Source organism: Lacerta agilis, chromosome 1, assembly GCF_009819535.1.
Source record: "Lacerta agilis isolate rLacAgi1 chromosome 1, rLacAgi1.pri, whole genome shotgun sequence".
Taxonomy (NCBI): Eukaryota; Metazoa; Chordata; class Lepidosauria; order Squamata; family Lacertidae; genus Lacerta; species Lacerta agilis.
Window position 1 is genome coordinate 62,692,412 of NC_046312.1, and position 71,487 is coordinate 62,763,898.

Below are 71,487 nucleotides of genomic sequence, written 5' to 3' on the forward strand. Positions count from 1 at the left end.
GTTTTTCTAGGTGAAAGCTATATGGCTGTTTAACTCTTGTGGGCATTCCACACAAATACAAACAGAACCAAGAGGAGGACAGTGTTAAGTGTATGTCATCATAACACCAAACTGTAAAAAGAGCTTATCCCCAAATTTGCACTAAACCCTGCAGGTGTTGCTTGGAGAAAATTAAATTGCACAACGTGATTGGAAAAGGGCAAATCAATCAAAACAGAGCAGTCACCAGGCCGTGTATGCATGTGCCCATCTGAGATAACCTGAGATGTCTGGCTGTTATATTTTGATTGATCTGTCCTTTTTCAATCACATTGTGTTATTGGTGGGCAATTAAATTTCACGAAGGTCTGAAAAGTCACTGGTGGACAGCACTTGTAGATGAGTCTGGAAATGGGTTGCCTTTCTGCAAACAACAGGAATCACTTTTTAACACAGCAGATGCATTGGTCCTCTGCAAAACATGCCCTGGAAGGCCACATTTGGAGCCAAATAAAACATTGCTCATCTGTAGTCCAATGGAAAAGAGTGCCATTTTTTTATTATTAAAATGTTATTACTCTTTTGTAAAGAAAAAAAACCTCTCATATAAACTGATAATTTACACTGGTGTTTTATGAGGGTTTTGTTCACCTTGTAAGTACAGATTAATAAATTATGATTTAAAGTATTGATGGCATTCTTGCCAATTACCCAGTTTTCCCAATTCCATTGAGAGAAATAACTCTTTAAGGCAGTTAAACTCCTAAACAACACTGAAAAGAGAAACTAGCATTTGAGTTGGGTGCAATGCAATTCCACGCTGCTTATATTGTGCAAACCCATTTAAGCAAATGATCTGAAGAAAATGCAAAATTTCTGGATGATTGAAAGTTTGGATTAAGGTTTTCATGTGACTTTCTTTTCAGAAGAACATTTTTCTTAATCAAAGTCATAATCCATGAGAATGGGTTTTCCCATTGACTAATGTATCTTTGTAAGCTGTATTCTTTCATAATTCTGATTTATTTCAATAGCACTTAATCAATGGGGTTACCTGGTACACTTGCCTTTAAAAGCCCCTAGACAACTTTTCTTGGAAAACTGTAAACTATGTGGCCTGTTTCAATAATTTTTTTTTTAATATTTTCAGTGCCATCAGCTCTGAACTCCTTCACAAAAAATGTTTCCAGTAATAATCTTATTTAAAATCATGAAAATAAGTTTTAGAAACAGGTCAATTGATTCCACCATTCCTACCATTTTAACAGAATTACATTGACATGGTGGTGGGTAAGAATGTGGCTACTCAAAACTTAAACAGGAGGAATTCTGCTGTAAGCCTGTCAATATTATTGGCATCAAAGCTATAAATACATAAGCCAATTGTTTTATTTTCCATTGCAGAATATTGCCAAGAACGGAACATTTGAAATAAAAGCTACAGCATGAGTGAACGAAAGCTTACACGTTGTTTCTCATCTATGTGCCTAGAATGTACTATTCCTCAAGTCTCTGTAGGATAACAGCAAATATAAAAGGGGGGGGGACACAACAGGAGATGCACATTGCTGCATCCTCTCCCTCCCCCCCTCTCTATATATAATGGCATTTCCCAAGAAAATCAATGGCAAATATCTCCCAAAATTTAATGGAAATGGGTTCAGTGTCACAAACAGATGCAAGAAACACTTAATGATGGTTAATAAATGTCAAGCTGTAAACATTTATATAAATCAAGCCTGCGTGCAGTTGATCAGGAGCTGCCATTTAGAACACACACTCAAAGCTTTCCTTTTACAAACTGCTTGCCAAAATGTAAAAGTAGTACCAATGCACAGACTTTCTCTCATCGTGCTTTAAACCCTGGAAATTGTTCTGTGTCCAGTTAGATGCTTGGGTTGCTGCAGAATCTCACATGCCCCTCAGCCAGGAGCCAGGAACTGGCATGCGAGCTCAGGCATGTTGAGATGTTGCAGCCTCTCTCCCTGCCATCCCACTCCAGGCGATAGACCCCTGTCAGGACTCTAGACAAGAGTCCTCCAGCACAACGCTGTGTTCAGCTAGTGTTCTCTAACCCAAGATGCCCTGTGGCTGAGAGAACCGCAGCTTTTCCAGGCAGGCAGCGCTCAGGGTCTCAAGTGGCCTCTCTTCTGCCTAATGAGCAGTGAGCCAAGGACTCTTCCCAGCCTCTCTCCCTTTGACAAGGAAAAGGATCACCAGCCAGTGAGCCATAAATGCCTCCCTTGCTCTTAACAAACTCAGAGAATGTACTGCCACTCTGGTACATGATGGTCGTAAATTGTCCCTTGTCCAGGGGTATAATTTGAAGAACAAAGCATCAAGAAAATAAAAAATAGATAATGCAGATAAGCCTTGTTACTGTACAGATCCAACCTGTAGGAGAAAACTAGGGTAGAAAGAAGCAAAATTATTGGGGGACAAAGGAAAGAAGAAGAAGAAAGCCTTTGTCTTTGGCTCTTTTCATTAGCTCCTTTGGATGAAAGCACCAGGAAGGAGTTTCTTTGTAACTACAGCATAGGCAAGGATGCTTCCCCACTCAACTTTTCTCTAACTTGAGCCCTGAAGTTATCTACTAAACGTTTCTGATGACACGTTCTTAAGATCATTTAACATATGTTACCCCTTAACACATTGTAATAACCTGTAATCAAGATGGTTTAAAACTTAGGATAGGTTTTCCCACACACACACACATTCACTTTCTATTCAGATCTTTCATGCTGATGACTATAATCTGTTTTAGTGATGCTCTGAGTACAGAACCAGGAGGTGGTAGTTAGATTAATTAACCTGGAATAAAGAGTGTGATCTTGTGATGTGCCCTAGGACATGATTTGGCTCTTATGTTGCTGCAAACGAGGGGGAGTAAAAAAGTATTTTAAAAATTGATCAAAATATTACTTAGGTTGAAAAGGGTATAGCTGCCTGATTTGGATAAGTGGGCGAGGGGTCATATTCATGCCTATCTGATACGTTAAGATTTGCACAGTCTCAGTCATGTATAAGGAAGGGAATTCCTTAGAAGATGGCTGATCCTCAGGACAGATTATATTGTGTTATGAAGAATCAAATAAAGCAGAATTCTCCTCTAACCTTCTGCAGTTAACTGAGCTGCTTGTATAGGACTGATTTTCCTGATGCCTGCAATTACATGCATGCCATATTATTTTACGCATAAAATGTGCACTGTCTCTCTTTCTCACTCTCTAAAAAAACATTAAAAATGATCAGCAGAAATGTAGCAGACTTTTATGCAAAACATCTCTATTAGTTACGATTCCTAGGTTGGGTTTTCCACACTATTATAGATATTTCTATTTCAGAAAAGCCACCATGCTCATTTTAAACTGTGTGTGTGTGTGTGTGTGTGTGTGTGTGTGTGTGTGTGTGTGTTAATTAAAGCCATATTATTATAGGTTATGCATTCCTGCATTTGTCACGAAAGAAAATTATGCATCTGGGTGCTTTTATGGCATCAGCAAATTGTCTCAAAAGAGCCACAGTGCCTCCAACTTATAGAAAAGTAGTATTTGATTATGTTATGGCACACTGAACAGAAGAGAAATGTTATTCTCTGTCTTTTGTGAGTACAGCTTGTGGTGCTTTCTCTTTGATTCCAAGTTCCCTGTGCTTTCATACATCATCAGATCTGTTTTTCCTTGCAACATTGCAAGTAACAGCTGGACCACAATGAACCTCCTCCATAGATGTGGGAATGTTTATATGTAGCTGCCAATGACTAAAGTCCTTCGGCTTTCACTAGCCAGTCACAGTTTGCATTGTTGTTGCCTGTTTGTTTTCCTTCTCTCTTTATTTCTTGACATGCACCTCTCTACCCTCGCCCAGACTCATGCAAAGTGCATTGAAATATTAGCCAGGTTAGAAGTTCATTGGGAAATTACACTAAGAATGTGCTTTGAGAAGGCACATAGAGAGATCGTTTCCTCAGAGGGCTTTGCTTTTGTTATAATGCACCAGTTTGAACATTTAAAAGGAAAAAGTCTGAGGCTGCAGACTTGCAACCAAATAGTCCAGATTAATCCCATTTGATTTAACCTGGATTTATTTGAAGACCGATTGCTTTAGGACTGCTGCTGCACTGAAGTAAGTAGAAAATGTTAACCCTTTCTATAAATACACATTTATGCAGCATAATTCAACATGCAGGCCTTCCTTAAAAGTTAGCTAGATTTCTCCCTATTAAACAACTCTTTCCTTGCATACACTTCTGTGCAACAGGAAAAAAGTTTCCTTTTTATAGCTATTATAGAGAGACTTCCATATACAGCTCTGGTGTTCCAGCAATCTGTTAACTTTTCAGTTAAGTAGCCAAACCAAGCTATAGAATATATAAAAGTGATTTTTTGAGGACCTCCAATATTTAAAAACAGAAAATAATGTCAAAATAAGACTTGTCTGTATAAATATATATATATATCTATATATTAAAACCTAACAAGGAAAAAAAATTGGCCACACCACACTATAAGGTTAAAAAGAAAATAGTATAATAAAGGAAATACAAAGGCTTTGGCATGGTTTTTACAATCAACAATGGTTAATTTTGATATGTCGTTGTGAACAACTTCAAAACACTTAAGTTTAAAACTCTTGCAAGCACTTTTAATTGATTAGGAATGAATTCTAGATGCACAAAAATGATTGGACTGTGAACAGTAGTACAACTTCAGCTAAGAACAATTAACTTTTGCTGATCAAAAAAGAAACGTTTGATGCATGAAAATGTGTATAAAACATCTATAGAATATTCTTGTCAAATATAAATGAAATTAACTTTATTATAGAAATCATTCTGGGAGATTTCTAGGGAAGACAAATACTTACATTTTGACATAAAACAAATTGGATTATATCGAAGACACAATCTATCCTTTCCCTATCAAACTTTTCTTCTTTGAAGTTCTCTCTTGATCCTTCGTTTGCACATAAGCATCATCTGTTAATAACCTTTGGAAATCCCAACAGATATTTTTCTTACAGAAATCTAATGCCGTATTGTTCCAGGTTGAATTATATGCAATGGAATGATACAAACTTGGAGCATCAGTCTGAAATCTATGAACAGATTGGTAGAAGTATTCGATATAGCTTGATAAAACTCTTAATTCGTGGCAAAGCTTGTTGATCATGGCTTCCTTTTTTAAAAATAAAATAAAAAACACAACTTCATGACCAACACAAAAGCAAACATCCATTCAGTCTACATTGTTCTTTTTTCATTATAACATACAAATGCCCATTTACAAATAATACATCAAAATGAATAAAAGTTTGGATACCAAAATGAAGATTTGTTCCAACTGATATAATGCCTTCATGTATACAAAGGTCCATGTTAAAGTCTTTCTCCATGTGTTATGTCGTAGGGCACAGTTGCAGTACAGACGTACTCTGAAAGCCGTTCTTCTTTTAGAAAACACAGCCAAACCTCCAACTGTTGTCCATAGAGCCATTTACAAAATCAACACATGGTTTACTGTAATCTTGGCCAATATTGAGACATATCAGGTTCACTGCCGGGAACTTGAACAGGAACTGACACTCCAGGGGAAATAAGACCTTAAAAGAAACAAACACACATATATTCAGCTTCTCTGCAGCCCCTATTAAAAGGGGACTTTCTTCTAAAGCTTCCAGAGCTCTGTTAAAGAAATCAATAATATCTTTCCCTGTTTGATCATTTCCTAATTTTAGGAAATCAGTTGACCTAGCCATCTGCAAGCATATTAGAAAATACTTTTTGGCCCCACAGTTAAATGTCCAGTCAGTCTGCTCTAACATTTTCAAATTGTAATGGGATGTAGTATTGTATTTTTATGTTCCAACTTTATCTAGAAGTGCTGAGAGGGGGGAAGATATAAACTGGAAGGAAGAAACAAAACAATGTTCTGTTAATCATTCCTTCCTTCCTTCAAGTGCAGCCCCCCAAAACAAGTCAGGAATGGCTTCCCTAATTTATACACAAAGTCAAGTCACTATGTTTAAGCAACTGCTACTAGGACTGAGTTTTTAACAGGTAACTAACAATGAATTTGGATAGAAAATTAGCAATAACTCTGAATAAATTGTTGAGATCAGACTGGCAGGAGAAACAGCTCCTTTAAATTACTTTTGACAATTTTTGAAAATCCAATAAATTCTTATTTTAAAAAAAAATACTTTTGACAAAGAAACAAAGGGCTGCTTACCTGTTGAAGTTGCGCCAGAGGCGCCCATTGGCTGGCTGTTCATATGTGTCTGCATGTGAGGAGGGGTATATGTATCATAACTCCTCCCATTTACTGACGGACTTGTGGGCAGCATGCAAGAGTAAGAGGAAGTCTGGCTGGGTACCGGGGGCTGAAAGAACAAAGCAATGCTTGTGAATTTCAGCAGCATCATATAGCCATTGTTTCCTTTTAGGGACAGTAGATAGAATCTACACATAAAGAAGTTAAACATTCATATTTAGTTACAGGTAGGTAGCCATGTTGGTCTGCCGTAGTTGAAACAAAATAAAAAATAAAAAAATTCCTTCCAGTAGCACCTTAGAGACTAAGTTTGTTATTGGTATGAGATTTTGTGTGCATTGGTATGAGCTTTTGTGTGCACACGAAAGCTCATACCAATAACAAACATAGTTGGTCTCTAAGGTGCTACTGGAAGGAATTTTTTTATTCATATTTAGTGCCTTGTTCCACAGAGTACTCAGTCTTCATGGTTCCCGCCCCTGAAAGAGGGCAGATGATTCCCCATCTACATTCCATGGCATGCAGAAAGCAGGTCCTTCCACTTTTAAGTCTTACTTATTATATTCAAATAGGGGCTACTTTATTTGAGCACTGTAAGTCTCACACCCAATTCACTTCCCCAGATTTGAGCACTTTCAGATCTGTCACTGGGTTGGGGAGCTGAGAGTGGCGCGTCCTTGCTCAGAAGCATTAACTGTGAATTGGGCTATGTTTTTGTTTATATTGGAATGCATGTTAACGGCACTGAGAAAAAAGGCATCTCTCAGAAGTGCCAATCCTAATGATTTTCTCAAATTCAGTAGGAATCTTCTATCTTCTTGTTTGTAGCAGGAAATCGGATCAGCTTACCAATCTATAAGGCTTACAGTGAACAACAAAACAAAAACATTTTCTCTCTGGGTTTTGTCCACAAGCTTCCTACAAGTTGGTCTACCATTTGGGAATCACTGGTGCAGAATATAAATTAGAGTGTGTATGAAAACCACAACACTGAAGACAAATATTGCTTATAAGAACTGACATCACTCTCAGTTTTTGGCAATGTAATGGTTTAGTTCTTACATCCCGGTCCAATTTCTGGATCAGACTTCAAGGTGACAAACCAGTTAAAATCCTATGAGGAATAGCAACTTAAATCTAAATATTTTATCTTAGTTGGGTTATGGATTGGCCTAGTTTTCTAGCTGTTTACCTATGTTTATTCAGAATGGCATGGGTATAGAAGCAGATATAATACAGCAGGCCCATTGGTAACCTTAATAATATACAATCCACTAATTTATACCTGTATTTATCCCCAAACTGACTGTCATTTGGACTGAGTTATTTTTTGGGAGGGAGGGGCTGCTAAAAGTAATTAGGTTCCTAATTCCCATTACTATTCCCTGTGATTTGGATATTTTACTTTCTAATCTCTCTTAACTGTCTTTCCTTTGAAAGTACTGCTGTTACATTTTTGTGGATATTAGGTTACAGTTGCACTCTGGCTATCTGTGTAAAAGTGCTGCTTCTTCCTCAGCAATCCACATACAACAGAAATAACAATTGCTTTTATTTTAGGAATATTGTTTTGCTTGCACAACAACTGTCAGGTTCTTAAAGGACTGTATTCTGAAACATTCTGTATTTAACTTTTATCCAGAATTTATCTTTCATATATTATCTTTGGATTACTTTAGAACTCTTATCAGGCATGCTCAGATTCCCACTTCCAATAATCCTGGGTTCAATTAACAAAGAGTTCCGAACCCAAAATGCAACTCTGGTCCAAAATGCAATTCAGATGCACATGCCAATTAAATAGCCAACATAAACCCCTTTCCAGCATTTACTCATGACTATGCATTAATATTCTAGCTTCAGTTCTAAATTCAAGAGGCATGCCATATATACATACTGTATTTACTGCAAATGTATTTGTATTTGATTGATTGTGGGGGTGGGGATCATAAAGAACATAGCAACCTATTCCATTATGGCCAATTCTACCATGATCTGATTTCTCCAAGCTCCAGTCTGAAATAGCTGTAACAGTCAATGCTTCATGAAAAGCCATGGGAAACCTATAGCTTCTGTATCTTCCTATGGGCTCCATTGCATGTTCACAATAATGATTGGGGACCCTAGCATTGTATCCCCCCCCCTCAGCCAGCTAGTTATCCACCTGCTTACAAGCATGAGGGTTGGCAGCTCTGTTCACTTTAACACAGCTATTTAGAACTGCAGGTGCTGTTCACATCCTCCTCTCCCCCTTGGGTATTTCTAGGGTGCCAATAGCCACAGTGTCTCATCAGCCAAGGTGTAATCCTGCTAGCATTTTAATAAGCCTTTTCTCCTCACCAATGCTATACTAATGAGTTTCTCTGGTTGGGTACATTTTTTTTCTTAAACAGATTCTGAAACTTTTGCTTTATGAATTCAAATCCACGAGCGCCAATTAACTCACTACACATATTTTTCACAATTTTATCAAGTCCTTTATTTCTCTTTTCCAGTCCAGATGATCACATTCCAGGTTTGGAAAGCTCTTCCCAGTTATTGTGTACCTAACTATCATGTTCCATTGCAACAGTCCTTTTATGTTGGCTCATTCTACAACTTTTAGATCAATGGGTTGTATGCTGCCCTCCTATTCATGGAAGGCTCTTTCATCCAGTAGAGGCTTCCGTGAATGGAAAGAAGGGGGAGATGGTTTTTGCAAATTCCCCTTTTCTTCCGCAGTCCCCAGCACTATCTTCCATGAGGGTACTCAACCATTTTAGGGAAAATCGGAGAAAAGGGGGATATCACAATGCCCCGCCTTCCATTCACAAAAAAATATCTGCTGGATCAGAGTGCCTTTTCTTGAACAAACCAGTCACTTTAGAAGCCCTGATTCAGTTGAAATCACATGTGCCCTACCGAAAAAACTAGTCATATACCCCAAGTATAAAGATATTAGCCTTCATTCAGAAAAAAGTTTGCTGCACTTTTGTTCTATGAAAATCAATCAATGTATAACATTTTTCTTATGATATAGCATGCATATTCAAAGAGATCCACAAAATATATACACAATGCATCAGCCTCATGTAAAGAATTCTCAAACAAAGTGAGACAACTGATCACAACTGACTGAAATGCCATGGGGCTTAAGCATGAGCAACTCTAAGTGGATTAGGACTAGCCACCATGATTCAATATAGATTTAATGCATGTTTCATTTTGCACAAGACTGTATCTTTTAGGTGGCATTTAGGTCTATTGATTGCCTTGTAAAGTATGCAAGATCAGGGTACCAGTTGTATACCCCAATAGGCAAACTCCCATTAATTACCTGGATGTTCCTAATGCACCCTTTGGCTATAATTTCCCTATTGCTCTGGGAACTTTGCCTCTTTGAAATCAGAGTATTATGCAACTTGTATATTTACCAGGAGTAAAATACCCAAGAATATTGACAAATTTGCCTTTATTTGACTCATTGCCTATTAAATTGAGTTCATAAGAGATCCTAGGTATGGCCCCATTCTTTTAATTAATGTTAATCAATTACAAATTAAATTAACCACTGTCACATTTTTCTACAGTAAAACATAAGAAGAGTGTTCTGGATCAGACCAATGGCCCATCTAGTTCAGTAACCTGATATCTCAGTGGCCAATGTACATTGATGATCATGGACACGATTTAGAATCATGCTGTAGTCAAAAGCAAGTCTTCTTTTAAAAATGTGGAGGACTCTAATAGTGAGTTAATAAATGAGGTTAGTGGGCATTAGAGGGTGTCTAAACTCTCCTTGAACACTACTGTTGTGATTTAGAAGCAGGTTCCAGCCCTGCTTCCACACAGCAAAAAGTTAGCTATGGATATGGTTAATGCTAAGACTCCCAATGCCACATATGGGGGCAAGATTATGATGCTCAGCAGTGTGGAGATCACTCTGAAGAAACTCAGAGCAATGGCACTTAGCCAGCAACTTCCTGCCATCTTGCCCAATGTTCAATTCAGTTTAGATATTGTAAATTGGGTTTGGAAATCCCCATGTCACACTAATACAGGACTTTAAAAAAATTAATTGCATATGGCAGTACCAAAGGAACAGTGCTAAAAAATTATTAGTCATTCCTTTTATTTACTTATTCTGGCCTTCATTCCCAAGCATTAAAGTTTCCCCTTGGTTTATTCTCACAAAGGTCCCTGGGATAGTGATTTGCCCAAGGCCACCCTGTGAGCTTCATGCTGAATAGGATTTTGAACCACATCTAAACACTATCCACCAGTGGTGCTGTCAAGGTATAGCTTTGGGGAGAAAGTGCAGGGCCCCAGTCATCAAAATGAGCAGGAGGAGGACCCACCAAAAATGCCATAGGGCTGGCTTACCACACGTTGAAATAACGCACGTTACCATCTGGAGGTGAGAGGTGGGGGAGGGAGAGAGAGCAAGCCATAATTTCTTCTGAAGCTACCTAACTCACACAACTGCTATCCACAACAACAATTCAGTGGCTTCTACAGGATACTCTTGCCCATACAAAAGGAAGGGAGTGGCAAACATAAGAAATCACTGAATTTAAGCATCCCTGTGAAAGCTAAGAATGACCAGATTAAACTATTGATGTTTTACTCAGGAATGACCTGATTGAAATAAAAAGGAGAAAACTATGCAACATAGAAGCAAACTCCTAGGGGCCGAGGTCCCTTCACCCCTCCCAATAAAATATTTGAGGGGGCCGGGCCCCCTGAAAGTTGATGGGCAGTGCCATTCAAACGGTGTCTGTTCTCCAAGTCTTGTGGTTGATTATGCAGGGCAGGGCTTACTTGTCCCCACCCCCATATTTTATTCAAGTTGGCCCCCCTGCCAGTGGCGGAACTTCATGCTCTGGCACCAGGGGGGCAGGGTTGGTGCGCGTCCTGGGGGAGGGGCGCGCTGCCCGCAGGGGCGTGTCATGAGTCCTGAGGGGGTGTGGCGCACCACCTGTGGGGCCGTGGCACCCAGCGCGTGGCACTCCACCGGGATTACGCTGCTGGGGGCGGTGCACTCCCCCCCCGCACTTCTCTTCCTCCGCCAGTGACCCCTGCTTTGGAGTAGCCAGTTTGGAGGCTGCTGCCTTGGTCCTTCAAGGGTTTCACACTCAAGAGCACTTTACTCTGATTAATTGAATCAAGGTGGTTAAAACTTGGCAAAAATGATATCCCGATGCCTGTTTGTGGATAAAGTGGAACTTCTGGCCGGCACTGTAGACCACTAGCATAGAGCCATGCCCTGAGAGCTACTCCACGTTAATTATTAGCCCAAGGAAGAAATCTTGATGAGTGGCTCAAGTACCTCCATTAGGCTAATCACCCTCAAGGAGGTTCCATATTGACTTCACAGATTTAAAGACTTCATAATGGTGTGATAACAGAAATCCCCTTGACCTTTGACAACCTCCTCTTTTGGCTTGGAATTGGCATTCTCCACCCCAGCCATCCAATGGGCAATGCTCTGCCCAGCTCAGGGAGAGAACGAGAAAGTGGGGGAGAAAGAAAGAAAGAAAGAGAGCATATTAGTGGATTATACTTACTTGCATAGGCAGGTTGTTAGCCATTGTGAAGCTAGGCATGGGTGGCAAAGCACTGTATGTGTTTGTTAGCGCGGTGTCTGTTCTGCCCAGCATTGAACCTGATGTGAAAGAGGAAACTATAATAGAATAGATAGATAGACAGGATGGACGTATTAGTTTATGCTTCAATCAGATGACTGTATTACTGTACAGAGCGTTCTGTTCTATTGCCCCAAATGGGTGACTGACTGATCAATACATTTCTAAAAGCACATTACCAGGTGTTGTGGGTTGCGGGATTGGTTGGTAGACACTTGTGCTAAAACTACTGCTGATAGGAATGTGGCTGGGGGTGTTGCTGGCTTGTCTTCTCTGATTCCTTAGCTTCTCTTCCCGTCTCCATTTTGCCCTCCTGTTGGAAAACCACACCTGCAAAACGCAAGAGCCTTTTAGTTAGCACTGTGAAAAGAGGGCCGTGTCCTATCATGCATCATTCAGAGCAGATGACCCAGCTACTTCTCTAGAGCTACTCATAGGAAGCCTCTATAAAGACAAAGCCTCGCTGCAACCTTTTTTCGTATCTATCTATTATCTATTTTAAGGGACGTGGGTGGTGCTGTGGGTTAAACCACAGAGCCTAGGGCTTCCTGATCAGAAGGTTGGCAGTTCGAATCTCTGCAACGGGGTGAGCTCCCGTTGCTCAGTCCCAGCTCCTGCCCACCTAGCAGTTCGAAAGCATGTCAAAGTGCAAGTAGATAAATAGGTACTGCTCCAGCGGGAAGGTAAACGGCGTTTCCGTGCACTGCTCTGGTTCACCAGAAAGCGGCTTTGTCATGCTGGCCACATGACCTGGAAGCTGTACACCGGCTCCCTTGGCCAGTAAAGCGAGATGAGCATCGCAACCCCAGAGTCGGACACGACTGGACCTAATGGTCAGGGGTCCCTTTACCTTTATTATCTATTTAACAAAATGACTGGGGATAAACATGGAACCACTGATCTATAGTCATCTGCATGTGTGACTGGCTTCTCACAGGGCAGAATGGATGCACATCTACTACACACCTGCATGCATGGTGTTTTTTTTAAGGAGGAAGGCCTTTGTTGGGGTGGGCAGAACCTCAGTTTGCTAAGTATTTTTTATTTTTATTGATTGGGGGGCAGCTGCCCCTCCCTTGTGCCCATGCCTGCACATATATAGCTATCTAGGCAAGATCCAGATGGAACAACAAGCACTGCTTGGGGCTTTCCTGTCCTCATGCATGGGAAGGGCTGTAGCCCAGTAGGAGAGCATCTAGCTTGGAATGCAGAAGGTCCCAGGTTCAATCTCTGGCATCTCCAGGGAGGGATTGGAGAGGCCCTTGCCTGACAGAGGGCTGCTTTGTGCACAACACTGAGCCAGATAGACCAATGGGCTGACTCGGGATAAGACAGCTTCATATGTTCCTATCAGGCTGCAGATGGGCAGCTTTGTTGGAGACTACGTATTTTCCCCTGCAAACATCAGTGTCCCCCTTTACAGGGTGATGGGAGGGGAGGGGAGGAAAGAAAAAATTACATAGTCACTTAAGTACCTGTATTCTTGCTTCAGGCAAGTCTATTTTGGCAGCTAGTCTCTCTCTGGCAAACACATCAGGATAGTGAGTTCTCTCGAATTCTGGTAGAAAGGAAATGTGGCGGAGTTAGTTTTAAAAACAGATCTCAGAAAGGACGGCCTCTTCCTGCTTTCAGCTGTCTATGTTTAAGTGCACTTTATGCTTTCAATCTTTTATGAGGAATATTTCCACCAAAGTGCTCCTATGATTTTTATTCCTTTTCTTTAAGAAGAGGGAGATGTCATTGTTCAATGTTCACACACACACACACACACATTCTCTCACCCAGCTAGATAAATGTGACTAATACCAGACTATGCAATTATAGGAGTAGATTGGTAAGAAGGAATTGACCAGAGTTCCTCTGTGTTTGGATGTATTTAGAGCAGCCAATGCATTAAAAATGAGGGCGTCCTTTTCCTGTGCTAACATTTGAACACGAGTAAGTTAATACGTGATCATCTAATCGGATTTCAAGCAAAGCATTTGAAACCTGGGCCTGGAATCGGAGGTGCATCAAAAGAAGCAGAAGGACAACTGTCCTCTGGGGCAACTGGTGATGCCAGGACAGGAACTGCAGCCTCAGTGTCCTGAAAGCACCCCTTCAAGCATATAATGTAACCTGAGAGAAGGGCGAGGCTGGCTGCAGTTGGAAGTCTCATCACCATGACTCAGCCAATATCCACTGCCCACACTGCGGCACTGTGGAGCAGGTGGATTGTCAGTTTAGAATGCTGTCCTTATCATGTCACCTCCAAGCATTTAAGAGATGCCTTTGGTAAGAAAACCATGTGAGTTCCTCATCAATGTCCATCGAAGAATTTCTTTGGAACTTGTCAGGGTGGCCCAGGAGAGAGCAGAGGGTGTGAAGCCCTTCCATAGTTTTGACTCACACACATGCAACATACCTTTCTCAAGCGCTTCGATTTGTTCTTGGGTGAAGGAGGTCCGATTTCTTTGCAGCTTCCTTTTCAGCTGAAGCCTCATCTGGGCCTCGTCTGAATCTTCTCCATTGGAACTGATGGAGTTGGTGTTTTCTCCCCCTCCTTCTTGTTGCGGACAACCATCTGCAACAGAATGAGGAGGCCATCCTGAGAAAGACCAAGCTGGACCACTATGTTCTAGCACAAAAAGTCAGCCGTGACCAAGGATATATCTTAACCTTGCCCAAGTTACAACCATCCATCAGCTTACTTGGGGGTGAGATGAGGCCTTGTGATAAATTGTATTGTATGAGATGCCTCTTATTGGTCAAGTTGTTTCTCAGTTAAACCAAACATATTTGAGGTCAACGGATGCCCAGACCCAAAATGTGCTGCCACCTGATAGTTCTGCAGTACATGTATCTCACTGAAGTTACATGAAACTTCCTTGTGAATAATTAGTTTGATCCAACTTCTGCTGTGGGACATGGAGCTGTTATACCCAAAGGATGTGCACAAAGTGGGCATCTAGACAAAAGGCAGAGGGGAATCTGCACTTCCAGGCTCTGAGTGTGCAGGGCAACACTTGTGGAGTTTCAGACTGAGATTGGTGTAATAGGAATTGGGGATCAGAAGCCCCGGTACTCTATTTTAAATGGTTTGTGGACTAGAGTGTGAGGCTTAAGCCCTTGGTCCATACTAAAGTACATTGACTACTGTGGGACTGGTGATATAAGGACAAGCAGTGCCTTATTTAAAAGGTTTATCAGTCTTGAAATCTTGGGTGGGATAGTGGCTGAAGAAAAAGGTCATCCCCCTCCCACTTGCAATACAGAGGAGTTCAAAGGAATATGGAACAAAACACAAATTAGTATGTAACAATGGGGAACATATATCATGTTCAAATAAAGAAGATTCAGTTTATATAAACAACAACATATTCCCACTGTATGAACTAAAGATTAATAATACATTTTAATTCTATTAATATAAGACATCACTTCTCCCTTCCATACAAATACAACAATCCAATAAAATTATTTCAAGTGGAGATGGTTGTAACTTTTTGAAAATGCCCTGCAAAAGATCCTCTCTGTATGGAATTTATTTACCTATTGCTGCACTTAAAATAGTGATGTTCAGTATTTCAGATTATCTATAATCAGTAATTCCTATCTAATCAATTAGATGTTGATAGGTTTGCAGAAAATGCTATTAAGAAACCAAACCAAGCTTGTAATCTTTTTAAAAAAATATTTATCTAGTTTTGATTTGAATTCTGCACAGTCAATTTCATTTTAAAGGTTGTGAATTTAGAAGTGCCTGCATTGTTCTGCAGTTTTATTCAACTATTGTATGAGTGTGCATTGCCTTGACACCTATTACAGAGCACAGCTGTAATTATATCATCACCAAGAACAGGCTATAATTGCTGAAAATGGAATTTTATATTTAGATAAAAGGACTGTCCATTCTTTGTAATGTGTTGCACCAGAGAAAAGTAAGATTTCTTTAAAAATTTTAACATGTAATTTTAAAAAGAAATAGTAGCGAGTTCGCTAAGTAGCTAAATATGCTATTCTGCAGCTGAGCGCCTGGCATATCATTTAAGTGGTACATTTTTAATTAGGGCATTTCCAACACTTTTAATGTAATTTCTATCATTAAACAAGAGAAAGTTTTATTGTTTTCACATTGCTGCTGGAGGTAAAGATATGCTCGTGGTCTAGCTGTCTTTCAAAGTGTCTGCAGACACTGAGGGAAAAGGGAAAGGAGGGGGGAGAGAGAAGGGTGCTTTACAAAAGGAATGGACATTTCTGTAGAGGCAAAGGAGAAGTTGTCAGTAAATTAACTCTCCCTTTCCTTTCAGAGAATAATTTGGAGCGTTTTGATGTTGCTAAATGAAAAATAGAAGAAGGGATTCTTTTGATTCTAACACTCTGGACTTGGAAGGAAGAGAGGGAGAAAAGTTATGCTACCAAAAAAAAATCAACCAGCAGTTTTCTCTCTCTCCTAAGCCTGCAAAATATATATATATATTTGTGGGAAATCAACTTTAAAGTAATATCGTTTATAATCGGCTCACAATGGGGCCCAGCCTTCAAAGCCTCAAGAGAATTGTGACAGGATCTGGTAGGGATCTTTTCAAACACTTTGAAATGTTTTAAAACCCCAACTTTCTCCCCCAATTAAACAGTTGGATTCATCTCCAGTGGTCACCATATGGGCGTTTGGAGATCTATTGAGATGACCACCAACACTTGAATAGCGAGGGGGCTGCTTTTCACCAGGACACAATGCCCGCAGAGTAAGGGAAACTATTAAACTCTTGGGGCAAGGAGGAGGGTTGGCAAACTTTCGTGGGCAGAATTTTGAGGACACAATCAGGCAGGCCCAACAAAAGGATTCTCTTGAGGCGTGCAGCGGCCCACATTGTATCACAAGGATCCCAGTCAACAGACTTTTCAGTGAAGTATGTTAACCTTTAGGCACTACTATCATTAATCACTGTCCCCTGGGCTGGGCTACTCAATGCTATTTAGGATTTTTAAAAAACTTTCTATAGGGGCTGAGGAAGAAAGAAAGAACACCCCTAAACTGGTGAATAGGCCAGTTCCATACACTGAGCCTGTTTACTCAACACCAGGAAGGGGGGAAAGAGGTGGGGTTAGAGGAGAGAACTACTTAGCTAAGATTAGAGAAGCTTCAACAAGCAGAGGAGAGTCCAGGACAAGGGCCCTGTTTTTATTTACTAACTAGAGTTGGTGGCTGGCTTTTTAAGTTAACGGCACTGCTAGGAGCCTCTTCCAAGAGTCCTCCGTGTTGAAGAAAGGCAGCCCACTCAGATCTTCAGCCCTAATTACTTCTGCGTTTTCTCAGCAAGGCTGATGGAATCTGAGTCCTAGGATACACCTTCCACGCAGGTTGAGGTATTTGAGGAGATACTTGAGCGCAACACAGGCAAACACGGGTTGCCTTAGTCAATGATGCACGTGTGAAATTGACAGGGGCCCCAATCCTTTCCTGGATTTAAAGGGCGGGGAATTGTGTACCGTTCAAAACTGAAGCCAATGTGCTTATTTGTAATTCAAAGCACTTCGGGGGAGAGTGCTTGGGTTCAGCAGGATTTGCATCGGGTACTTCAGCCCAAGATGAATTCCCTGCTCTGAAACGACTGCGCATTATGCGCGCGAGATCCAATCAGGAGGCGCATTTGCTGCGCGGACTTTAGCCGAGGGTCAAAAATGCCTACGTGGTCGGGAATAATTCCTTCGGTGCGATGCAACCTGAACTCATGGGATAAAATGGCCTGGAATCCAAACGCTGCAGCTTATAACCAGTTTTGGAATCAGGCTGTCCAATGCAAGAGAAGCGCTGAGCTCATTTTAACAGACAGCTCAGCGGCACTTAATTCGGAGCAGCCGTTGGCAGGATCGCGGTGCACCAGTTCCCCGGTCAAACCGCATTTCTGGCCACCTGGCTGGAAAAGATGATTGGGTTTCAACCGTTTTGTCCCATTCATATCTTATATGAACGAAAGTTAAAATGAAATAAAGAAACTCCAACGGTTTGTGCTTAGCGCGTGTATGTAACCAAACCAAACCAAACCTGCAAGCGGGAACAAAGTCCCAGTGACCCAGAAGGAACAACCTTCGGTATATTCGGGACATTTTGGGTGGGATGGGATGGGAATTGGCTACTTTGTAGTTGTGGTCAAAAGGAGTGCTCGAAAAGCACACAACACTTTCGGATCTTTCCAACTCCATTCCTTATTGCTGAGCCCTCCCTCGAAGGTGGTGCCAGCGGTGGGCAAAAGCCCAAATCTGCCCGTTTTCGGCGCGCGCCTTTGGAGGGTGCGTGCGGATGGGTCCGTAGGGGTGCGCAGGAAATTTTCGTCTGCTGAGGCTTGAGGCTTGATCCCCCAGCCCAGCTGCTTGCCAGATCTCTCCGGGGAGGCGGTTTGGGATCCTAAGGGCCCGCCTGGAGTCATTTTTCAGTTCCTCTTTCACCGCTTAGCCAAGGCAGTTTTGGAGAAATGGCAGGAGCCGTTAAAACTAAAGGAAACAGATTCAATCCACTATAAAAGCAGGGAGAATTCTCTCCTCCTGCAAAGCAGGATTTGTTTTCTTTTTTCTTTTTTTTCCAGGTTAAGGGGGATTTAAAAACAAAAAAGGAAGCAACCTCAACCCGCTCCTCATCCATTCTCCAGTCAACCTCCGCTTCTAATAACCGGCAAAGCCCCATGGACATCAATAGGAGGGTCCCATTGACTTCAACAGAATGACGATTGCACCCGAAAGCAAGAGCTCTTCGTTTTCTTTAAGGAGCACTTACGGCGACTTTTTCGCTTGTCTTCATTCTGCTATTCTAAGACCCTTTTCTATCTCTCCCCCCCTCCTTGCCCCTCAAAACGGTGTCTGTTTAAACTATTTTAAGTTTTGCTTTGGAAACACAGATATATGTGTGCGTGTGTGTTTGTTTTTTAGGGAAAGGAAAAAGAAATGCCAGACAATTAAGATATCTTTCTTTCTTTTAAAATGAAACTTGAAAAAAGAAGCCTATAAAGGAATGAACTCAATAGTCCGTTCCACCTTCTAGACCTAATCCGTAAGAAAAAGCGAGTGAATATGCTGTCGCTATTATCCTATAGCTAGACCATCTGACGCTGGGTATAGGATTTGTTTTCCAGGAAAGGGGAAAAAACGGGGGGGGGATAAAAGACGCTGGGAAATAAAATCATTCCTTAGTTTCTTAGTGTCTTAATCAGTGAGGCGGAAAACTAGCAGAGAGGGGGGAAAGAAAGAAAGATAGCAAACCGATTGCGGCACCTTTCAGCTGTGGAGCTGGGATCAAAACATTGTAGCATCTGTTGAAAGAGAAAGTGTCTAAATCCTATAGAAGGCTTTAGTCTTATAAGGAGGGGCGAGAGGAGGCGGAGGGGGGGGAGATAAGAAACAGTGTCTCAGTGATCCCTAAAACCGCTAAATCACTGGAGAATTTCTCCCGGATAGAGATGTCTCTTTTTGTTCTGTCAGCCCTCATGTATCCATTATTTTATTCACTGCTGCATGGCGTTTATCAGATTGAGACCATATTTGTCCCCCTCTGAGACCTAACCTTGCCTTATGCTTTTGGAGTAATGGACTCTTAAAATCCAGGAACACAGAGGCAGCCCGGCGAGGGGGGGCACCCGAGTCCCCCGCATGAATATTCCAGGACAGAGGCATTTTATTAATTTTAATTTAGTGGTGCAAAGGCTTTGAGTGCGCCTCTCTCTCTCCTCCCCCCCCCCCCGCTTTCCTCGTCCACATTTTTTGAGGTTGACTCAGGGCCAAGAATATAGTACCATGCCCCCATCCGCAAGCTTTATTCCCATTCATTTGTTTTAACTATATGGCAAATGGTGATTAGTGGGGGTCTTTGAAACCCTGGCACCCCGATCCTATACACGTTGACTGAAATAATAATAATAAGAAAACCTGTGGGCCTTACTTCCATGTAAATGTGCTTTAGGGAGTTTAGCTGAATACGCTCTGGGGGAAACGACCAGCCACAGTTAAGCACTTTTAAGATTGGAGTCCCATGGGCGTTTAATGGGAAGCTGGACTCATTGTCTAAAACGGGGCTTTTCTTCTGAGTAAACCTCTTACCAGCAGATCTCACTGGTGTAAATGGGATGGATTGATCCGCGCGCTCCCATTGAAACCGGTGGGATTTACAAGGGCTTAACAGTGGCTGAATCCTGCCCCTCGTCTCCCTCCACGGGCCCTAGCCAAATACTTCCTGAAATCCAGCACAAAAACCAGCACAAAAACCGAAAACAAAATTCTGTGGATCCAGCGCTCCTGTCTGTGGAATTTAGAGAGCAAACCTACGCCCTGTCCCGCACCGGTTAATCTTTAACCCCAAGGATCTCTCCAGTTTTTCTGCGGGGGAAGGTGTGGTTTAAATTTTAAAGGATAAGGGTGGGGGCTGCTGTTTCGGGAAACTGTAGAGGAATAAGACATCGCGTCTTTTCCGAAAGGGCTTCACGTCCGATTCCCAATGATTTATGCGACAGATCTTAGTTCCATTCAAAACAACAACAACAACATCTGGGAAAGGAAAGAATCCCGATTTTAAAATAACTAAATACGCGCATGGCGGGTTCAGCAACGGACTTCAAGCAACCTGTTATCTCACTGCAAACACACGCGCACCAACCGGGGTGTGTGGGTGTGTGTGGAGGAAGGAATATTGAGCCCAACAAATTGAGGGTGATATATCAAAATTGAACCTTCCAACACCCAGACAGAGAGTTTCTTGACTCCCGCCCCCCTGCCACACACACCCGTTTACCCTTGGTGGGTGGGGCTACATAAGTTCCTACACTCTGGTTTATGACAATGATCCGCTTTGGTATGATATCCGATATAACATTCAAATAAAGCCAAATTCCCCAGCTTCTTGTGATCAGGTTCTCTTCTTCCCTCTCTGAAGAGATCTGAAATATCTGGAACCCTATTAATTGCCAACGACCTCTCTCTCTCTCTCTCTCTCTCTCTCTCTCTCTCTCTCACACACACACACACACACACACACACACACACTTCCACGGTCTGTAGGCTATATGATCTGTTTAAATAATCCTCTTATTTGGGGTTGTGACTTGTACGTTGTGAGTCAGGGCGAGCTAATCTGCGCCAGTGTGCTCACCCTGATCCTGACAGCAAGTCCCATCCATTTTAGAAGGGCTAAGGTTGCTATTCTAGAACAGTCGGAGAAGCCAGTGTTAGATGGATTTAGCCGGGTTGACTAAAGGTTGGGATGGAAGTTCCATTGGAGCCATTCTTAGCATCGGGCTGTTTAGGGCCCTAGCCTGAGGGCCGGATCCTTGCATCGGCAATCTTAAAACCGTATCCGCAGAAATCCTGTTTCCCAGCCAGGATGCTGAGTTTTGCAGCTAACTAGACCCTGTCTTGGGACTTTGTAAATCATTTTTATCTTCTTCCGGGAAAATGCGCTCAGGATCGTGGCACTGTCGGCCTGAGATTAGACGTCGTGGGGTTTAATTGCAGAATTAACACACAACCAGGAAAATTCCATGTGCAAGACCCTCGACGAGCCTGGGGCTGCCCTGGCTCTCTTCCTTATTAATTTCAATCCAGGGTGGATCGTGCCGGAGGCCGTTGACCGGCATAGCAAAAAAAACGAGCCGGGATGCCAGTGTTGAGAATCTCCTAGTTTTATGAGTCCGAGTTATACACACAAAAAGACAGAAAAAAAGAAAGGCCGATTTAGCCTTTCTGACATTCAGGGCTGATTTGAATCGGCTGGGATCCAAATTCTTTCATTGCCCGGCAGGAACTGTGAGTGAATCTTTGCGCCTGGGACAATCTAAGTTATATATAACGTGGCCTATAGAGGCATGCAGCTTACAGTTTAGGTAAGGGGAAGGCGATTCCTTCATATCGCTGTTACTCAGATCAGGGGAACAGCTGGATTTAGGCACCGTTCAACAACCATCCCTGCCTACTCTCTGTCCACATCCCGAAGCGAAGCTCAGGCGCAGGTTCCTCACGCCGCCACCCTCAACGGAAGGGCCCTTCCTAGCTTCGCTTCGCGTGTCCCTCTCCTTACTCCAGAACTTCGCAGCTCTAATGAATTGGAAAGACCTGGGTGCTGCTTTAGAGTCCCAGAGGCCGATGTCCAGTTCTGGAATAAGCCACTAAAAGTCCGGTGGCCCTTTGAAAGACTAATATGTTTCATGGCCTCCGTGGCTCAGAACAAGTCCCAGGGTAACTGATGCCACCATAAACAGCCTTGAAGGTACCACAAAGGTTTTCTTGGCTGTGGGCTTGTTTTTCCGTTCCTTACACCACATGGACGCCACTCTCCCTTTGGAAGAGGTCGGTAATATCTGGTCTTAAAGACCTGGGTGCCGGATCAGGTCTCCCTAACCCTTCCATCCCTCCCAGGGGCGCACCTGCCCAGCCACTCAGAGCACCATTCTGAAAAAGGATGGTTCATTGAAATCAGTGGAACTCAAGTCCAGCTAAGTGTGGTTAGCTAGGACTGAAGTGTCAAAGGTGCTAACCGGCGGGTGGGGATGGGGTGGGGGTCTCAGTGAGCAGGCTGGCTCCCCGTCCTCTTCCAGACCCACGGCATTCTTCCTCCCCAATGGGAGATCTGAGAGTTGGGGCGGTAATAGGATGGCCCGGAGCTCTTGTCTTTCCAGGGTCCCTCCTAGACTGCTCCCTTCTCTTAAAACTGACATGTCTAATTGGCAAGCGGTGCCATATCGTGTCCAGAGGTCTCCTGTGGAACATTTCTACAGCTGTCTCCTTCAACTAGACGCTTATTCATGTCGCCTTAATGAGAAACAAAACGATCTCTAATGAGCAATTACATAGCGACAGAATTGTTCCCATAACAAATTCTTGCGTGTGACAGAAACATCCTTTGTACCAGATATTCCGCATATTGTTACTGATTTCTTTCTTTTCTCTCTCTCTCTCTCTTTCTCTCGTATCTTAACCTCCTTTTCGGGATGGAAAGAAAAAATCAGGTTGTTGGGGGGGACACCTCTCCCGAGAGACTGACCAGAGCCAGAGAAAGGTCTCGTGGCCCACCGAGAGGCCGCCTTGGCAAACAAAAACAAACCCGTCGCGATTATTACAGCATCTCCAGGAGCGAAGGAGCGCAACCCGCCCCGGAGCCTCCGCATTAACCTCTCGCCATTCCCTACAACAAACACCTATTAATCTTCCGCGTAAACAGGGGCCCACATTGGCCAAGTGGGAGCACGTCTAGCTGAGGAGTGAAGGCGCCTCTGGATCGGGAGAAAGGCAGGCCACAGAAAACCTATCCAAAACCAGCTCCAGCCTGGAGCTTGACCTTTTCAGTGACTGCATGCACACACGCAACCTGGAGGAAAATCCAACCGACCACACTTCTCCTCTGCTTTTCCCGCAAAGGCTATTACGTTTGTCCTACCTTCCTAATTCCCTCTACTACCCCTTGCAAGGAAAGAAAAGACACGCCGATATGGAAACCAACCAGCTAACCAGAGCTGGAAGAAGCTTCTCTTGCTTCCTCCTCCATCTTTCTAGGTGCTTCCTCCACAGAGTCACAAAATTTGTCAATTACCCTGAAAGCGCAATCGGATACAAGGGTGTTTCCCTCGCAATCCGTCAGTGCTTGAGCGTCTCAGACTCTAAGGAGAGGGTGGCGTGGTTGTTGGTCTGGTTTGTAAACTAAAGCCCATTTAATCATGTGCGCGTGTGCTTATAGGGCGTTTTTCGATCCAATATGTGTCCAAAGGAAAGCTAGGGTTGAGGGCTGCCAAAAAGATCCGGTTTAAAATAAAGCTGCTGCCTTTCAAACGCCTCTCTGACCTGCCGCCCTCCTGAGCATTCACACGACGCCCAGCCACCCAACCCCACCCCACCGCTGACCATCTCCAGATACAGAAGAAGAAGAAGAAGAAGAAGAAGAAGATATTGCGGCGGAGGTGGAGCCACGAGGCAGACTAGCGTGTCGAGCTTTGCCACTTTGGACTTTGATGGGTCATTAGAGAAATCGGATTGATCAGGGTGGGGTGGGGTGGGGGGAGGGAGAGGAGGGAGAAGAGGAGGAGGCTTGCTCTTTCTCTCTCTTCTGCTTACCTTGCGTTGGCTGTCCTGGCACGGATGTCCCCGGGTACCACCCCGGCCTCGTGCCCCACGTCCCGGTCTGCCCGTTCAGCATCCTTAGCTTGTCATACATTCCATCTGCCCCCATCTGTTGCTTTTCGCTAGCCAGGTTGCGGAGGACTCTGTTGATCGAAGATACCTGAAAAGGAAGCGACATTCAACGCGCTGGTAGCAAGGAGAGGAGCCGCCTTGGAAACAAAGCGGCGACAACAGCAAGAGCAACTCCACCACCACCACCCTGTAACCACAGATCTCTAGAATCACTGGGACGTTGCTCTCAGTCCCAGAGGATGCGTAGTGTGTGTGTGTAAGAGGACTTTTTTAAAAAGGAAAAAGAAAAAGAAAACCCAGCCCCCAAATTTATTTACAAAGAAACCATTCCCACCGATTTCAATGGGAGTCGCTTCCAAACAGGACACAGATGGAAACCAACGCGACCCTTTTGCTCCAGCGCAGCCCTGCTGACTGCAGCAGGACTACTCTGTAGTAAATGGGCTGTGAGAATGGCAGCCGGTTCGCTTGTTCAGCAGGACAAGCGAGGCGGGAGATGAGAGGGCTGCGGTCGCCCCTGAAAGCCAGGACGTGTCCCCTGCAATACGTGGGGTTTTCTCGCCAGTCAACGCGTTTAGAGCAGCAATCCTCTGAAAACTAGGACTTAAGCAGGTTGTGCTCAGCAGAGCTCCTTCTTCAGGAGAACTGCACCTTATAGAAAATACACAACCCAGGCAGACATGCCCTGTGTTTTTCAACTTAGCAATAAATCCCCCACTGCACTGCTTTGTACATTCATAATTCGCTCGAGAAGAGTTCCCTGTTGGTTCCACCACCCTGGGGGGGGGGTATTTAGCCTCCAAAAGCCACCTTGATTTTCGGAGCCCAGTTAGCTCAAAAGCCAAGGATGAGTCCTGAGCAATTTAAGGGCACCCCATAAGTTATTCGTGCCAAATGTTGCCCTTACCCAAGGGCGAGGGAGGAGGAAATTGTGGGGGCAGGGGCTCCTTCGTGCTAGAATATCAAAGAGAAGGGGGAGTTAGCGACAGGTCTTCTGCTATTGTTCTAGGTCAGAGAGAGAGAAAGGATTTATTGATGAACTTACGCTGGGTATATTATCGTTGGTACAGACCCCCTCCGATAGTAATCTGTCTCGGATCTCCCAAGCAAAGATGGAGGGGCACTCCCGTTTATACTGTGCTATTTTGCTTACAACTTCTGGAGTCGCTACTCTCGGTTTGCTACCTCCGATTGCCCGCGGTCGGATGGAGCCAGTTTCGTAATACCTCCCCAGAATTTTACTCACACAGCCATTCGACACCTGCATCAGGGAAGCGGACAGAAAATCACATTATTAATAATTTCAAGACAAAAATAAAATTGTTTAAGTATGCATTAAACAATGACAAGCTTACGTTTTGATTGTCCAGCACTTGGACTTTTGCATCTGCATGGGTCTATAACACAAAAATATACCTTAAATGGTATGAGAACTTACTTAGAGAGGTTTTTCTTTTCTTTTTCTTTCTTTTTCTTTTTAAAAATATTACATTTGTGGCCCTACATGCTACAAAGGTGAGATTTTTTTAATTTTTTTATTTAAAACCCACTTTGAAGGGGGGAGGGGGAGAAAAACTGGAGAAAAATGTCAGATATTGGAAGAAATGTTAATATAGACATCATCAGCTCAGTTTCCAAAATACTCAGATTTCGGGAAGAGGGAAGGTTTGGGAAGGTGTGGGTGGATTATAATACGGGAATGATACTGTATCCCTAAGCCAAATCCCCGGCCAAATCGTTTTCTCAGGAGCTTCTAGGGACAGCCAGCAATTTCAAAAGAAACCAGCGTTGCTTATTGCTTATTCACATATACATACATATATAGGCCTATATATACACATACATAAATTTGCATGCAGAAACTTTCAGTTACATGGAGGGGGAAGCGGACAGTATAACACCCCCCTGACCTGCACACGCTTGCTTGGAAAGAAGTCCCTTAACCAATCGGTGGGCTCTGCCTTCCAAAGAAGCGTCCTTAGGATCGGGCGCATTGCATCGGTCAGGTCACTCCAGCCAACTAATATTCGCCAATAGAATACAGGCGTACATATGGAAATAAGGCATATCAGGTTGTCAAGCAGCCATTGACTTAAGGAAAAAATAGATAGCTCTATCCCCGTGGTTTTGAGAAGCAGATTGATCGATGGTGATTTATTTATTTTTAAGAATCCTTTTCTCTGCCCCTCCCCCCGCCCCAAATAGGCTGGAGAGGGAAGGTTGCAGCTACAGAATAATACCCTTCCCTCACCCACCCACTCCCAGGATAGGCTGTGCCCGGTTTTTTGTTTGTTTGTTTTGTTTTGTTTTTTGCTTTGGTTTGGTTTGTTCCTTCCTTCCCCAAACCAGGCTGGCGTAGGGTTGCTGGAGCTGGGAAGGCGAGGCGCATTTTCACCTGCAGGATTCTGGAGATGTCACACGGCCGAGCCCCGCTGTGGGCGAGTTCCACGATTTTCTGTCGGGTTGAATCTGGCAGCGGCCGACCGTTGACAAACACGCCGCCGAGCTGGTTGACGCCGCTGTGACCTGCGTGGTGGGGGGAGGAAAACAAGGACAATGGAAGCCTCGGCTACCTGAGCTGGAGAAGGAGGACCTGGGGCGCCCAAGCTCCCTCCTCCCCGGTCAGGTTGCTGCTGCTGCTGCTGCTGCTGAGACAGAGAGTGGGGGGGGAGGGGGAAAGGGGTCGGGATGGGGGGGGGGGTCGGCGGGGAACAGCGAGATCAACAACCAAACAACCCAAATCAGGCGCTTTTCTGGTTCTGCTTTGGAGTTTGCAAAGAGAAAAGCCCCATTTAGCGCGGGCACAAGCGGGCCAGACTATGGCTGTGGATCTCAGGTATGAAGACTGTACACACACACACACACACACACACACACACAAGCCGCACACACGTCCCTAGGCAAAAGCACTGCAGCCAAGTAGCCACCGTTACTCCAACAACCATCTATTTTACCAGTTGCAAAGCACGTTGTATACAGGAAAGTCATTCATAGATATATAAATATATACACACACATATGATCATCAAAGGAAAATCCCACCACCACAAAGACTTTCTCCCCTTTGAACTGGTCTCCTTCCCCCCCCCATCCTCCGCCACCCCCACCCCCCTTCTAAGCTCGACGCTGACTCCTCTCTAAGGCTCCATTCACGGTCCCAGCTCTGCCTCTCAAGCCCAGAAGAGCAACATTTGGTTACACACTTTCACTCAGAGACATCCTTTCAGCAGCCTTGGCACCAGCCAGCGAGTGAAGGGCACACAGCCGACTGTGGGGGAAAGGGGGTGGCTGGGGGTGGGGTGAAGGAAAAACCGTCCCCTCTCTCTTCCATGGGGCGGCGGGAGGTGGAAGATGCCTTTCGAGACGCAGCAGCGCGTGGATCCAAAGCAGCCTGGAGCCTGCCCACAAAAAGTCCACCTCGCCCGCCCACCCACCCACTCACAAAAAGCACAAAACCTGCCTGGATCAGAAACTGGCTAAGCCAAAAACAGGCGCCTCCTGCCCTCCGTCTCTCTTAGCCCCTTAAATGCCACCAAGATCCCCACACCCTAAATTCCTCGTCTGGAAAAAAAGGCGAGGGGAAAGGGAATTCTTGCTATTTTTTTAAAAGGAAAATAAACCGGAGTGGTCTGTTCTGAGCTTTGCGACAGTCCCTAAGCATCCTCTTAGCTACAGCTCACTTGGCCAAAAGCAAACGCGAATGGATTTCTTTAAAAAAAAAAAAATGGTTCGAAAATAATTCCCCAACCTGCAGCTTGAGGCTTTGGAGGCAAAAGGCTCCCTGGAGAAGGTCTGGGCTCTCTCTCTCTCTCCCTCTCTGTGTGTCTCTCTCTGTTCTGCTCTCCTCCTCTCTTTGGAGCCTCCTGCTAAATTGACTCCAGGAGCCTCGGCTTCTTAGCAATAAATAAGCTCCAAATATAGAAGAGGGGGAAAATATGATGAGTCTCTCTGACATTTGTCTTTAAAATAAAACTAGCTGCACGTCAAGTTTGAGCTTAATTTCTGGAAATAGGCGGAAGTCGCCCCGGATCATGCATGGAAGGCTAATTGAAAAGATCAGTTGGAGCACTTGTGGCAGACGTGTCACTTTATGACAGTGCTCCGCTTTTGAAAATTGCATCGTCACGACAAACAGGAGCATGATAAAAACGACCCTTTCTGTCCGGATTTGGGTATCACTCCGACGAGATTGAACTCTACTCGTTTCCCCTTCGAGGGGAAGCGACTTTTTAAGGTAGCCACGGGGCCAGTGCGGACACAACCGAGGGGGCGCGCTGCCTCCTCGATAGATCCGAAGTGACATGCGGTTTGGAGAGCGATGGAGGGGAGGGAGGGTGAAGGAGGAGGGGAGGGGTGCGGGGGAAATAGAGAGAGAGGCTTGAGCGCAAAAGCCACTAGAGAACCGACCAACGTGTGCGGTTTAAGAAATAGGGGGGGCACAAGGCACAGATCCTCTTTCTCTCTCTGCCTCTCGAATGCACCTGCTCATCTCCCCCCCCCCAAGTATGTGAAGAAGGGGAGGGAGCTTCCATCCTCGGGTCGCGGAGGTGGGGCGTCAAATGCCCCCCTTTTAATCCTCCCAATCACCACTCCTAGGTTAGGTGGTTCTGGACACATTCCCCTCCCCCACCCCACCCAACTCCCTTACCTTCACCCTCCCTCTCCATTGCTCTGGATTGTCGTGGAATGTGGGTTGCTCTCCTCTCCAGTCTCTCAGGGACCCGATCCAGCCTCGGCAAGCCCTTATCAGAGACCCATTGTTTCTCAAAGGGGTGGGGGGGTGTTTCAGAGAGATGAGCACGTGCTTCATTCTCTCTCACGGAAACCAATGGGACTCCCAATCCCGTGGCTATGATGTTTCCTTGGGGCCTGGGGATCCACGGAGCAAGATCTCCCTCTTCCTCTTTCACTCACGCGCAAGCATGGGGCTGTGGACAAGAGGACCTTTGCCTGCAGCCCCGCCAGAAATGTATCTCTGCGCGCGGGCCAACGAGGAATGCCAAACTCCCAAGTTGCGCGTAAAAAGGTTAAGCCTTAATCAATGCCTTAATTTCCCTGGAGAGGGGAGGCAGTTCGAGCCCAGTGGCAACGATTAAGCGCCTCGCCTTTCTCGGGCGAGGCTTCTAATAGGAAAGCATATGGTGTCAATTTGGAGGCCCGGCACCACATACACCCAGCCCAGGAGTTGTTCTCACAAAGCCTGCAGAGCCGGCGGCGACCTTTGCGCAAAACCCGGGCTTCACCCGGACGGGATCTCCTCGCTCCTCTCATGAACGGGCAGAAGGGGATGGGGAGAAAAAAAGCGAGCGCCAAGGGCTGGCGTCGAGGCATCTTCTGGCCCTCCGAGGAACACTTTGGGATGAGCTGTGCCTCAAGGCCAAGGGCCCTGGCTAGGAGAGAGGAGAGTTCGGCTTCCATGCCTTTCTCCCTACTCCACCCTGACCGCATCTCTTTCTGATCATCGCTATGGTTTAGCAAGCCGTCCGGTTAAGAGATCCCAGGAGAAGGAAGCAACAATAAATACAGGCCTTCCCGCCGGAAAAGCTTGCCATCACGCTGCCACGGTCCGCCACCGAGAATTGACCGAAAGAATCCCAGCACACAGGGCGGCAATTTAAAGGCGCACTCGATCCCCACATTCCGGTTTGTACGCTTAAAAATGCGTCCACCCCACGCCCTTCTCCTACAGTCCAGGAGCTGAGCGCAGGGCGCCAATCTTTCTGCAATGATCCCCAAGCCCTTCTTTGGAGGAAATCGAGTGGGGCCTCAGAAAGCCAACGCCAGCAGCTCTACAGCGAACCGCATTTGGCAATAGAATCTCCGCCAAAGGATTTCAACGCGACTGGCCGCCAAAGCGAGACGAAGAAGGGCCGCCGCCTTGCAGACCCGACCCCGCTTACTCGGAAGAAAGTCCTGCCAGAGTTCAATGGGGCCAACTCCCAAGTAAAGAGAGTGACAGCTAAAGAAATCCTGATAATCCCGGATCCCGCGCGAATGGCCAGAATTAATGCCCAGGCCGAGTCAACTAAACTCTGAAGTACCTTCGCTTTAGCTTTGGCCAGCTTTTGACTTCAAAGGCAGCATCTTTAAAAATGACAGCAACTCGCTAACGAGCTCAACATTATTTCACGGAAGGGGCATTTTCTGGGCAACCAGGCCCCGTTCCATCCAACCAAAGCTATACACTTTTAAGTCTCCCTTGGCCCCAGCAGGAGAGATTTAAGCACGTGCTGAAACACTCTGGTGGACTTCTGAGAACTTAAAAGTGCATCCCTTGTGACTGCTGGATTGTCCCTTAGCCCATCCGACCTCCCTACACCCAGGAAAATCGGCGAGACTTAATTTCCCAATCAAAGTCCTCGGTAAGGCGGCTGATCTGCTCGGCCAGCGCCCTAAATATGTTTATTAGGAAGTGTCACATATTTCCTTTCCACCAACACGCTGAAAATCAGCAGAGTTGCCGGTCCAGAGCGCGGGTCAAACTGCCGCAACCTTGCCAGACTTCGCTTGGAAATCCGGACAAGGCTGAGAACTGCTTTGTTTGCGAGTTCTACGCAACTGACACCTTCTCCCAGTGGGCTGATCCACTGTGGGTACCGTCCGGCTCCCCCAAACACAAAGAGGGCTGGGGGTGTGGCGGGATCGCGCCCGGTCCCTTGGCTTCTAGAGGAATCTACCTCCAAAAAGGGCGCTTTGTGAGAAGCCGCTGTCATTGGGGATTCCCTCTCGAGAGTGGGGAGAAGATAGTAAGACGGGCCTACGTAGGGCGTCCCTCACACACAGCCTGGCCAAACCAAGTCCTCTCGGAAGTCAATCCTACTGGAAGCAAAGGGTCTCCCTTCCATTAATTTGGCATCCAAGCGCAAAGCTCTATCAGGAGCCGTTAAGCAAGCTGGTCTGGAAGACGATTGAAAGGGACAATATCGCAAATCTTCATCAGTTTTCAAAAAGTCTGGTGGGTTCGCTCCCCAGCCCAACCCCCCGGGTCCCAGACCACCACAACTGACCAACATTTTCTCAGCCAAGGCTTTCAGCCTCGATCGCTTTGACATTCGCCTTTTTTTTTTTTTTTTTTTGCAAATCCCCACATTCCTTCAGCCACAAGAACACAGAACACGGTTAGTGACGTGGGAACGTCTTGCGCGTTTGCAACTTGCTTGGCGGACGATTGATTGTGTGCAATCAAGGGAAGCTCTGGTTTCTTTTTTAAAAAAAAAACCGATCGAGGCACAGTCAATTCCAGTTCGAGGTCGCCTTGGCTTCGAAACATGTTGGAACTGATTGCAATGAAACAACCACAGACAGACGCGACTGTCCTCTGAATCCGGGTTCGGTGACCCTCGCTTGCCCTGCCTCCTGGACGGCGCTGGAGTTTATTATGTCAACACATCCAAACTGTGAAGCTATTGGGGGGCTCTCCCAACCTTTCCGCTTTGCCAGCCTCTACAAATCTAGCAGGATGGATCTATCAGCACCCATCGCTGCAATCCTAAACACACTTGCACAAATCAGATCGATTTTTAATGAGACTGGCTTCCAGAAAAGTTGCGCTTTCTCACGGAAGCATTAAATTGAGTTGCATTCTCGACGGACTTTCCCGCCGCCACTCAGATTTATTTCAACTGCACCACAACAAACTGCCCCCTTATTGTCACCTCCCGCGCAACCCAGTAGATCTCTCGTCCTGGGTTACAAATCTATTTACCGGTAAATCCATCTATCTTTTTCGCCCCAAGATTTTTCAAACCTACACAAGCTTCCCTGCGCCAGTACTTTGTTCCAAACATTTAGGTCATCGAGACTCCATCACCGCGAGATTTTGTGGGGAGAGTCCAACCAAAAGAGGACCAAAGAAAACGATCAGATCATGTCTCCCCTTCCCTTCCCATTCAGAGGACTTTCCATACATCGACACCCTCCCCCCCTCAAAACACCCAAACACTCACAAAGAGCCGATTTACTCCAGTGGCTCCAGTTCCGATCCATGAGCAGTGGGATTCTGGAGTGGTCAATTCCACACTCAATAGGTGGCCAATCACTCCAGACGCGCCATCCACAAAGCAGCTGGCTCACGCCTCCATCTTCCCAAGCACAGTTACTTGGAAGTAAGTCCCATGGAAACGAGAAGGGCACTTACATCCCCTCCCCAAGTAAGGGTGCTTCGGATCACGGGCTCGGAAATCTCCATTCGGGAAAAGGAGCGCGTCGCTGCACCGTCTCCTGTTGCAAGAACTACCAGCTGCATCACTCTTAGGCGAAGGACTCAAATGGCAGCCACCAAGCGCCGGGTGTTGAAACTCTCCTAAGCTTTACAACCCCCCTTTTCCAGAAGGAGCCACTTCTTCTATGATTAGTATTTTGAAAATGTGAAATTCTATACCTTCCCCCGCCTCTCTACCCCCACCCCCGCCCAGCACACACAAACACTACCCACCCCAATAATACATCGACATCCTCAAGCCGGCATAGTCGTGAAATAAGAGGGAGAGTCACTTACTGTTCTGCATGGTGGATTGATGGAGCAAGATCCCACGTGGCTCGCGGATAAGGTTCTATGAGTAATAATAAAACAGGCTTTAATCACGGGAGGGAAGCTCGCGGGCAGGTAGTTGCGCTGCACTTAATGCCCAGGTCTCCAAGGCCTCGTTGCTTTCTGCTGGCCTCCCAAATGATGTCAAATATTATATATATTTGTATATACACTATCTTGCGAAAACCCTCCCAGCCCCAGAGCCTATATAACAACAAACCTGGAAACGTTTCAACCTAGCAAGTCTAACTCTTTCAAAAATAAATAAATAAACATAAAACCAGCCGTGGCCTTCTCCTCGGCAAACTGGCTGGCAAGTGAGGGCTTGTGAAGCACCAAGGAAAATGGGTCTTCTTCTGGTGATGGGGGTGGGGGACGAACGGGACGGGGAAAGTAGAAGGGAAAGTAGAAGGTGCTTCCAACTTGCCTGATTTATGAGCGGACTCTCCTCTCTGGCAATTTAACGACTCACACATCTGCGTAGCGCTTGTTAAAGTCTTCCCGCTAGGATCAGGGGAAAAGTACATTAAAAGTATATTAAGCACTTTTAAATTTGCGTTCCCTTACTTTCCCTCCCACCCCCACCCCCCGCCCCCAGTCATAGCCGCCTCGCATTTGGAGGTGGAGGTGGGAAAAGAAAGGCAGTTCAAAAGATTCAGCAACACACACAGGGAGTGGGGGGGGGGAAGATGCCCAAGTTTTTTCTACAGCATGCCTTACTGGAGCGCCTCCTGCCCATAGGAAAGAGTTCTGATCTGTGACACCTTTTGTGTCCGTATTTACAAACAGGACCTCGACTTTGGTTGGGCTTGGTTTCGCTGAAGGGAGCCAGCGCGACGTCCTCGCGCTTGTCTCGGGCTGCACTTTGGGGCCAAAGGACCCTTTCTCTGAAAAGAGGTGGCCAGCAGAGTTTGTTGGCACTTTCTCTCCCTGGGTCACCCCACCCCCGCTGCAACCTTTCCAGGTTGCTTATGGGCAAATCCAGCTCTGTTGCATGGTGTGTGTGTGTGTGTGTGTGTGTGCTGGTGCACTTCTTGTCCTTTTTAAACCACACATGTTTGGGAGTTACTTCACTCTGATGATTCTTTTCGGGGCACTACTAACCATCCTTAAAAAACAAAACCCGAAGAGGGAGAGAGAAGTGGGGAGGTGGTTGGGGAGAGAGAGAAATCCACTTATTGTGATTAACTTTTTTTTTTTTTTTGGTCTTTAGATCTTCCCCCTTTTCACTGTACTGTGACACACGCTGTCTACCTCGCCTCAGTGCTTTAAAAAGTAAGGCCAGGAGGGGGTGAGGGCTGGGAGTACAAAGCCTCCAGAAGGCGAACAATGGCCTCCATTTTACTCCCCTACCCAAACGCCGAGCGCAAGACCCCAGCCAGGCAGCCTCCTCCGGAACAGGCCGCGGCGCAGCCTCCCAACTCCGCGTTCCCAACAACCCTCCAACTTACAAAGGAGCGGGCGGGAGCGGGGGGGGCACACAGCGGCCTTCCTCCTCCCTTCTGTAGGGCCCGCCTTGACCCACGCAGCCTGGCCAGCCCCAAGCCCTGCCTTGGGTTGTTTTTGTTTTTAAACCGGCCTTTTGAGGAATAAGACGAGGAATAATGCAACAACAAAAGAAGTTCTGCAGTTCTTGATGTTCTGTGTTGCATCTATTTATTTATTGGGTCCCAGCTCTTTCTTTTTAGGTTCCCAGCCTAGCAGGGGGAAAATAGAAAAGTAATTTCTCGTTATAAATATCTGGAGGTAATTATGTTACTGGTGTGAGTTGTTAGGGGTTGTAAAAAGATACAACAGCGCAGTGGGGTGCTCAATTGGGGTGAGACAATTACAATAAAGAACCTATTCAAGAGGTTTTGCTTTAAAAAAAGAGGGGGGAGAAGACAGAGAGGGGGGGAGGGGGAGGTAAAATAATGAAATAGTGGCAGCCTTCATTTTATTCGCCCCTGAAACATCCCCCCTTTATTTTTTATTTTTTTGGAAGCTTTAAAAAAAATCTCTTCTTCTCTTTCCAGGCTATAATGAATATTAATTTTATTCTTTCTACATAGAAAAAGAGGCATCTTTTTCCGGGTCCAAAATGACTCCGGTATGATTTTTTAAAGTGCTTTCCCCCACAAAGCCATCTACGTTCCATTAAAAGGGGGGAAAGAAAATCAACATGGAACAAGGACTCCTCTCGCAGCGTGAAAGAGGCGCGCGGTGGTAAATATTTACTCCGCTTTGGAGAGGCACCTGATTAGCAGCTGAGCCAAGCGCCTGGACCCTTCTCCGGGAGAAGCCAGTGCCTCCAGTCGCCCAGAGTTTCCAGAAGGCGCCCCTTTAACACACCAAACACGTCTGCCGGGACACACGCTTGCACGCAGGATAACCGCTCCAAGACAGAAAGACGCCGAAGCGTGAGAAGCAACGAGAGAGAGAGAGAGAGAGAGAGCTTTTCTCGCCCAGGCGCGGGGGACTGTTATTGTGAACACTTCCCAGTCTCTGCTATACCAACTGGCGAAATTCATTTTAAGGAACTCACTTTGGCACTTATTTGGGTGTTAACAAACAAAGACGGCTAGATGGTTTCAGGCACCAACAAACCAAGGCGTTATTCTGATGAATCCGTGATAGCAAGATTGGGGTAGGGGGGAGTGAAGAGATAAGAGAGAGAAAGAGAGAGATTTGGGCTTTTGAGCTATTTTATTTAGAAGGTGGACTGAGCTCTGCAACCACCAGCAAAACCAACCCTTCTTCCCTTCCCCCCACCCGGAAGCGCAATAATGGTGGAGTTTCTTCCTTTGCTAGAAAGTAGCTCCTTTTTACTGAATTTTTAAAATGAAATTATTCACAAAGAGATGCAGGTAGGCAGAGAGCAGCCTCGACCGAATTTCCCGGTGAGCTTACAAACCCTATGCGAAACGCAACGTCTCCCTGGTCCCGGCTAGGCCTAATCTGCAAATTCCAAGTTAAATCTCCAAATCTGGATCTAATCTGATCGTCTTTGAGATTTGATCCTCCCCTCCGCGGCAAACATAATTAGCTATTAAGATGACAAACGTTTACAATCCTGGGCCGAATAAGCAAAAGATAAACGCTAATCCATTGGCGTGGAGACGTTTGCTAAAGGTCACCGGCTATAAAAATTTATTGCCAAAGACCACAATTATTATTTTAGGCCTATAAAGACGCTCAGCCTCCAGCCATAACGAATGGCTTCACTTTCTGGAAGGAACTGCTGGGTGCTCTCGACTGGGCCTGAAAAGTTTATTTGTAAGCCTGGTAGCATCAGGAGTTTCTCCCCTCGTATTTTAAACCCCTGATTTGAAGACGCCAGTGGTTTATTATTCCCTTCCCCCAGTTATATTAGTTTAAAGAGAGTTAAAGAAAACAGACAGAAGTTTATTCTTGCACTCCTGAAGCGATCACTTGTGCAGCCCTTGCCTATGCAAGTTCACTCAGAAATGCTTTTTGCTTCAGTGACATTTATTCTCACATTAAAGTGTGCGTAAAATCTCAGCCTCAATGTATGGCGGCAGAGGTGGAAACTCTGAAGAAGCGAGGAGGTGGGGAATGAACTTTTTGGGGGGGTTGCCCTGCATTTTCCGCAAGTCTGGGCGAAACTTCAAAACATCCACCCAACAAGGAAATGAGATTTCGAAAATCCAAAAACAAAACAAAACAACAGCAACAAAAAACCCATTTGCTACTTGAAAAGGAAGCAGACAACATTCTCTAGCCTAGAAACTTGTGGAGAATGGGGTGGGGGGAGCTATTGATCGCAGATTCTTTGGAGCGCAAAACTCAGGATACTTAAACGATCTCGGAGATTTGAGTGAAGTGCTGTGGGGGGTGGGGGTGGCAAAGAGCGCAGAGAGAGAAATGTTGTTTTTTTGTGGCTGTTTATGTTTAAACAGTTTGTACTTCGAGCCAGGTAGTGATCAAGTTAGAAAGTTCTGCTCATTCCCAGTCTCGTCGTGGACAAGTTTGGGGAGATCTCGCGGCTGCTTGATTGAGAGTGACAGTCCTTCAGCTCCGCTCAGACCTTCCCGGATACAACTACTGAGACCTGACTTGGCCTAGAATGTGACTCTGTGTGTCGTCGTCGTCGTCCCCCCCTCCCGCCGGCCCGCGTGTCTCTCTCTTTCCCATTTCCTTAAGGCCGGTTAGTTTGAGGGGGGAAAGAGATATATAGCCATAAATAAAGGGAGAAGCGAGATTTGCCTAAACGAAAGTCCCTCATCGACACACACACACACGCATACGCACACACAGCTTCAGCTTGACGGAGATACAAAGCAACCAGGGAAAAGAAGCGGGGGAGAAAGACACTGAGCTTGGATCGACCCAGCTTCCCAAGAAAGCAAGTGGCCAAGCAACGCCGTGTGATCCACAACGCCTCCTTCACAACAACTGCAACAACAAATGCCCCTCATAGGAACCAGGTGTGATGCATTCTCGTGTGTGTGTCCCAACAGCTTTGGCCGTCCCTATCGCACTGTGCCAAACGAAGCAAGCCTTTCGTGGGGCTCTGTCTAGCAGAAAGGCCGTGCGAGTCTGCTGCTGTTGCTATCCAAAGAGAGAGAGATGCCTTTTCCAGAAAACAGGGGCGGGGGTCGGTCCATGAAGGAGGAAGAGGAAAAAGAAGAAGAGGAGAAAGAAGACTGGAGCGAAAAGGACAAAGTTTGGAAGCCTTTGAGACTGGCATCTCGCCTAAGATCCTTTCCCGGAATGTAAGAAATGGTGTGTATGTGAGCGAAAGAGGGGGGGGGGGAGAGGGAGAAAGGGGGGGAGAGACCTGTCTAAATATTAAAATGAACTGAAGCGAGGAGAAGAAACGAGCAGACTCACCTTTCTGAGGCATCCTGTCTTGTTGTCAAAGCTCCTGTCAATAGTTTTAAAAAGCGCCCCTGATTTGAAATGATGGTGCCTTAAAAAGGGTTGCCAGTAAAAGAGTTTTTCTCCACTGAAGCTGCTGGTTGTGTGATCTTGAGTTCCTGGGAAGGAGACAGAGATTGACAATAAAATGGGCTGTCACTGACTGGAGAGGGAGAAAGAAAGAGGATGTGAGCGAAGTAGGGGGGAGAGAGGGAGGGAGAGAGAGAGGGAGAGACAGAGCACACCTATGCTGATTGGTGATGGTTCAAGTGTATTAATGTATGTGTGCGCCTGGTCTCTGCCTCGCCTCCCCTGCTCCCCACTGGCCCATTAGCAAAGCCTGACCTCTGTCATCATCTTCCAGCAAAACACTTCCTCCCTGCGCCTGAACCAGAGCGGGAAATGAGGCTGAGCCAGGGCTCGCTTTTCAAACCCACTAATCACTCCACGCATGCAAATGCTCCGCTCGCTCCCACACAAAATATTGCTTTATGCAAAGCAACGCCATTGCCTCCTAGCTGCCGATTGGACGCTCACTAGCACTGCCTGGTTCAATTGGCCCATTTGTTTGAATATGAATGCACTGGCTTCTCTCTCTCTCTCTATCTCTCTATCTCTCTATCTCTCTCTCTCTCTCTCTATATCTCTCTCTCTCTCTCTCTCCTGCTCCCCCCCCCCAGCTCCCCGCTCCTCCTCGCTTAGATTCCACCGACCTCTCTCTCTCTCCTACACCCGCCCCCCCATCTCCAGCCCTCTTTGCCCTGAGTTCCTCTTCCACCATCCCTGGGCTCAGATGCGAGGTTCCGGGACGCGCGGTGAGCGGACAGGCACCCTTCGCTGCTGGTTTCGTGTTTTTTTTGGGGGGGGGGGGACACGGACACGCAATGTTTTTCTGGTTGGGGTTCAGTCATGTCTCCCAGCTGAACTTTTTTTTTTTTTGCCTCTTTGCCTCCTTCCCCACCTCAGAGATCCCCTCTGTTCTCCCCATTTCCTCCGAGATAGGGCCTGGAGTAAATAAATAACGTCGCTCGCGAAAATAAAAACGAGGACTGCCCTTTTCTTTCCAAGGCGATCTAGGTTTGTGCGGGCGTGTGTGTGTGTGTGTGTGTGTGTGTGTTTGAGGGGTGGGATGGGAGAGACAGAAAAGGGGGGGGCGAACCATTTGCATTTAAACAGTTCGCTCCCAGCAGACAATGGAGATAAGGAAAAAATAACATTCAAATGGTAACGACATAAATATTTGGGAGACAGGCGCTTTGTCAACTGGGAATCGCCTGGAGGTAGCCAAGTCCACAGTTGGGTGTGTGGGTATTTTCCCCCTCCCCTCCCCTCCCCCCTCCTTTCCTCTCCCCCCCCCTTCCCTCTCTCCTGGAAAAGTGATGGAGAAAGGAAACTCTCTCTCTCTCTCCACGCTGCCTGGAAAGTGCAGAGCAAATACACACTTTACTTTGTGTATTGAGGACTTTCGTGAAGGGGCCTGAAGAGTCCTTTCCCAAACACCCAAACTTCTTCCACGTGCCGTTTGTTGACTAAGTGCTGTTGTGTTTCTCTCTCTCTCCCCCCCCCCACCTCTCTCTAGCAGACACTCCAAGGAGGGGGAGAAAGAGAGGAGGGAGGAGTGCTAAAATATCTCCACCGCAAGGGTCGGCGAGTGTGTGTGTGTTGGAGAGGGGGTTTTGCGTGTTGCTCTCACCAGATTTAGCTCACTCATGTGCGCGGAGCGATTCTCTCTCTCTCTTTCCCTCCCTCCCTCCCTCTCTTTCTCTCCTGCCAGGGAAATCAGGGGCCGAAGGAAAGCAAATGACTTTGCTTCTCTGACCACACACCACCACAAGTTCATTTGTTGAATGGCGGAGTATTAAGACACACCTCAGTACACTCCAAAGCAACCCCTCCGCGCCTGCATTTAAGGTGACACTGGCAGCACCAGTTTGAGCTCAGGGTGTTCCGATCGTTTATGGCGAGTGGTCTGGGAGGCGGGGAGTGGGGAGGGGTAGGAGAGATGAACTTCTGCACAAAGAGGGAAGGGGAAAGGAGGAGAGAGGGAGGGGCAGGGGGGGAGAAAGAGGAGGAAAGAAGGCAAAAGCCCCAGAAATTCCAAGAGGCAAAAAAAAGTGGGGAAGGGTTTCGGGTGGGGGTGGGTGGGAGGGACACGAACGCGCCAAGCATAAAATGAAGTCGTAGGCCCGCATACACTTGACTTCTCTTGACATGTGAAAAGTGCTAAAAGTCAGAGCTCATCAATAAAGTGGCTGGCGATTGAATGAGGGCCCTGACAACCATTGCATTCTTCAATAAAGTACAATGAGGAGACAAACGACTCTGCCAAGGAGTTTGCATGGGAGTGAAAGGACGCCTCAATAGGAGCTGGATAATGGGCTGCCAGGCCGTCATGCACTGTCATCTCCAGCCCTGCAGAGAAGCTACCGCGGCCCCTAATAGCACAAAATGGGCTCTTAAGAGACTACCGGGAGATTCCTCTCTGGGATGTGTGTGGATCTCTCTCTGTGTGTGTCCCCCTCCCTCCCTCCCTCCCTCCTTCTTCATCTTCTTCCAAACTCCTTCCTTCCTTCCTTCCTTCCTTCCTTCCTTCCTTCCTTCCTTCCTTCTTGTGCCAATTTGCCTTGATGCTGATTACCACTAATGTGTGGGGCTGCGCTTTTATGGGTCTTGCTTTCTATTTCTTTTATTTATTTATTTTTAGAGGAAAGAGAGGAGGCTGCAGCAAAGAAAGGCTGGGATTTAAAATCAAGACTTTCTCCTCGGTCCCCTCTTTTTTCCCAGGCCTCCGGTTCCAAAGTTTTTGGTGCCTTTTTTGCAGCAAATGGGAAAGAGTCAGAGAGAATTGCCCAGCCTAGCTGGGAGGGTTGAGACATTCTTCTGCAAACGCCACTCAGGAAGACCAGTCTCTCTCTCTCTCCCTCCCTCCCTCTCTTTCTTCTTTCCTTTGCAGATTTTCCCCCACCCGGGCATTGCCCCCCCCCATTTTTGATGTGTTTCTCTATCCCACATTGCAGCCCGCATCGATAACCCAGGCCACTTCAGTTTGCTGAAGGAAAGAGATCCGGTGGGCTGGACAAATCATTTACCTCCAGCTACAGTAGTTCAGGCCTAAGGCGAGCTGCACCCCCTCCACCCTTGCTGGAAATATCCTTTTTATTTCAATGTAATCGGAGGCGAATAACTATGATGGAAAGCTGGGGTGAAAAAACCAACCACACGGGGACATTCTAGTAGGATTCCCCTTAAAAGGTAGGTAGGAAACTTGAGAATTCTCATAGCTGGGATGCTGCTACTGGTAGAGGTGTAGGGCTCTATGTGTGTGTGTTTGTGTGTAGTGTTTGGACTATTTTAGTTCTGTGTTTAAATTTATTATCCTTTCATTTTGCCCTACTGTTATTTTTTAAGTGTCTCCCATACATTGGAACCCTGCTAATTTCTGCAAAGTCCCCGCTATCAAGGGCTAAATCTTACACGGCAGTCCTGCTCCATTGAACTCCATGGGAACTTTGCTGTTGACTTCAGCGGGCGCAAGCTTTTTCAAAGTGCGCCAAAGGAGATCTTTGCAGAGAGATCAAAATGGGAAGAAAACATAGATTACCAAGCCAATGTCTCGCTTGCCTCGCGGGTTTCACAGCAAAGAGTTGCCGCTGCGGGATAGTTTAGCAAAGTGTCTTGAAAAGACCCCGCTCCTTCAAGCTAGTCCTCTGCAAAGGTTTTTTTCTTTTCTTTTCTTCCGGTCGTCTAAAAAAACTCTCCCTCTTTAAAAAAAAATCGCAAAGAGAATAAGAATAATAACAAAAATAATCGCCGAGATCCTGGGGATTTTTGTTTTGTTTAATGTAGCTTCTGGTCCTCTGGAAATCAGACGAATCTTTTCTCTTTTTTTGTCCAACAAACATTTTTAAAATACTTTCCTCAAGTGGAAACGCAAAAAAGCCAAAACAACAGAGTAGAAAGGTGCGGGAAATAGAATAAAATGAAGAACTCATGACGCTATTTTTTAGGGGGGGGGGAGCACGTCCAGATCTTCAGGCAAATTTCATTTTTACAACCATTCAATTAGCCTTCGTTTGGATTAGCACCTCCTTATACGCAGCTCCTTCAGAATAAAGAAGCCGTAATCTTGTTGCTATTTCCCCCAGGGCACAGTGGGCCTTGTGCCCCTTCCCTCTCCACCCCCTCCCACTAGTTTTGTTTTGTTTGTTTTTTAACTGGGGGGGGGAGGAAATAATAAGGGGAGGGAAACGGTGAATAATCTGACGTCACTGCAGAGATGGGAATGGAAGGAGAGAGGAAGCAAGTCTGGGAAGAAAGGAAGAAGGGGGGAGGAGAGAGAAAAAGTGCCACAAAAGGTGAAGAAGAAAAAGATTGGGTGCCTCGCTTTGCTGCTGATTTATCAGGACGTTGCAGACGGGAGGCCGAGGGCAGGCGAGGGAGCCTCCGAAGCAAGGAAAGCAAAAGTTGAAAGGGAAGGAGGGGCCGAGGAGAGGGAGGGAAGGAGGGAGGAGGAGGAAGACAGGAGCAGAGCGGAGGGCCTGCATGACAATGTGCATGTGTGAAAGAGAAAGAGGAGAGGAAGAGGACAAGGCGTGTAGAATGGGGGTGTGAGAAAGGAAAGTGGGATTTCTGCGAAGACGCGGAGAGGCGAGAAATGGGGGAGGAGGGACAGAGCAGGGCGAAGTAAGTGTGTGTGTGTGTGTGTTTTAAAGAGCGAGGGAGAAAAGTGTAAAAATTGCGCAGAGGGGAAAAAAATGGGGCCAGGCGCGCTTGCTTAGTAGTAAGCGCCGTGGAAGGAAGAAGCCCGCTTCGGATCCGGCTGGGAGAACGGAGATGGAAGAAGACGCGCGCGTGGGAGATCCGGGCGAGGGGAGCAGCTTCTCACGTGTAGTGGGAGAGCACGTCGGCCAAGGAGGGATGCCCTTCGCCGAGCTCAGGGCATGATCAGCTTGCTCTCGCTAGCAGCGTCTGGGGGCGAGCGCTGCCAGCGACAACCCCGGGAGCCTTTGAAATAGTACCTGCTCTCCAACCACCGGGCTGGGGGGAAGTCCTTGCCAAGTTGAGCCACAACTCGAAGGGCGCCATTTTAACTCTGGATTGCTCTGTTTTGTTTTGTTTTTACACAACAACACAAGTTTTGTTTTTTTTAAGAAGCATGTTCTGGATTCCCCCAGGTATATATAAACAGGTGTAAACAAAAACAAAACAAAACACGAGAAACCCCAAACTCCTCTGCCCTGTTCCTTTTTTTGTCAGCAGTTTTTTTGTCAGCAGTTTTGAACTTGAGAATTAACTTGCTTAAAGTGGCAGGCACACGATGGAGCAAGGAGGGATTCGGGCGTGGAAATGGTAGGGAGGGGGGTGGCAAGCTCAAGCGTCCTTCTTGGGGTGGGTAAGGGCTGATTACCCCCACCAGTTTTGCATGTGAAGTGGAAATGAGGAATGGACGCGCCAGGGTAGATTGGCTGCGGTGGAAAGAATTGGCTCTTTTCTCCAGGGATTTCTCTTGACCACAGGAGGGAAAATAAGAGCTGAACAGAGAATCAAATGCATTTGATGCTCACCAGGTTGGCACCTTAGCACCTTGTCCACCAGACCTGGAGGGATATCCACAGCCAGAGGACTTGAGAAGCAAGGGTCCGGATCCCGAGTGGATTTCTAAGTAGACACGTGCACTCCACGTAGATTCGGAAATGTCACAGTAGATGGATTGGGGGGGGGGGAGCTTATTTACTCCCGAAATACGCGCACCTAGGATGGCAGCTTGCGCCTTTTCTAACTTGGCAAGAACGAACACCAGACGGGCAGCAACAGCAACGAAGAGTCTTGTGGCACCTGAAAGCCAAACAGATTTATTGTGGCATAAGCTCTGTGTGGAGGGGAGCCAACGGAGTCTGATGCACGACGTGTTTGTCTGTAAACTGAGTGCTAACTGAGGATAACACTTCCTGCCTCTGAGGAAGAGGGATCTGCACCACCAAAGCTTATGCCACGGCCCGTCTGTTAGGCTTTATTTCGAAGGTGCCACTTCCTGTTTTTACCACAACAGAGTCTGGCTCATTCTTCTGAGCGTCTGGTGGATTGATCAGAAATGTCTTGAGCAGTTAGGAATACTCCTGCGGTGGGAAATAACTTGAGGGATTCCGGTTTATATCTTTTCTTTTTCTTTTCCTTTTCTTTCTGGGACGGAATGGGGAGAATATGATGAATTCTCCCTCGCCTTATGTACCAGGGTCAGGTGCATCAGTCACTCTGGCTTTGGATTAAACTTCTCTTTGCCTTGGATTGTGTGCGTGTGTTTGTTTGTGTGTATGTTTGTGTGTGAAGGGCACAGATGTTCAGTAAGTGGATTCAAAACCACACTCGGAAAGTTAATAATAAGATGAGAGAATTACAACTGAAAAATTATAATCCTTTGCAACTTAAAAAACCCCCAAAACCCTTACATCCCCTTAAAAGAAACAGCAAACATCTCTACTACTTTCTCGCAGAAAGCAAACGTATCAAGGAAATGTCATTAAATTAGATTCATTCTCCCGATACTGCCATTGATTGCAGAAGTAGGTATTTATTTGTCAGGGAAAAATAAAATAAAAATTCTCCCCTTCTCCGCTTCCTTAGGAACAGGAGTCGCTCAGTTCAGTGCTCCTGGATCGTCTTGTTGTATTAATATCTGGCTCGCGAACCTCCTTTTTTTAATACCCAGAAAAATGCTTAAAGTCCTCTTGTCCACTTCAGTCTCCCACTGAAGAGATACACAAACCCTGACGTGTTAGACTACAATGCGTTTGCCTCCCGGACACCGAATGCCGAGTCGGATATGGAGAAAGAGCGCTTGAAACCTCTAATGCGCCGGACATTGAGTTAAATGGAGCTTTGGCGAGTTTAGGAGCAATCTGCAAAAAGTTTGGAATCGATTTAACCTCTTTTACGTCGGGCGTTTTGCAAGAAGGCGCAACCTTTTGTGTGGAAGGATTAAAAAAAAATAAAGGCGAAGGGGAGGGGACAAGAAAAGGACTCAATTTATGGACTCTGAAAGAAAAGGCAACATCCATGTTTCCCCCCCCCCCCTCCTTCATCCAGCAAAGGTTTGATATTTATCTTGGTCTGGTAGATTTTTCGAAGGGACTTGCTGGAAAAGTCTCCCACCCCCTCAAAAAAAGTAGAAAGGGAGCGGGGACTCGCCGGCAAAGCGCATCCTGACGGGCTTTTTAAACACTATTGATTGGGACAAGCTGTTCCAAACCCCAGTAACAGTTAATCTGCCTGTTAATCAAGGCGGTAAGGAGCTCAATGCGAGTTTTATTAGCGACTAGAGAACACAGCAGCAGAAAGGATCAAAAGACTCGCCCCCTTGATATTTGTCAAGCCAGACTCCCCCCCCCCAAATATATATTTTCAATTACAGAGCAATTCTTAGCTTATCATCGCCGCCTAACAGAAACACGCAGATGGTTTCACAAACGCTGCCAGAGAAACAACTGCAGCAAAGGCAGCGAGACGCTCAGAACTGCAGCCTCCGAAAACCCCACGCCGGACCCAACCCGGCACTGCGCGCCTAGAAAGGAGCACTCGCTCACCTCAAAGCGAAAATAGTGCCATTATTTCTCTCTATCTCCCCCGCTGCCTTTCTATTTACCACCGGAATTCGAGAGAGAGTGGAAGGCAACACCTGAAAAGCCTATGCCAATTTAGACCATCCTTTCTTCCTCACGTTTCTCTCCCCCCCCCCCCCGTGCCTGTTTGCGAACGAAGAACTTTGGAGTGGGTTTGCAGTCAAAACGGACGGAAAGAATTTGCTGTGTTCCCCAACACCACCTCACTCAGATTTTTTTTAATTAAAAATATTTTAATTTTTTTTAAAAAAATAATTATCCTGAAGGGGGAAAGTTTTTTAAATGGAGTGGCCCGACGCTCAAGCGCGTCCCTCCCCTCGAGCTGAGTTTCAATTAAGGTAAAGGTGGAGAAATATTATCCCGTCTGCGAAAATCAACATTTTGATCTTGTCATTTTTAATGCGAACCGATGGTGCTGGATGTCAACGAGATATGCGTATAAAAGACTATGTGGTCAGAGGTAATTATGTCACAGCTTTTTCTCGTCCTGACAGCTGGATAAACACAATCTCCAATAAACATCTCTAATTAGGGAGGAGGACCTGCGAGGCTGGGTGTCTGATTTATTACTCACCCAGAATGTCCATTTACCGGTGGAGATTAAAGTGGACTCCCCCCCTTTTTTTTGCCCAAAGCACCTTAAGGGATTTGGTGTAGGAGCTGAGGGGCTGGGAAGGCGAAGTCTTACAGCTTGATCCAGGAGAGTGAATGGAAAAGAGAGAGAAAGAGAGGGAGGGAGGGAGGGAGGGAGGGAGGGGAGAGCCATTATCCTACTAATCCCTTTTTTCTAATTAAGTACAAAGAAGGAGAAGGAGAAGGAGAAGGAAGAATCTAAAACACAATTTACCTGCCTTGGGCTGCAATCCTAAACGCCCTACTATTTTCCAGCCGCTTGAATTTACTCTCAAGCAACCGTGCGCGCAGGATACCGAGTTTTACTTCTCAGGAAGTGCGGTGCGGATTTCTCCCGGCGCAGCTTAAGCTCTGTTTACTCACGAGTAAGTCCAATCGGTTGAAACAGAACGTTTCCTTATAAATAATGGGTGCCTAAGATTGGAGTCTCGATTGTGCTGCTGAAGTTGCGTTTCTGAACTTAAATGCACCGTGCAATTTCCCTTGCTTTCTCTTCCACTAACAAACAAACCATCCAGAGTTAAGCAAAAACAAAAACACAACGAGAGGCTCCACCAGGCACCAACCAGGGTATTTCTGCACACCTTTTCAGTCGTTCGAGCAACCTAATGGGAAAGAAAACCATCACCACGCCGCAACCTCAAAGGAAGTTAAACGCGCGGATCCAGGAAGCAGTTCCCAAAGCAGAAAGTTTTAGAGACAGTTAACAGACTGCAACAGATGACAGGCGCAACAGAAAAACAGAAATCTCTTCTCTCCCTCTCTCCACCCCTTATAATACACCGACTGCCTTTTATGCAGACCAGGAATACTTAGCAGTATACGTTTACATACAGCCTAGCATTAAACACATCACCTGGAAACAAATCCTATGGATTTCTAAGGGACTGCCTTGAAAACACCGACGTTTCCGGCTAAGGCCCCAAAGCTCTTTTACTCTGGAGTAAGTCTTACTGGGCCGATTTACCTGTGCTTAGAAAGGAACGTCAGTTTTAACTCCAACGGAAGACGTATCGATTTCGGATTTCGGCTGAGATGGTTTGTGGATCGGGAGCGAAAAAGCGCGCTTCTCGGGTTGCCTTAGTAAAGGATTCTTTACCCCCCTCCCGCTCACTCTTTCCTTGGTACAGCTTCAGTCTGGGAACAATGATCTAGCCGAGACATTACCTTGCTGGAAACGTGGGGACGCCCCAGAGTTGGTGGGTGCCCCAACGGACAGCCCCTCCCGGCTCGCCTAAGCGCAGAAGTCGTAGCGAGCAGAGCCATCCAGGACGGGGAGGGAGGGGTGTGGATATGCGCCGGTTCACAGACAGACCCTAGTTGGCAAGTGGTTGCCAGGCACGTGAATGAACTGACCGGAGAGTGGAGCAGGACTCCAGGTCAGACTGGGGGAAGAATTAAAAAAAACCAAGCCCAAACTCCGCAAAACCCCCGAAAGATCCACCGGACCCGAGGATCTGTCTGCGCCAAACGTCCCCGACGTCTCTGCGTTGCAGAGTCCCTTCTGAAGTGCCCAGAAGCTCAAGGCGAGCCGGGCGTGCGTAATCCGAAGCCCTTTTTCGTTCTACCTCAGTGGAAATCGTTAATTATTAGGTCTTCCCAAGGAAAGCTCAAATCACACGGTCTGGGGATTGAAAATGCTACCCAAGTATGCGAGCCGCATTCTTTCGTTCCCTTGCCTGAACTTCGGGAGCGCTCTAGCGATGGCTGGAGGCCGTGGGCGAGTTCAAGGACCAACTTCTTCCTCCTCTCTCAACCCACCCCTCGCGCAACCACCCCACACATCCCCAAACCAGTGGCAGCGAGCACACGAGCCGGTGTTTCCATACAAGCGGGGAGAGGTCAGAGCTGCTCCAACCCTCGCCTCTGCCTAGCCACGCCGAAGCCCAACTCTCTGCCCCGCGCCCTCTTCCTTCCTCCCACCTGTTGGCACTGGGCTTTCTGTGCGCGCCCCGTCGAACCTGGCAGTTGGTCACGAGCCAGCGTGACCCCCTTTTATGCCTCTTGTAATTAACACTCCGCACAAGGCTGAGAGAAGAGGGAGAGATGGGAGGGGGGGCGGGAATAAGAGTTGGTTTAAAAAAAAGAAGATCCTGGTTTTGGTAATGGAAACGAGGAGGTCAGAGAGGGAGAAAGAACGGGAAAGAAAGGAAGAAAGAAATCTAGACGAGGCAGAGAAGGGGAGAAACAAACGCAGCGGCAATTGTTTCAGGAGGAATCCGGCAACTCCCCCCGACGCCTGGATAAAGAGCATCAAATGTTTACCTGTTAGAGAGAGGGCAGGCAGAGCCTCATGATCCGCGGGTTCCCAATTGCGCCTCCGAGAGTCGGTAACTGGCAGGTTTGATCGCCAATTTCTACATAAGAATCTGCCACACAGTTTAAATGTCAACGACAATAAAAAAGAGGGTGCCTGGCTTTGCACTAACTTTCCCTTAATATCAGCGCCAGCGCCTCTCCCATTGGCTGGGCTGCTCCGGTGACGTCATGGCGGACAGTAGTTAGAGCTGAGCTCATAAGAAATTTTAGACAACAAGAAGCTCACCGGGGCCGGGAGATAATTCACCTTCCCGTGACCACTGGAGGGACTGAGAGGCGAGGCGCACGTGGACGTGGGCCAGCCATTCTGGCTTGTTCGCTCCTGCCTGCCTACCTACCCCTATCCATCCATCCAAAAAAGAAAAAGAAATATGTTTCATTATAGATAGATCCCACTACCAAACAAGGTCCTCCTGCCTGATCCATAGAAGCGGCTCTACCATAATATCTGGTCTGTGGAGTGTTGTCCAGAGGACGGCCCTTGCATTAAATAATAATAATAATAATAATAATAATAATAATAATAATAATAATAATAAATTCTTTAAAAAACACAGCTATGATCTGTGATTCTGAGTGTTCTTTTGCCATTGTATTCCTCTTGGATCCTCATACTGCGACTGCTCTTCACTTCCCTCCGGTCTTTCACCTGCACAAAAGGAAGGTCTTTTCTCCTTTTTCTTTCCTTCTGTGTATACAGGAAAATCCGCAGATTTAATTATGACGCAGCATCTTCGGCACGGCGGGCGCAGAGATGTCCCTGGACCCTTTTTTTTTGGTTAAGTTCTGGAGAAGAGCTACCAGGTGGAGCAGAGCCGCCGACTCTCAGTGACCGTCCAAAGTCGAAGCCTGGGTCTTTCTACCTGAGGCTTCAGATCACACACACAAAACCCCCATTCTGCCCACGGCTCAGTTATCAATAAAATCAACCTTTATCACTTGGTTCCTAGGTTTCTGTTTATGGAAGGGCTCCAGTCAGGGGGAAAATCCAATTTGTACTTTTGGATGGCTACCTGGGTTGTACCACTGGCGAAGCCGAAGCTTATATTCGCACCCAAGCCACAGATGCTGCCTTCAGAGGGGCCAGGATCTAAATTTTATTTTATTTATAAGTGTGTAAAGCTGTCCAGTTATTAAAAGTCGATCATTAAAACAAATTGAAAGAGAAATTCAAACTGCGCGTGGACTTTCACTTCGAATCATTGAACACCTCAAACACTGATGTGTGACAGGTGAGTTGATAATGAGGTTTTCTTCCAAGCGCGATTCAAAAGAGGACCAGTGGATCTTTCCTATCTCCTCCCCACCTCTCTCTAATCAATTTTTAAAACGAAGGGCGTTCGTTTTAAAGTTAAGCCCTAAGTTAAGTGCCGCTTATTTCAATGGAAGAATAGCGCCCTCGCTCATTTCTCCTTCCCACAGAAATGAATGGGACCTAGCGCTGCTTTTCATTTAAGAGGGCTGACACAACCTTTACAGAGACCAGGCCGCATCGCAGTTTTTTGGCCCAGAGGGTGGTCTTAGAATAATCATCAACATCTTGCTTTAAGGTCCCTTTCTTACAACGACACCGAACATGTCCCCTTTTCCTCAAGGTTCTAGAGAAAACGACGTTTTCTATAGGCAGCTAATAGTGTTCCTTCGCCCAGCAATGTTTTCTGAAGGGCAGGGAAGCTCACACCTTTGAGGGCACAATCCGCTGGATAGTTCTCCTGAGTAAACAATGGGAGTTGGGAAGGTGAGTTATGTTCCGAAGGAACCCACGAGATTTAAGTGGGGGGGGTGGGGTGGGGGAAGGCGGAGATCTTCTTTCCTTTGAAACCGGGGCAGAGTTCTCTCTGCAGGCAACATCAAGCAGGTAACGTGGTATGGGATGGTGTGTGTGGGGAGAGGATCAGAATGGTTTTAGTCGCATAGTAACACCCCCCCACACACACTTGTGGGTCTCCCCTCAACGCCTTCATCCTGTCCCCTTGAAGGCAGAAACACCAGCACGGGTGCGGTGGGGGAACACACTTGTCGGAGTGAATACTTTTGTTTGTCAGGAAAGAAGCGCGCACGCCCGAAAGTCGCTGTAGCTTTGATTGAACAGCGCGTCTGTCTCTCGGGAGCTGGCAAAGGTTTCTCCGGGCTTTGTTTGCGGCGGATCCCCGAAAAGGGAGGCGTGGGGAAGAAGTCGTCCTTGATGCACCCACACATCTAGGAATACCCGTCGGGGAGACCGCCCACCGCCGAGAAAGGATAGCTTATCTTTCTACATGGTTTTCAGGAGCTGCCTTGCTCTCCACTTCTCCTTCTTAGGGACCGTCTCCCCGTTGGTACACTTACGGCTGCTATCCCCAGCACACTTATCCAGGAACAAGTCCCGCTAAAACCCATTTAACTTCTGAATGAGTAAAAGGAGGATCGGGATGCAAGCCAGAGGGTCCGATCTTGATCTAACAGACAAGACGAGGGAGGGGTGTCTACCACCCGCACCCCCCAGCTTCGTTGAGCTCCCTGGTGCGTATACATATATATGCATACGTGTGTGTGTGTGTGTGTGTGCTTGCATGTATATGCGCGCGCACCCACCCACCCACCCACCCACCCCTGACCTAGAACTTATGCCTGACGCTCTAAACTGCTTCAGAGCTTTGTGACACTCCTTTGGGGTTTTCTGTTAGGGATTAGTCGGGTTCCTTATATGGAAGTCTATTCCCCAACGTTACATAAAGATTTCCAGAGCAGAAAAAGGAATGAAGAAAGGACACGCAGCCGATCCAGCCAAAGCACCAGCAATCTGTTCCGAATGCAACGCGATTCAGATCGGATCGCAGCTGCAGGGGGATTTCGAATTGGCCCTTAGGCCTTCCTGCCAGCGCCCTGTGATGCCCAAAGCACCTTTTCACTCGTGCTCCGTGCTTTGGGCTGCTGGTGGTGGAAGGTGCCACCCTAAGAATCTTTGATTGGGAGCGAATCCTGCCGAGCTGGTGGGGATTTCTGTCCTAGTATAAAGGCGGGGTGGAGGCCGGGCTCAGTGGTACAGGCAGCCCATGGGTCGCCAGGATCAATCCCTCGCATCCCAGGTTGATCACCTATTGCTGGGAGAAAGACCCTTCAACATATCGATCATGTTGGGACCGGAAGGAAGTTCGTCTGTGGGTTGGGCGAAAGTTCATTTGACGAATGCGCTTCGATTTAGGACCGGTGTAGGTGCACGCTCATAGAATTGTAGAGTTAGAAGGGACCCCAAGGGTCATCTAGTCCAAACCCCTGCAATGCTAAACCAGGCTGCAGCTTCAGGGCAAATGCGGCCGAATAGAAAGCCAACCCGTCAGGCGCACGGAAGGTCAGCCTGCTATTGGCGCTTCTGTTTCGGGATCAGGCTAAGAGGGCGATCCTATAGTTAGGACAAAGGCCCACGAAGTCCTTCTGGGGACTAAGGGGAACCGCCTGAACCTCTCCTCTCTCCCCAGTCTTCAAAAGGAGCGCACTTGGAAACGCCTGCGGGTCTCAGTGGAGTTCAATTCGTCGAAGAGAGAGATGTTCCCGAGTAAGAGTGGAGACGGAGCGTCCTCTGGGCTACTCTGACCCGCTTGGCTTTGCGTGCTGTGGGGTGGGGAGGGGTTAGGAGGACGGTCCTGCTTCTTCTTCCCTTCTCACCCCCCATGACCCGCTCCCTGCCTCCTCTTCTCTCTCCCCCCCCCCAGAGCCAAGGCTCTCCCCGACGGCCCTGCGGCAGGTCAGGTTGGCCTAGAAGGAGCAGCAGCAGCAGCAGCGCCGCCGCCCTGTCTCTTGAGTCGACGCGGGCAGGCAAGGGAGGGAGGGAGGGAAGGAGCCGTGGCCAAGGGCTTGTCAGGCGAGAAAGTGTGTTTGCCTGATTGTTTGGAGTTGCTGCCATTAAGGGAGTCGGGCTCCCTGCAACCCAGCAGGGTTCTCCAAGGAAGCGCTGGAAACGCCACGGCTCCCGCCTGCTTATCTGGCTGTCAATAAAAGGAGATGGCTCCGAAAAGCAGGGCCAGGTGCTGCCTTGCCTTCTCTCCAACCGGCGCGGCTCTTCAGAAACTGATCAGGCGTGAAGCCAAGTCTGCTTGGCCAGGCCTTCGGAGCGAGCAGACAAACAGTCCCCCGGCCAACGCCCGAGTGTTGCCCGGGTTGCCTTCCGAGCTGGGGGGGGGGGCGAGTGTGTGTGTGTGAGAGAGAGAGGGGGAGGGGAGAGAATTAAACATAAAAGGCAGTCAGGACACACAAGCACAAACACACGGTGATAAACGCCGCAGCGTGGCTTTGTGATCCGGATCCGATCCGGATTTGAAAAGGGAAACCAGTCGGTAGGCACGATCTGGATGCTGGGCTGGGGCGCGCGCGCGAAAAGCCCCCCCCCCATCTTTCGGACAGCGCAGCCACCTCCATCGGATCAGATGGCAGTTTAATTACACGCTTGCCTTTTCCTCGCTCTTTTCCCCCCTCGAAGAAATTTTCAGGCGAGCATAATCTCAGTCACTCCGCATCTCTGCGGTGTGGAGTGACATGGCTTTAGGAGGAGATCCTCTGACACACCCTCCCCTCCGTTACCTCCAGGCTCCTGTTGAGTAGCCCCTTAAGCCCCTTCTAAATTAAAACAGGAGTAAACAAAGAGGTGCATCTGTGTCTAAGAGGTGTGTGTTTTAGAGAGAAAGAGAGAGAGATCTGAAATCCCCGTCATCATTTCCTAACTTATTCGGGAAAGAGAGAGAGGAAGAAATCCGAGAAACTTTAAAGTGAGCATAAACATCACCTGAACTGGTAATGTTTGGGTCTAGAATACGTGTGTGTGTGTTTTTTTGTGTGTAGAGAGAGATCGCCCCTCTCTCCCCGCTTCGCAGGTCGTTCACCGTGCTGCAATTGTCCTCCAAGGATCTAAAAAGCTGGCGTCGTGTAAACGCGGACGGGAACTTCCCTTTTCTCTCTCAGAGTAACATTAAGGGGAAATTAGCATGCCGTCGAGGTAGATAAGGCGCTAATGAGGGCGCTGAGCTGGCAAGGAGCGGAGCCCTGCCTTCAATGGAGGCGTTTTGCCGCTCAGGTTTTCTGATGGGCAGGAGGCTCAAAAGCTGTGAAGCCACTTTGAATGGGATGCAGGCAAGAGGCAACAATAATGTGTTACAAATTTATAAGCATTATACATATTTGATTTACACAGCGATAGGAAGCCTCTCTCTCTCTCTACAAGGATGCCCCAAACCCCCGTGTGTTCGCTTAGATGGAGCAATTCGCAACCCACACACACAGACACACACACACGGGCACACACACACGCGCGCTGTAATAATGAGGTTTAATTCTCTACCCAAGCAGAACTTGAGCAATAATAATAAGCACATCAGAACAATTTGTTTACTGTGGCATCGCACAGACGGCAAAATAAGGTCCGAGAAGGACTGGCTGCTAGAAAAGGGTGTTTATTTATTTTTTTATTAAAAGAAAAAAAAGAGGGGGAAGAAAAAAAATTAAATAAAACAAGCCGGGGACGAACCTAAATTTCACAGAGGGAAAAATCTTGCGGGCAGAAAAGTGGCTTGAATCGAAGGCAAAAGGGGGAAATGCTTCGGTAGAAGGGATCTGGTGCCCTTGCTCAAGGTATGTGTTTTTTCAAATAAGTCGATTACTTAGTAAATGCTTTTCCTTGGGTCTCCTTGGACTTTGATTTCAGAACGGGGTGGGGACCTCAACCCCCCCCCTGCTGTCTCCTGGTTTTTAGTTTTTCTCGCACACATTTCCATTTCAGAGATGAATGTCTTCTTGTTGTTGTTTTTATCTGTCCCTTACCTACCTGCCTACCTGCCTTTCAGGCTAACTTTTAGGATGATTTAAACCGATGTAAGCAAAGCTGTGTCTGCAACAAGAGAAATGGGTTGTCATCGGATAGATCATGCCTAGGTGGGCTTGCCCGTGTTGACGTGGGATCCAGCTCGGATTCAAATCGATAACAAAAGCCCTCCTTGACTGCACCTGGTCAGGGTAGGTCTAGGTGACATCAAGAATCCGGCGGCAAGCGCTGGCTATTGCCTGGTTAGGCAAGTTGAGAAATAATTCCCTTCCCGGGTCTCATGGTACCTTGTTAACCAGCTCTGCCTCCTCATACCATCCGAAAACATTGCCTAGCATTTTTCAGTACTGTACTTGCAAATCACAGTATTGCCCGACACCCCTGTCCTCAACGCATGATGGCAAGGCAAGTCCAGCCCCTTTGATATCTGCCGGACCGGCTCTCATATAATGTTTTGCCGATCAGGCGGTGAAAAGGCTGCAAGGTCTAAAAGGCACCTTTCCTGGGGAGCATGTCCCGTTGAACTCATTGGGACTGGCTTGAGCAAACACCCCCAGGTTGGTTCTCTCTGCAAATGAAAGTAACCGCCTTGGAATTGGATGACCAGACTTTCCAGTCGGGAGGCGGGATTTTTCAGGGGGCTTCGACTGTCGCGAGCCATAGGCATAATCTCAAGCATTGCCAGAAGGCTTGTGCCATTGCGCCCAAGTTTTGCAGAACAGAAAGATCCAAAAGTTACACGCAACGCTGTCATTCTGACAAGGACGGAAGGTTTGCAGCGCCCTGATTTTCCCTTTCTAGTTTGTCAGGCGCTCCTAGGAAAGGAAGGAAGGATGGAAGGAAGGTAGATCCTGGGAAATTCCGTGTAAGGTTTGAAAAAAAGAAACGGGAAAAAGTTCCTAAGAGGCATAGTGCGATCCTACGGAGTTCAGAAGTAAAAGTACAGTCTTAATTTAAGATAGTCTGGGGAGGGGAAGTAAGACAAATAATATGGGGGAGGGGGAGATGAATCCGACTCCCCTAAGCTAGGTTTTCCTTCCCTCTCCCCTGCCCCCTTCAGGATTCTTAATGGTATTAATTTGGCTCCGACATGATCCCGGCTTGTCTTGCATTATTTGCCCCCTCCCCCACTTCCCCCCTCCTTTAAAACATTTTCATAATAAGCGTGATGCTGGCCAGTGTTGTTTGATTTGTTTTTCTGCCCCTCATCCCCGAGCTCCCCCCCCCTTTCCCTTTTTCTTCCCCGACTGAGACATTAGCTGAATTCCCTGGGGGTGATTGGATGCAGCTCGCTGAAAGTCGACAGGCACGTCCTGGATGTTAGAAATTCACTTTTCCTCGACGTGACAAGGCTGAGTTCGATCTACAATTGTATTTGAAAGGGCAACGAGCGGAAAGATCTCCCATCATTAAAGCTTCTCCTCTCCTTTAGCGAAATAACAAGATACTTCATTTGCACACCAACACTCCCTTTAAAAAATAAAAATAAAATAAAAATAAAGACAGAAGACGCCACCTCGACCCTCGATAAGTCTAATAATAATAATAATAATAATAATAATAATAATAATAATAATAATAATAATAATAATTCTTGCTGCATAAAGGAAGGACATTGAAAGAAAAAGTGGGGGGTGTCCAGGATCCCCGCCCTCCACAAACGTATCCGAGCTTCCCCAAAGCGCCCATGTGATCCAGTTGACTTTTTTACTTTAAATCTTGAATAAGATGTGAGTTGTAACAAGGGGATTTGCACTTACTCCCTGACCCTTGTAATTGGATTAAATATAGACTGAGACGTACAAAAACAGACCAAGATTGACACCTGCCAACTGGGCTTCCTTATGATTGATTGTGATGCTTCGTGCTGGCAACAATAATGAAACAAATTGTATGGATAAAAACGGCGCGTTTGTCATTTCCGTGCCATAAGAGGAGAAGAGGCAGCGTGGCTGGCAAGCTGTTCGCTGACAGCCCAGAGCGGAGCGGGCACGTTGTGCAGGAGAGCTCAGGCCAGCGAGGCCAGCCGCTGACAGGGCAAATGATCCCTTGTCACAACCTCCTTAAATCGCCCCCCCCTCCCCAAAGTTTGCCCATTAACATATAGATTGGTCGGGCGAGAGAGAGAAAGAGAGAGAGAGAGAAGAGGGCTTCCAAAAGTTACCACGCGCGGAGCAAGCCGCCGAGGAAAGTCTCGGAGCGCGGAGAGGCTGGTCTCCAACATGGCTCCTTCTTGCGCGCGTCGGAGGAAGCAGTGGCGGCCGGAAAGTCGCTCCTCCTTCGCTTCCTTGGGGAGGGCGGCGGCGGGGCATTTCCCCGAGGCAGCAACGGGGCACTGGCTCTGCTGGGGTAGGGAGAAGGCGCAGGCCAGCCACAGGGAAGGGAGTTGCCTGGAGGAGCCCCGAAGGTCCCCCTCTTTCCGCAGGACCAGGCGGAGGCCCCTAGGCCTCCCGGATGATCCCGCCGAGTCCTGGAAGCAGGAAGGAAAGGGCGCTGCTGCTTCTCCTCTCCCGGCTCAAGACCCCCGCTCCCACAGCGAGCTGCTCGCGGGCCGCAAGTTCGTGAGAGACATCGGGGTTCCTTCTCGCCGGCAGAAGCGAAGTGGCGCCGATTTCGCGGCGGGGAACCGATTGGGAATCGGAGGCGCCGAAGATCTCCTCGTGGCTAAAGCGGCAGCTCAGGGCTTCGCTTCGGCGGGGAGTGGCGCCGGGGCGCAAGGCCGGGGAGGCCCTGCTGCTGGGCCTGGAAGCGCCTCGGCCTCATCCAACCTGTGGCGGACACGCACTCTGGACATGCTCAGAGGCAGTCCCGTGTGTGTGTGTGTGTGTGTATGCTGCTTCTGTAGACAGAGGCCTGGTCCTGAAAGCAGCATCCAGAGCCGAGTTGAAGCCTCGCTCTCGCTCGGTGATTTTCGGGAATTGGGGTCAGTCACAAAGCCTCTGCTTAGTTACGCCGGCCTCTTACAGCCATCCGGCGAATCACTTCCTCCTACCTGGGTGTCTCCTAATTTCTGCCTCCCAAACGCCAGAGGGAATCCTACTCAGACCCTTCCCCAGTCCAAGAAATGGTCCTTATTTCAAACGACGACATACCAAGGGACTACAACTCCCATGATCCCCGAGCATTGGCCTTGCTGGCCGGGCTGATTGGAATTCTAGTTTGCCAGCGTCCGAAGGTTGTCACGTTGGCTTCTCCAGCCATAAGTACCGGTACTGTTCCTGCAAGCTGTTCGCGATTCTTAACACCACCCTGATCTTGCTTCACTCACCTGCAGTGCGGGAAACCGAAGGTGCGGCTTTTAGCTGGGCCCATAAAGTGGCTCTTTTGTTCACAAGAGCGTCGTAGGAGATGCCTCTGACTGGGCCCAGATCTCGCCATGTCTCTTGGAACTGCAACCTCTAGTCCCCTGAACAAGAGTCTCTTGCTTTGCACCTTGGCAGCGGCGTGCGATTAGAAACGGTGCAAAGCTTTTAATCAGTCGTCTGAGAGGGATACTTTTAAACTCTCCTCGCCAGCTCACTGATGCTTTTTTTCCTGCGGCCTGCTAACGTACAGTGGCAGCGAAGGGTCGTGGCTCCGATGGCAGAGCATCTGCGTTGCATACATAAGGCCCGGGGTTCATCTCCAGATAAGGTTGGGAATGGCGCCTTGTCTGGAAAAGCCTGCGGAGCCGCTGCAAGCCGGTGTAAACAGTGCTGAGCTAGAGCCACTGTCTGTTACATGTTCCTATGATCTTGAACAAGGCTTATAGCTTACTATAAGCTAGCTACTGTTCCATATTAAAACATCACTGGGCACACTTGGCCAAGTGAAGTTGGCCATCCCACTTTGGAGTTCCAGAGAGCCTGCATCAGTTTAAAACGATTAAAAATAAATCTAAGAGCACTTTATCACTGCCTGAAGCCTTTGAGTTGTTGCTTCAGTTTATACAATCTCTCCTCTGCCTCTCCGCCAAATCTTCTGTTCTATAGGGAAGAGAACATATTTTCTTCAAAACACAATGCTCTTCCTCTTTCTGGTGTAACTGCATACAGCAAAGGTTCTCCAATAACCCAATCCACAAGCCAGTTAAACCCAAGTAATCTAACGGGTTAAGGCTTGCATCCTCCTAAGCAAGTGCCATTGAAAAAGGAAATGATAATTTACTTGGGGGGGGGGGGGGCTGAGTCTCCTACGCCTTAATGTATTTGGCTTATTGTTCTGCAGTGTTCGGGCACCTTTCCATTCCCAAAGCGGTGACTGATGCTTCCTGTAGTCCTTCTGCACTGGAGACTGGAGATTTGATAGCTTCTGATGAGTAACTCCAAATGAGTGCATTAATATGTAAATGGATCTTCATGGCTCTAAATCTTCATGGCCTTTCCCTCCGCCTACAAAGTTGTTTGTTTTGCGTTGCACACACACACACACTCTTGAGCCAAGTGGCACAGGTATAGAAAAGGGAGACATTAATGGTCCAATTAAATAGCAATGTGCATGACATTACACCTCTAGCCAATAACTAGGTAGGAGCTCCCCCCCTTTATTTCAAGTACAAAATGCCCTTTCTTCCATGAATGAAACAGGAATGGACTTTACTACGGATCCTAAAAAGGTAATGTCAGACTTCACCACCTCCTCTTCTATGGTGTGGGCTACTAGGTTAAAATTCAAAGGGACTCTTCCAATGCTAAACAGAGCAGCCCACATCACGGTTGAGTGAAATGGGGAGTCCTCCAGAGGTTGTCGGTGGAAGAGGGCAGCAAAAAGAGAACCAGCAGCGGGGTAAACTGGGTGCTTTTGTGGCTATGGGAGAAGGAAGAATTAGTTTGAGCTAAGTGGTAGAGAAGCGTTTTAGTGGCTGCAGTTACTGCGAAGGGGATGAAACTGATGATGATTCCCATTGGGAAGTAGGTTCAGCTGAAATCCATGGGACTCATTTTTGTGGTGTCCTGGGCAGTAAATTGGTCTGAGGCCTATTGGTTTGATGTCCGAGGGGAAAACATGGACCAATGGCTTCAGACTTTCTGACAGCAAGAGCTGTTCGACACTGGAACGGACTCCCATGAGAGGTGGTGGAGTCTCCTTCCTTGGAGGTTTTTAAGCAGAGCCTGGATGGCTACCCATCATGTACGATCTAGTTGAGATTCCTACATTGCAGGGGGTTGGACTACATGACCCTGAGGGGTCCTTGCAGCAATACAGTTCCATTAGTCTATGATTCTATGACCATGTCCAAAGAGTGGACAAATATATGACCCCTTGGCCAGCTAATGACACCCACTGCTTCCTGCTCCTGCTGTGCTGTTTGGAAGCCTGCCCACAACATTGGGTCAGTTTCAAACATGCATGTAAATAAGTTGATTTCTCTATATTTGGCTCAACCTTGACTGGACTGAATATCAAGGCTGCTGCCATCATTAGGCCATATTGGCAGCTGCCTAGGGCATAGGCCTCAGAGGGGTGCAATATAGGCCTTTGAGGGACACAGTTTTATGCAGATTAGATGTTGTTAGACCTTATACATTTTTGAAAATATTTTGCTTTTATTTTATATTTTGATGAATATGATCGTTTCTACATAACATCTGCTTGTGAAAATTAAGGTTAACAATTTTTTGGGTGTGTGTGTAAGTAATTAACATTGCAAAATAGCCAGGCCCCAACGCTGGGTGATAGGAGAAAGTCCTGCTCTCGGGGTTAGAGCTGTGGTGGTGCATTTACCTAGTCAAAATTCCTGGATGCCTCCATCTAATGGACATACATGTGTGAAGGAGCCAGTGCTAATGACACCTAGCTCACTTTACAGTCTTGAGGCATGTCATTTGACTGCATCCTTCCTGGTGCCCTGCAGATATGTTGGATCACAACCCATCCATCATCCTTGGTCACTGGCCAGGCTGGATGATCTGATGGGCTGCAATTGGAGGAAGGTTGGACTACTGGGATAACTAAATATTTGGGTTTTGGAAGTCTATTTCTTATTTTATTCACTATAGATCCACTTGGCTGGATTTCTTGATTTTGTATTCTTTCCAGCAAAGACTAAGGAGATAAATCTGCAGCCCAGTTTGCTTGAAAGCAGCTACTTGGAAGTGAACTTTCTTGTCAGGAGGGGGTGGGATGAGGATAAGGAATGCAGCCAAATGGAGGGATTCCCTAGCCACCACACCCCTCAGTGGGAAAAGACATTGGTCAATGAGCACAAAAAGGTCAAATCCAGCCAAAGGACTCCAGGTATCTGCCAACATAGGAAGGTATGCTTCTGCAGGCCTAGTTAGGATCTGTCATTTGTCAAGAGCCAGAATTGTTCAGCTGGGGAAAATATGCCCCTCCCTTTAAAAATACTGTGTTATCACCCTCTCACTCCAATCAGTCTAATTTTAGTTTATAAAGCATAAAAGAAGTATATTTGGTGCATATTTCTGGCTGCTTACCTATCATGGAAACAGACAAGCTACGAGATTCACCCTATCCCCAAACAGCGTAAATTGACCTTTCCAGTTCTTTGTAATTGCTACCAAGCTCATTCCTAGAAATTAAAATGCTGAAAGTGATTTGAATTCTGGTAAAGTAAGGGAAGGGGGTGGAGAAAAGGGAGTGGGGGAAAATAAAAAATGAAAAAAGCAAAACAAGAGAGGGACAAAACCGAAGTTCCATCGAATTAGTTTTAGTCCGCCTGCTCTCCCCAGTGACTGCATCTATTAGCATTATAATCTCAAACACCATTTTTTATGTAACACTATTGTTAGTAAATCAACTCCTCAGGTCCACAGAGACGCTGACCCCTGGCAATTCAGTGAAAGTGTAATTATCTCCCCGAATCTTGGACAGATTTAAGAGATTACATTGCAACTAAATCTATATCAATGCTAATTTCTCCCCCCTAGACTCCAGGTGCCGGGCAAGGAGGGGATGGTGCGCCTGCCCAGCGCAACGGCTTACAAAGGGGGGGGGAGCGCTTGCTGTGGAGAGGGCCAAAAGAAACGGAGCCCCACATAAAATTACACCTATTTCCCCCCCTTTTGCTACAAAACCTGGTTCTTATGAGGCAAAGTTAAACAAAGCAGCTATGCTAAATTAGCGTTAAATAAAGGCGAGTTTAATGCTCGGCTACAGTCAACTGGTGTATATTTGATGGCTAATTGTCTATCAAAATTAAAGAGAAAAGAACAAATGATTCGTTATAAGAAGGTGTTAAAAGCTCCAACAAAAGGGGACATTTCACAAATATAATATCTTTGGATGGTGAATTTGAGTCTTTCGGGTGGGTTTGGGGAAAAAAAGGAGAAGTGAGGGGTGGGAGAAAGATCTGAAAGTCCGTCAAAACAGCACGAGTTTTAAACAGGGAGCCTTTTAAACCTCAAGAATGGGCTCTCTGAATGAAAAGAGAAAATCGACACAATAAAATGGGGCTTTTTTTTTTTAAAGAGAGGAAAAATATAATTGCTGAAAGGAACTAGCAATGAGCAACAGTACCTGCATTCGAAGTAAAGGTACTTTAGGAAATCACGCTAGAGAGGAGTGAGGAACGTGATGCTTTTGGTAGTTCTTGCAGTTATTAGGAAAGGTATTAGGAGTCTGGGAAGTTCTCTTGCGCAAGCCCCAAGGAAATGAAGTGGGGCTTTGCAAAGAGTAGTGTTGTTGCAGAGGAGCAGAGATATAATTTACAAATCAGCTCCTAGCAAGAAGGCATGTTGGGGAGACTTCAGAGTAAAGCAGAAGCTCCTTCTGCGGATAAATTTATGTAGTTTGTGTACAGGGATTATTTGTTTGTTTGTTTGTTTATTTAAAAGGTAACTTTGAAATATCCACCATCTCTTCTTCCATTGGGTTCCCTACTTTTGAAAACTGATTAAAATGAAAACAAGCGCTCTCCCCCCCCCCCCAATCCCACTGGTTTCTGGAGAAGAGTTTTAAGAACATCCTGAAATATTTCCTTTTGGGATTAATGCGGCTGAAAAGTTATTGAGTTTCTCTGAATCGTGCGGGGATATAAAAAAGTAAAGCATAAATTAAAAATAAAACACGCTGTCTAAGCTCAGCAAACAGCAGGGAAAAAAAATACTCATCCGCCCTACCCAACTCACCCCCCCCAACAGAAAAAAGTCTCGACTAAGGCGTCAGAGCGCAATGGCCACTGATGAATTCGACACCAATTTTGTCGATCTGCATTAGAAGAAGACGCAGGCGAAAGGCTTTCGTTGGAGTAAATGTAAAAGAAGCCATGTATGCAGAGAAAAGAACAAGCGGGGGGGGGGGGAAGAGCCTCGAACTAAATCATGCAGCAAGAAGGATAAACCGTCTGGAAAATGGACCTACGGAGCAGCAAGAATGTACTTTTTATTTTATTTTTCCCATTAAACAAAAATTCTTTGACATCTTGTGTCCTAAAGAAACTATCTTGAAGATAATTGAAATGATTACAATTCATTGCTGCATTACTTTGAATATCAGCAGTCAAATAATGAAATCTTAGTAATACAGCCAAAATTTAATTTGCATTACAGCATTGTTCAGGCTCTCCTTTTATGCCCAGCTTCCCCTAGAAAATTTTGTGATAATACATAATTCTGTACTTCGTTGCATTATTCATATTTTGGGGGTAATATTTTCTACGCCTTTCCTTTCCCAGTAAATGGCCTCCTCGGAAACTTCAAGGTTGGGGGGGGGATGCAAATGCACAGCAACTGGAGCAAATCAGCTTCTGATCAGAGAGGTTATATATTTATATGAAAAAGAAAACAAATGTTTAACCTCTCCCCCCCAAACTACTTGCATCCCCACCCAAAATATTATTTTTTAAAAACTAGCTTCGTTTTGATCTTGCTTGAAGTAAAGGGACCTTCTATATATAGAAAACTGTTCTTAACAGTTAATAGAACAATAACTTGCTTGAAATAGTCAAGGCATATCCTTACCACCGAAAAGCATCAAAAGCAATTCTAGCAGAACTGACTGTGAGCTGAATAAGCGGCGGGAAGACCGTATTCCCCACCTGAAAAGACTTATTTATGGGTTTCCCTTCCATAAATTCCATAATAAATTTGAGCCGGGTCTAGAAATCCATATGCCTTATCAACTGCCTCTAGAATAAGTACTTTCACACTAAATTTATCTGACAAACCTGCAGCTCGATTCACTTTCTAATGGAAAGACCTGCGCTCTTTATTTTGATTTAAAAAAAGAAAGTCTACATACACAGAGAAAGATAGAAAGAACTCTTTCATTTAAAGTAAATTTGTTTGGGATGGCAGTTGTGGAGACGCACGTTTTGTTTTGATCGTTCTTTTGGGAAGACTTAGTCAACATTTAGTTCAGCGCAAAGTTCAAAAGGTCTTGAACTCTGAGGCTATATATTTTTTATGGGGGGGGGGGTGGGTGCCTAAGAAATGAAAACGTCGTCACCATCTTATTTAATTTAATCTATTCCATATTTAAAAAGTCCACCTACTCCTCCCTCATTAGTCTATCGATCATACACAAATCATTGCATTAAGGGCGGGGAGAGAGGAATGGTGTTTCTTTTTTCATGGCATGAACTCAAAACACACACACACACACACACACACACACACACATCCATTGCATGTTGCGGGCAACGTGTCTCTTAATCCAAATTAGAGAAGGACCACTATACATCCTTCAACAGACTTTAAAAAAAAGAAAAGAAAGACCATCTGGTAATTGTCTTTCTTTAGATCTTCCCTTAATTATGCTTTTAATTAAAGATGGTTCAAGGCATTGGACCACATGAAGGGCAGTAATTACAAATTACATTACAAATTCAACAGATGTAGATGTATCTGCTGGGATTGTGTGTATGTGTGTATATATATGTGTATGGGGAAAAGACACCGGAATATAAAACGGACTAAACTTTGGGATCGCCCCCCCTTTTTTTAATCCTCTGCCCTGAGAACAGGAGCACATTTTAGAAATTATTTTTATTATGCAGACTCTCGCCAGGATTTAAGTTCTCTGTCATGATTGTTTTCATATTTCTTTGACATCTATTGATTCGGAGGCAGCTGCGAGGGTTTGTCACAAGAGAGAAGAGCAGTCACAATATATTAGCTTGACGGCATAACTCAAAGACCAGGAGGAGCGGGAGGGAGCGCGGCAGCGGGGCACGTGACCCAAGGCTGGGGCCCTCCGACAAAATCAAGAAATTAATTTTTAATAATAATTTTTTTTATAAAGGGGGTGGGGGGGGGGGAGAGAGAGAGAGAGAGAGAGAGAGAGCATGGCGATGGCGGCAACACTCTTGTTAATTTTCCAACACTACAGAAGCCGAGACAGAAGCTCTCCCAGGCGCCTTCCCCGGGATTTTCTGTATTAATTTGTATTTCGAAATTCCTTTTCTGCATCAGATGCGAGGCGAATGCCGCGGTTTCGTGCGTGTGTGCTCCCATTTCCACTAGCCTCATCTGCTTGGGAAAGAAAGAATACTTCCGATCCTAAAGTCAGAATGACTCCCCCCACGGGATAGTTTTAGTGGAATCAAACTGGGCTGCGGGGGATTATTCCCTGCCGCGGTGATGGGCAAAAGGGAGTCAGTCCTGTTTCAATGATTCTATGGAATCAACTCCCGCTTCATTCTGAATCTGCGATCAGGAGAGCTCTTAATTTGGACGCCCCTCGGCTGAACAGCGTCGTGGGTCGGGGTTTGGGAAGCGCTGGTGGAATTGGTTGTTTTTGAGCCACCGATCCTATTGAAGTTTCGTGTATTGAGACAGCACACAGTATAAATCCATTAAACATATTTTTCCTTTACTGAATATTTAACTGTTGTAAGATAACGTTTAATCTTGCTAAAACAAGGGGGAAAGGGGGTATTATGTTGTAATATTGAGTAGCTGGAGAATCAGGTCCATTGATACGGATAGCTACACATTTCCGGCTGCAGAGGTGTCGGATCCCGTTGGTTCAAGCCCAAAGGGTGATAGTCAGGGCTGTTAATGATCAATTCACACTTCAAACCAGCCTGATTCGCTCTTTGCTTGGGTGCGGATGAGGGGAATCAGGAGATTATTTTTTAAAAAAGTTTGGGTGTACCAAGAGGTTTATAAAATCTACTTCTGGTTCAACGGACAAAGACATTGAACAAAATAAATAAATACGAAGAGGTCGTTTCCCCCCTTTATTATCTCCCCCTTCTTTCATCAGTTCAAAGTCTTTTGCTCCCCTCCCCGCCCGCCCCTTCGCCTCAGTTCCTTCCAAAATTTCCACATTGCCTTGTATGTAGATGGAAGTATTTCGAGCAGGTTTGGGCAAGAGATCAGAATTATGGCTGGTGATTAAAAGCAGTCATTGTGCTTAATCTGGAAAGGGAGGGGCGGAAAGAATCCCTGAATCAGAGACACGTGAGGAACCAGAGCGGGGGGGGGGGGAGTCCGGTTTAAGGGAGTCACCTGTTCTTCACCATCCCTGCCACCTTCTTCTCCTTCTGCAGCCCAGAGCAGTGGCATCTCCGTCGAGTTGACTGAACTCTGGGCGTCTCCAGGTGGAGGGGAGAGGCGTTGCACTGGGGGCCATGCCCTCTGTAGGTGCCCTGCGGGGGAACCGGCTTGAGGATGTCCGAAAGTTATTTATTTATTATTACATTCGTCCCCCGCCTTCCCTTCAAGAGACTCAAGGTGGCCTCTGCGGCTCTCCTCTTCCTCTTCCTCCTCTTGTCCCATGTTATCCTCACATGTGAGGTAGGTTAGGCTGAGAGACTGTGCCTGGCCTAAGGCCTTCCAGGGAGCTTTATGGCCCCGTGCGGATTTGAAGCCTGGTCTCCCTTTGCTTTCCTCCAGAGCTCTAACCACTAAGCGGTGCTGACTTTCTGCTCATCTCACCTGCAAGGCTTTATTCCTTGCAGCTAGGGTTGGCCTGTTCTGAGAGAACAGCACTCTACACGTGTTTAGATGACACCTTTTGTATATTGTCACTATCTCAGGGTGAAAATAACCTCTGAGCCTGAGGGCTCTGAGTGCATTCAGAAGAGGTTCTCTTCCAGACCTCCTTTGACCACAACAGTGTTAAAACATGCCCATACACCTAGACTACAACTCCCATCAGCCTTAACCCTTAGCCATGCTGGCTGAGGCTGCTGGGAGATGGAGTCCAACATCTGGAGAGCTGGAGGTTCCCCATCTCTGATTTATACTGCTCAGATGTGCTTTATCCTGCTGCCCTCAAAACGACCCCCTGAAGTGGGTTACAAATATCCCAGCTGCAAAGATGGGGAGATGAACCAGAGAAGCCCCAAATATACCCTAACTGGTCTAAAGAAGAAGTTGAGCTTGTATTGTATCCATGACTCTCTCACAGACAGATGGAAAATAAAAGATCTCTGTCAGTTGGACATTCTTTCCTCCACTTGCAAATACCCTCGTCAGCTAAACCAGGCTACATCACTACAAATCTCATTCAAGTTTGCCTTAAACCCCAAAGACCTTGGCTTAACCTTGTTATGGAACTAAGTGGGAAATCTTCTTTTCATTCCAAACCTCTCCCCCCCCCCCCGCTCCACAATAGCTCCCCCCCCCAATAGAGGTGAAATCTACACTGAAGGCAGTTTAGCTGAAACTACAAGACTGCCCTTGCCTTGTGTGCAATCCTCACGGAGCCACAAAAGAGAAGGTAATAAACAGGAGTGACAAGCGATTGTATGTGTTAACTAATGTGCCAGGAGGATAATGCAAACATATCTGCTCACTTACCCAGAGACACAGCTCTCCCCTTGTCTCTTCTTCCACTTCCAAACACATTCACTTGGAAGTATGCCCCACTGGGCTCAATGGAACTTATTGTCAAGGATGTGGATTCAGAACCGCTGCCCTCTGCTGCATTCTGCCACATGCAGCCATTCCGTGACAGGATCTTCAGTGAAAATGATTTTTATTGCAACCTTCCAACTTTTCTCTGGTTTCTGTGTGACGAAGAAAAGAAGGAAGAGACTCCAGGGCGGGAGTGCTTCATATCCAAAGTAAGGAAGCGCAGCTATTCAGCCCTGCCTGGAAGAAGCCACACTTTCAAATTCAGAAGCCCTGCTTCATTTCTCCATATATGTGGACGGAGATATTCAGCAGAGAGAGGTGGGGATGCATTCTTCCATGTTCAGATGCATTCTCTATTATGTATTCACAAATTCCAGGGCCAAGCACAGACTATAGAAACAGGTTCTTGGGCTGAGCTCTGGTGTACATTAAAGCCTAGATGGTTTGGTATCAACTGCTGCAGGTGGCTGTTAACCAGCATGATGATGATGATGATGATGATGAAGGTTTTATTTACTGAATTTATATACCGCCCTATACTCGCAGGTCTCAGGGCAGGTCACAAAATAATACAGAATTATCAAATATAATAGAGATCACAACGTAGCTACATATGGGTCCTGCATATTTTAATGTCGGAGAAAGAGAAAGAGTTATGTTTATGCCACCCACTGAAATCAATGGGAGCTATGCTACAATCCTATACCCACATATCAGGGAATAAGCCCCACTGAACTCTATGGGATTTACGTCTGTATAGGACTGAGTTGTTTTTAAGTGCTGGATCACTTAAGAGTGATAGGATTGGGTCCACTGTGATTTATTATAATGACAAGTTCTTACATAAGTATGTTTAATTTTGCACAAAGCTCCAATATTCTCCTCAAATAAATTGTACTGAAATTAGTGGAACGTCCTTCCTAGGGAATAGGTTTCTTGATCAACTCAAGAAATCTGGGCTTCCAGATCTATCTATCTATCTATCTATCTATCTATCTATCTATCTATCTATCATCTATCTATCCAGGACAGCCTGTTTTGTTATGTGAAAGTGATCACAGTGATGATGTTAGCTATTATATATTTCAGATGTGGAATAGCCACATATTAAATGCCATAAGTATGTGTTTGTGTGTTTTTAATAAATGAAGATTTACAAGTCTTCCAAAAAACTCTTTTGGTAGTTATTACTGCTTATTCTTTCCTTGGGCAAACTATGTATACACACAAAAGGTAGGAAGTCATCAATCTGGTGTGGTTCTGTGGACATTGTGAACCTGAAAACGAAACCTGTTCTGGGGCACCTATTCAAGATAAGTTTAATGCAGATTAATCACCCGTACCTAGTCCCATCACAATCAAGAATAATTCAAGGGTGTATTTTATTTATTTATTAAATTTGTATTTATACTTTTCAGATTTTACAATCATTTTGACATTTCAAAACTTGACTTCCTCCCCCCTGTTTCTGCGGTTCCTAAGATTTATTTTTAATATCTTCTGCATATCCAAATTAACTTAATTTGCTCATTTATTCATCTTCTTTAAATATATACTCCTATGAAACTGCAGGTTATTACAAAAATCTTGCCAATGTTTTTATCTGTTTACAATTTATCTGTAGGCCTAAATATTCAACAAACCATTTCCATTCTTTTTATCAGGGGCATAGCAAGGGGGGCGTAGGGGGCGGCCCGCCACAGGTTCAATAATGGAGGGGGTGACAAATGATCAAGGAACAATTACTGCCTTACTAGGGCAGTTCATAAAAAAACCTTTTTATTTTATTTTATTTTATTAAAATGCCTGCTCTAAAGGTCTTATCTTACTATACTAGGGACTATATAGCTATATATGAAATTTCATGCATTTTGGTTAATATCTTGACACTCCTCCAGCAAAATAGCTGTTTACTTGGCTTGTTTTCCTATGTCATGAAGGCTGAAATTTCAGTTCAGTGGAGCACTGACTGTTCCCAACCCTAACGCTGTGGAAAGCCATCTAATTAGACTTTAATTTGATTTTGAGATGTTTTTAGGAGGTAATTTAATTATTGTTTGATTTTATACCAATGTTATGTATCTGATGTTAGCCACCCTGAGCCCGACTTCGGCCGGGGAGGGCGGGATATAAATAAAAGTTTTTTAAAATTATTATTACTTGTTATTATTCCTTTGTAAGAAAATATGAAATAACGTAAAACCATTTTTGCAGGGGGGGAATCAATGGGGGTGTGTGTGTGACAAGAAATTTTCCGCACCAGGTACCACGTGACCTTCCTATGCCTCTGCTTTTTATTAAAAGTTTATTATCTTATTTCTTATTCTGGTAAATTCCGCCATTTCTGCATATTCCATTAGTTTTTATATCCATTCTTCATTTACTGGGACTGCTTCTTCTTTCCATTTTTGCCCAAAAATGGAATCAAGGGTGTATTTTCCAACCTTGGTTGTTTTAAGTGTAGATGGCGCTTTAAAAGTGCAGAGGTGGAAGAAAGAAATGCAAAACTTGCCAGCCAGCTATTTTGGAGTGTGGTCATAAAAACATTAGCTCATTCTCTTCTGAAAGTGTCTTTCTGGATAAAAGTTTCAGTCTGAACAGGGAAATCCAGTGCTGGTTAACTGAAGGGTCACTTGAACCAGAAAAGAAGCAGTTGGAATGGGATGCAATTAATTACCACGACAACTAGTGTTGTTGTGCCAGCATTGCAAACCAATTCAGAGGGTGATCCTGACCTCACTGAAATCTGTGGAAGTTTTTTTCTATTTACTTGAGCACAATCCAGATTTCTTCCATGGCGAATATCCCAATGCACTGTGACATTTATTCTGCAACTGAAAAAGTAAGCAGGGCCAGACAGATGTACCACCGCTAGCCCAACTTAGCCTGTGAGAGACAGAAGTGTTATAGGTCATGAAATATGTTACAAGCCTGTTAAGAGCAAACTGGAATATTCTCACACTCAAACTGACATTCATACATCTGCTTTTCCATTTTTTCAGCACCCTGTCTGGAGCCAATAATGGACTGCAGATCAGGCAGTTGGCCTAAGAGAAACTTCTCACATTACATTATGGGCCAATTAATGCAATTGGTGCAGATACATTTCTTCAAATGGAGATATGCCCCTGTCATGAATACAGCAAGGTTGGAAGGTGCAAAGCCCTGAACAGCTTGGGACCTGGGCTGCGTACACACCATACATTTAAAAACCATGCCATTCCCCAAAGAATAATGGGAACTGTAGTTTAATGGAGCTCTGTGAGGTGGGAAATTAAGGTATGGTGTGTGCATAGCCCAAGTCGCCAGGATATTGAAAGGTCTGTTATGATCTCATATGATCTTGCCCATCAGAGGTCATCAGAGGAGTCCTTCCTTCATATCCCACCACTGTCTGAGGTCTGGTTGCTAGGCAAATGGGGAACAGCCTTCTGGGGGCATGGTGCCCAGGCAACAGAATGGAAGCCCTAACCTTGCAAAATTGCCCAACCCCCTTCTGTAATGGCATTTTGAAATTGAAAACTTCATTGTTCCAGCATACTTATGACTTGACCAGTTCCTGCAGAATTATATAATGGCTCTCTTTTTATTGTTGGTTTTATCTGCTGCTCTCCTCTGTTCTGTTGGTTTTGTAATTGGATTGTATTTGAGGAATTGCAGAGGGATTGAAAAAGCAAAAGGGGTTGGAAGGGACAGGGGACAAAACCTTTCTCTTGTCTGAGTTCCCCCTCTTCCAGGTAGGTTCCCTATCAGTATCAGATCCCAACACTCTTAACTCCAACCAGCCCCAGCTAGCATGGTCAATGGTCAGGGATGATGGGAGTTGTAGACCAACAACATCTGAAGGACAAAGGTTTCAATCTCTGGCCCAAAGTATTATGTTACGAAATATGAAATATATTATGAAATAATATAGTCTTGTTTGAATGGAAGGACTAATTAATAGCAACAAGTGCAACATTCTAGCATGTTACCTCTGTTAGTCATTTGCAGGAAAACTACCCATGGGTTCTGAGGCAACTGAAAGCCTCAATCTAATTTATGGTGGCACACGTTTTCAGGCATTTTTTTCCCAACAGGTGTATGGCCATTTTACAAGAGAAGATGTCACCTTCATCTAATGAATCATTGCAAAGCAAGGAGACTGTGAGCTGTTAGTCTGCCCTCCCATTTCTCAGACCTGCAAAAAGACTCATAATGCAATTCTACCTCTGAAGATAAACAAGTCTGACCAACTTGTGAACCATTCAAAAGCCCCCCTGAGCAATTCAAGAGATGAATATGGTGTGCACAGTAAAACAAATAAAGTAAAATACAAACAACAACAACAACAGGCATAACTTTTCTAAAGTGCCTTGTGGGCATCAAGGAGGCCCTAGCTACTTTCCCTCTTTTTCTGTCATCCCTTTCCTCGCAGTGAAACTGAGAGCCATGTACAATTTTCGAAGTATCTTCTATTTGTTTTATAGGCAAAGCCAGCCCATCTCTGGTCCAGGGAGGATGTGAAAGAGAAGTGGTCTCTGACTGGCAGCCCCCTTTCCACAGGCCACGCATTGATCCAAGGCCAGCCCAACCAAGTTGTTTCTCTCTCCTCAATAGGTAGTTCAGGCCTCCCACTGTTAGGGCTCACTAGAAATTCTGGTGTGCAGAGAGAAATTTAGCATGGCCAAATGACAGAAAGTATAAACTTCTTTTGATATATATAATTATTTAATGGCATTGCTACATCTACTACAGAGCATGAAGGTGTTGTTGTTTTTGCTGCATTGAAACTGGAATTAATTGACAACATCCAGTCAAATGATTCACTGATGAATAGTAAGCAAAATCTTGATTCTGCAATATATTTGAGCGAAAAGTACCTGAGCAGAATTGTGCTGTGATTGTATGATGTTCTTAAATGAAGACACAGAATATGTGGCTATACCTGGTAATCATAACCACTGAGAGTTCTGATGCATTTAAATATCCAT

At 46.1% G+C, this 71,487-nt stretch overlaps 1 protein-coding gene across 19 annotated transcripts; it reads right to left on the reverse strand.

The window, feature by feature from the left end:
- Positions 1–4,486: 4,486 nt before the first annotated feature.
- PAX6 (paired box 6) lies at positions 4,487–48,058 on the reverse strand. Of its 19 annotated transcripts, none has more exons than XM_033151416.1 (14): positions 47,924–48,058; positions 37,383–37,528; positions 32,977–33,053; positions 32,517–32,571; positions 26,415–26,545; positions 25,375–25,416; positions 25,065–25,280; positions 23,942–24,107; positions 14,280–14,438; positions 13,351–13,433; positions 12,055–12,205; positions 11,798–11,913; positions 6,210–6,360; positions 4,487–5,580 (listed from the first exon to the last, which is right to left on the reverse strand). In XM_033151416.1, exons 4-14 carry the CDS (start codon positions 32,524–32,526, stop codon positions 5,495–5,497), a joined length of 1,311 nt encoding a protein of 436 aa, XP_033007307.1. In that variant the 5' UTR covers positions 32,527–32,571; positions 32,977–33,053; positions 37,383–37,528; positions 47,924–48,058; the 3' UTR covers positions 4,487–5,494. The 19 variants fall into 19 exon arrangements, with proteins under 19 accessions (XP_033007307.1, XP_033007298.1, XP_033007326.1 ...); XM_033151407.1 differs by lacking the exon at positions 47,924–48,058 and adding an exon at positions 46,826–47,033; XM_033151435.1 differs by lacking the exon at positions 47,924–48,058 and adding an exon at positions 46,626–46,644.
- Positions 48,059–71,487: the final 23,429 nt, after the last annotated feature.

Bases quoted from the DNA above. Each gene is read 5' to 3' on its own strand.
- PAX6 (XM_033151383.1), bottom strand. The intron at 14,439-23,941 runs GTAAGCAGAAGA...ATTCTGTTGCAG, and splicing joins GCCAGGACAGCCAACGCAAG to ATGGTTGTCCGCAACAAGAA. The intron at 12,206-13,350 runs GTACTTAAGTGA...TGCGTTTTGCAG, and splicing joins TGCCTGAAGCAAGAATACAG to GTGTGGTTTTCCAACAGGAG.